Genomic DNA, 54,517 nt, shown 5'->3' with positions numbered 1-54,517 from the left:
AATTCACAAATATGTTGGAGATAAGTGTGTATGTCCAATAAAATACTATCATGAATTATTATTATTATTATTCCTTTTTATAAGAATAAACTTTTATAATTTATGATAGTATCCTTAATTAAAATTAGAAACGAATAATTATGATAGGGATCGTAATAATGAGATGTACGTTTTTTGAGTACTTTTAATTTAAATTATTTTTAATCGTAGAATCACTAAAAATGGGACATTAGTGATTCGAATATATATATATATAAAATAGTCTTCATTGGATGAAGATTAATAGATCTCATTTATTAAATTATATATATAAATGGTATATATAGAGATATAACTAAAAATGGGACATTAGTGATTCGGATATATATATATATATATATATATATATATATATATATATATATATATATATATATATATATATATATATATATATATATATATATATATAAAATAGTCTTCATTGGATGAAGATTAATAGATCTCATTTATTAAATTATATATATAAATGGTATATATAGAGATATAACTATTGAACTGACTCACTCTAAGAATTTCTAATGGTTATAGTTACCATATATTTGTCAATAGGATATTTTTATGATGAACATAATATTAGAATTTTCCTTTGACCTACGACTATCATAGTAATTGACAATGTATTTGTTATACTTTGATTCCGGACACCTAACACTAGGGATGGCAAAGCGGGCCGGCCCGCCCCAATCTGCCCCGCCCCAAAAACGGGGCGGACCAGCCCGCCCCGCTAACTAAAATAGGTTCAAAATGCTAGCCCGCTTCACTTTATGGTGGATTGGCGGGTTGGCGGGCTAGCCTGCTTGACTCTTTTTTTTTTTGAAAAATAAAATTCATTAAAATTAACCAAAAAATAATAATTAAAAAATCAAAAAGAAATAAAAAATAGTTAAATTATAATATTTTTTTACTTTTTTTTTTTAATTTTTAACTTCAATAAAATTGTTCAAAATAATATTTGTCAATAGAATCATCTTTATTTTAAAAAATAAGTCACATAATTTGAGCATATATATGAAATTTTAAATAAAATAAATAAAGTTAATAACTAAAAGAAGAATAAAAACAAAAAATGAAAAAAAAAGTGTTTAAAATTTCTATAATTATTAATTTTATAATAGTAATCACTCTTTTATTTAATAAAAAATAAGAAAAATAAAAATCTTCGGCCCGGCGGACCGGCCCGCCCCGCCCCGCCAAAACCCGCCAATTTGGCCGTGCGGGTTTGGCGAGTTTTTTTTAATTTGGCGGGTTCCAAATCCTAGCCCGACCCGCCTTTTTTAGCGGGTTTAGCGGATCGGCCCAACGAGCTCGACCCGTTTTGTCACCCCTACCTAACACCCTACGGTGTTAGTTGAATGGACATTGGGTATGATTTAAATACTTGTAGATTTAATGATTAGTCAAAATAGAATCCATCAACTATGATAATGAGTTTGAGCTCTACGATTATAATGAATGAAATAAACAATGCCTTGGCCAAGGGGTTTGAATGAATTAAGAAATGAGTTTCTTAAGTCATTCATAATTCATTATAATAATGGTAACAAGTTAGAGTTTGATAATCAAACCGTACTCTAAAAGTTAGCCAAGAGCTGAAAAGATGAAAGGATTGTATTTTTTGTTCATCTTGGGTTCTTAGTAAAAATATTATTACTTCATACTATCGGGTCGTCAAGAAACGTTGCTAGACGCCAACCTTGATTAGTAAATTTAGTATGACTAATTTATTACCCGCTTAGTATTGAACCTATGGGGTCACACACTAACGAGTATTCTAATCTTTGGTAAATAATCATTTAATTATTATTTTGATTAGATCAAATAAATAATTAATTATATTAATTCAAATGAAATATTATTATATTCTTTACTAGCACCATGAATATAATAATATGATAATTGAGAATATTAAATAATTAATTATTTATTCTATAGTAAGTTTTAAATATGGATAAGATCCTAACTGATTCTGTTTCAAATTAAGTTGTAATTTAATTCACAAATCAGTCACCAATCTCATATTATATATATGTGTATATGATAAGAAAAAAGAAGGCAAGTTTTTCTTTTACCTCCACGTACACAAATATTTCAATTATTAGTGAAGAATTACTAGTGCAAGGAGTTGCAAGAAATCTCTCAGTTAAATTCATTGGTCAAAGAGTTGACAACAAGGATCAGTCTCAGTGTGGATACACATAGTACCTTCGTGCTATCAAAGGAAAAAAGTTTTATTCACTAGGGTACTCATGTATTGGCATCTAACCCATCTTATTTTAATAAAGTTTTAAGCACAAAATAGATCAATATGATTACTTTATTACTTCCACTGCGTATTATGAACACTTATAATCCTTCAGTGGTATCAAAGTCATGGTCTTTTTGTGTTTAAAATTTTATTGCAAAAAATTTATAGAATTAATAGGATTAATTTAAGTTTTGTTATTACAGTGAATGTGATTCTTAATAATAGCATGAGATGCTATTGTCAAAATTATAAATTTATATGGGATAAAATTATATGTATGTTAAGGAACATAATGTTATTATTATTTTTTTTATTTATGAAATAAAATTAAAAGAAAAAAATGATAAATAAATTTTATAATTTGTTTACGAGGAGTTATCTGACAACTAGGAGATTCGTACTCAAGGATAAAATTTATATATTAGTGGTATAAAATATAATTCAATTAAATAAAAACCTAACAACTAGGTAATTATTTGGGATTAAAATTGTATGTGATACATTTAATCATCTATTTAAAAAAATGTATGAGTAATGACTTGACAACCAAGATACCCATTCATGAGTTTAAATATTTTTTAACACTTAATTTAAGAAATAAAGATTTCTTAATTTTCTATAATAATAATTATTGTAGAAAGTGTTATTTGTATGTGTGAATACGTACTTATATTTGTTTTTTTCTTTTAGATTCATAAATAATATGTCTGCTCTATCACTACTTGGCATACTTGAAAATAACAAATTGGCTGGAGCTAATTATGATTATTGGTATTGCAATTTGAGAATTGTTCTCTTGCATGAAAGGCTAATTAATATAATCGATAAGCCTGCTGTTACGGCTCCCGTTCTTAAAGAGGAAGAAAGTATTGATAATGAGGCAACCAAGACTTATGAGAAGTACTTGAAAAATTGTCTTACTGCCAAATGCATCATTCTAGCATCCATGGGTTCTGATCTTCAGAGGCAACATCAGGATATGGATCCACCAACTATTGTTGAACATCTTAAGAAGATGTATGGTGCACAAAGTAAGACGGCCCGATATCAATTGTCCAAAAAAATTTTTAGATCCACACTTGATGTGGACTCTCCTGTTGGACCCCATGTTCTTAAGATGATTGATCTTATTGAACAACTTGAGAAGTTGGGATACAAATTGGGCAAAGAACTTTCACAAGATTTGATCTTACAATCTCTTTTAGAAACTTTTTCACAATTTATTGTTAGTTTTAATATGATTAAAGTAAGCTGTGATCTTCATGAAATGCTCAACATGCTAATTGATTATGAGAATCAAATTGCATCTGAGAAAAAGAAAGGAGTTGTTATGGTAGTTGGCAGCTCTTCTAAGAAGAAAAGAAAGTGGAAAGCAAAAGAAAATGGAAAGAATAATTTTAAAAGAGAACCCATGGCACCTAAGGGTGGTGTGACCAAACCCAAAGGCAAACAAAAAAAGACTGACAACAATGATACTGAATGTTTTTATTGTAAAGGCAAATGTTATTAGAAAAGAAACTGCAAGGAGTACCTTACTTCTTTGAAAACCAAAGAGAAAGGTAAGACATGCTTGAAAATAGTTTTCATGATTTCTTTAGCTACTATTAATTCTTCTATATAGGTATTAGATACCGGAAGTGCTCATAATATTTGCAATTCGTTGCAGGGACTACGAGTAAGTAGATGGCTAAAGAAGGGAGAAGCTTACCTTCAAGTCGGGAACAGAGCAAATGTTACTGCTGTAGCTATAGGATCTATTTCTTTAGCAATGCCTACGGGTAAGACATTAGTATTGGAGAATTGTCATTATGTTCCTAATTTTGTTGTAAATGTTATTTCTGTTTTTATGTTGGATAAACGTGGTTTTTATTTGAATATTAAAAATGGCATTTGTTCTACTTATTATGGTGATGACTTATACGTAAATGGCTATCTCCAATATGACATTTATATTCTTTCTGATTTAAATGGTAATTCTGTCATGCATGTTTCTACTCTAAAAAGAGAGAGGAATAATAAAGTAAATGAATCATATCTTTGGCATTGTAGACTTGGTCATATAGGAGAAAAAAAATTTTCTAAGTTGCACAAAGAAGGTTACCTTAACAAATATGATTATGAATCATATGTAACTTGTGAATCCTGCCTCAAAGAAAAAATGACCAAAACTCCATTTATGGGACATGGAGAAAGGGCTACAGAATTATTGGGACTAATATATACAGATGTTTGTGGACCAATAAAAATTCAAGTCAAAGAAGGATATTCTTATTTTATCATTTTCACTGATGATATATCTAGATATGGCCTTGTGTATCTTATGAAACACAAATCTGAGTCATTTGAAATGTTCAAAATTTTTCACAGTGAAGTTGAAAATTAAACAGGTAAAAGCATTAAGGTGCTTGGATCTGATAGAGGAGGAGAATATCTAAATGATAATTTTCTTGAGTACTTAAAGAAAAATGAGATTCTTTCTCAATGGACACCTCCTAGTACTCCACAACACAATGGTGTTTTAGAAAGGAAGAATCGAACTTTATTAGATATGGTTCGATCCATGATGGGTTTTACTGATCTTCCATTGAATTTATAGAGCTATGCTTTATAAATAGCAGCATATTTGCTAAATAAAGTACCCACTAAAGCAGTTTCTTTAACACTATATGAGATATGGAAATGACAAAAACCAAATCTCAAACACATTAGAGTTTGAGGATTTCTAGCATATGTTAAGAAATTGCAAAGTAATAAACTTGATGCTAGGTCCGATAAATGTAGATTCATTAGTTACCCTAAAGAAACAATGGGTTATTATTTCTATCACCCTTCTGACCACAAAGTATTTGTGGCAAGAGGTGGAACACTTTTAGAAAATGAATTTCTTTCTGAAGGAAGACAAGGTGAAGAAATAGAACTTGATGAAGTTAAAGAAACCAATAAAATAGTACAAGCTCAAGAATATGAAATTCAAGTTGAGCAACCAACTTTGGATGTACTCAGACTAACACCAAATTTATCATCTTCAAGAGTTGAGGATAACGAACCGATAGTAGTTCAAAGAGAGATTCATGAACCAATCCTTGAACTACCTTTGGAATCGGTTCAGCAACTTCCAAATTTGGTACGAGAATTATCTCTTCGACGGTCCACAAGAAAATATCGTCCACCACTGAGGCTAAACCTAATGGTGCAAGATGATGTAGAAAATGAGATCGATTATGATGATAATGATCCTAAGACTTATGAAGAGACAATGCAAAGTTCCGAAAGTCTAAAACGGCAGAGTGCCATAGAATCCGAAATAGAGTCTATGAGGATCAACAATGTTTGGACTTTGGTTGAACTCTCAAAAGACATAAAATCTATTGGTTGTAAATGGGTTTACAAGAAAAAGATTGGAGCAGATGGTAAGGTAGAGACCTATAAAGCCTGTCTAGTTGCCAAGGGATACCGTCAAAAGGAAGGAATAGATTATGAAGAAACATTTTCTCTTGTAGCAATGCTCAAATCTATTCGAATTCTACTTGCTATAGCAGCATACTATGATTATGAAATATGGCAAATGGATGTGAAAATAACTTTTTTAATGGAGAACTCAAAGAGGTTGTGTACATGACACAACCTGAAGGTTTCACACTTCAGTCTGATCATAGTAAAGTTTGTAAGCTGCAAGGCGCCATTTATGGGCTAAAGCAAGCTTCTAGAAGTTGGAACATTTGCTTTAATAAGACAATCGAAAAGTTCGATTTTATCCGGTGTGAAGAGGATCCTTGCATATACAAAAAGTTTAGTGGGAGTACAGTCATTTTCTTAATACTCTATGTTGATGACATATTACTAATAGGAAATGATGTATCAGCATTGTAAAATACCAAAATTTGGCTATCTCAACAATTCTCCATGAAAGATTTGGGAGAAACAACCTATATTCTAGGAATAAAGATCTATAGAGATAGATCTAAAAGGTTGCTCGGACTCTCACAATCTATATACATTGATACCATATTGAAAAGGTATAACATGGAAAATTCCAAAAAATGCTATTTACCAATAGGCATTGGAATCACTCTCAGCAGAAAGGATTGTTCTAAAACTTTTGAAGAGAGAGTACGCATGAGTAGAATACCATATGCTAGTGCAGTGGGAGCTATCATGTATACCATGACATGTACACGTCCTGATGTCGCATATACGCTAGGAGTAGTCAGTCGATATCAGGCAAATCCCAGTGAGGAACATTGGAAGGTGGTTAAATCCATTTTTAAATATTTAAGAAGAACCAAAGACCAATTCCTCATCTATGGAGATTCTGAACTTATACCAAAAGGGTTCACTGACGCAAGTTTTGCCTCAGATAAAGATGATAGCAAATCTACTTCAGGTTATGTTTTCACCTTAAACGATGGTGCAGTGAGTTGGAAAAGTTCCAAACAAGCTACTGTAGCTGATTCAACGACTGAAGCTACGTACATAGCAGCAAGAGATGCTGCTAAAGAAACTGTGTGGATGAAGAAGTTCATAAATGAGCTTGGTGTGGTGCCCTCAATTAAAGAATCACTTCCATTACTATGCGACAATAATGGAGCCATTGCACAAGCAAAAGAGCCAAGATCACATAAAAAATCTAAGCATATCTTAAAAAGATATCATTTGATAAGAGAGATCGTTGAACGTGGAGACGTTGAGATTCAAAAGGTTGTTGGGAAGGATAATGTAGCAGACCCATTCACTAAGGTGCTTGGATCAAAAGAGTTTGATAAGCACATGTGGGAATTGGGATTGAAATATATGACTGATTGGCTCTAGTGCAAGTGGGAGATTTTGTTGAAAATACATCTATGCCGTAGATCCAATCTGTTATTGGTTCTAGTACAAGTGGGAGATTGTTGGAGATAAGTGTGTATGTCCAATAAAATACTATCATGAATTATTATTATTATTATTATTATTATTATTATTATTATTATTATTATTTTTATTTTTTATTTTTTTATAAGAATAAACTTTTATAATTTATGATAGTATCCTTAATTAAAATTAGAAACGAATAATTACGATAGGGATCGTAATAATGAGATATACGTTTTTTTAGTACTTTTAATTTAAATTGTTCTTAATCGTAGAATCACTAAAAATGGGACATTAGTGATTCGGATATATATATATATAATAGTCTTCATTAGATGAAAATGAATAGATCTCATTTATTAAATTATATATATAAAGATATAACCATTGAACTGACTCACTCTAAGAATTCCTAATGGTTATAGTTACCGTATATTTGTCAATAGGATATTCTTATGATGAACATAATATTAGAATTTTCCTTTGATCTGCGACTATAATAGTAATTGACAATGTATTTGTTATACTTTGATTCTGGACACCTAACACCCTACGGTGTTAGTTGAATGGACATTGGGTATGATTTAAATACTTGTAGAATTAATGATTAGTCAAAATGGAATCCATCAATTATGGTAATGAGTTTGAGCTCTACGATTATAATGAATGAAATAAACAATGCCTTGGCCAAGGGGTTTGAATGAATTAAGAAATGAGTTTCTTAAGTCATTCATAATTCATTATAATAATGGTAACAAGTTAGAGTTTGACAATCAAACCGTACTCTAAAAGTTAGCCAAGAGCAGAAAAGATGGAAGGAATTGTATTTTTTGTTCATCTTGTGTTCTTAGTAAAAATATTATTACTTCATACTATCGGGTCGTCAAGCAGCGTTGTAAATTTAGTATGACTAATTTACTACTTGCTTAGTATTGAACCTATGGGGTCACACACTAACGAGTGTTCTAATCCTTGGTAAATAATCATTTAATTATTATTTTGATTAGATCAAATAAATAATTATATTAATTCAAATAGAATATTATTATATTCTTTGCTAGCACCATGAATATAATAATATGATAATTGAGAATATTAAATAATTAATTATTTATTTATGATGAAATTTAAATATGGATAAGATCCTAATTGATTCTATTTCAAATTAAGTTGTAATTTGATTCACAAATCGGTCACCAATCTCATACTATATATATGTGTATATGTTAAAAGAAAAGAAGACAAGTTTTTCTTTTATCTCCACATACATAAATATTCCAATTCTTAATGAAAAATTACTGGTGCAAGGAGTTGCAAAAAATCTCTCAGTTAAATCCATTGGTTAGAGAGTTGACAACAAGGATCAGCCTCGGTGTGGATACACATAGTACCTTCGTACTATCGAAAGAGAAAGTTTTATTCACTAGGGTACTCAAGTATTGGCATCTAACCCATCTTATTTCAATAAAGTTTTAAGCACAAAATAAATCAATAGGATTACTTTATTACTTTCGTTGCGTGTTATGAACACTTGTAATCCTTCAAAATGAACCGAAATTATTTCATATTTGAACAAGCAGTAAAAAAGACTCAACCATCAACAAAAATACATCGAATGTATACAACGGATAAATATTATAGCTATAACTAACTAAACAAGCACACATGAACACGTTCAGCAAATTCAAGCGAAACGAAACCAAATGAACCTCAATTAAACAAAGAAATAAACTGAAAGTACTTAAAGAATAAAAAATTTGGTCAATACTTAACAGCATTATCAAGTGAACCTCAATTAATTTACAAATGAACCAAAATGAGTTCAGATTTCAACAAGGAGTCAAAAAGACTCAATCATCAACAAAACACATATCAAACAAGTAGAAAAACAAGAAAAATTGAATTAGAGAAATTTGACCCACTAAACCCTAAACCAAACTAGTAGAAATGCAAAGGAGAAAACTGAACATAATGAACAAGTACCTTGAAGAATCTTTGTTTTTTTTTTGTTATGTTTTTTGTTAATGATCTCAAAGGCTGGATTTTTCTATAGTTTTTGTTGAGAATTTGAAAGATTTTTGAGAGATTTTGAGAGAAATTTCAGATTTCTTTGTTGCAGTTTTAAGTAAGAGATATGAACGATTTTTTATATTAGAGCGCGAAGAGAAAGGTAACGTTTATTTAGGATTTTTGGCGTGTGTTACACGTTTTTTTAATGAGAGTAGTTTTTGTTGATGTTAGACTTACTTAGGCACAGTTTGGGTAAACAACTTAATTAAGTTACTTTTGAAGAAATAGTTTAAATAATAAATGCTTATATTAAAAGTAGTTTATAAATAAGTTATTTTGTGTTTGGTTTTTTAGTTCTAAAAGTACTTATTTTAAGAAAAAAAGTGATAAAAAACTTTTTATTATGAGAGAAGTCATTTTTTTTAACTTTTCGTTAAGTACCAAAATAACTTTTTATAAAGTTGCAATTTTGCTTTGAAAATTATACCAGACATTAATACTACACATTTTTATAAGTTAAAAATTAAAAAAAGTAACTTATGAATCTATCCAAACGGACCTAAATTAAATTTGAATGACAATAAGACTTGGATGTGTAAGTGATCTGTTTTTTTTTTGGTGATCTGTTTTGATAATTCAAGTACTAATTCTAGTTAAGGTTTTTTTTTTTTTTATTTTAAAAATTCCTACCGAAACGGTGCGTTTTCGCATACAAGCTATAGAAGAATCAAGAACGTGAAAGAGAGAGATGCTTTTGCGGCTCTTATTGTGAGCAAGACTCGTACCACCTCATTCCTCTTTACCTCCTTTCTTTTATACACTATCGTTATCTTCTATAGTTCTATTCTCTTACCTCTTCTCCTTCCTCACTCGCTTTATTAGGGTTAGGGTTTTCACTTCCCACTCTTCCACCCACCACTCTTCTTCTCTCACAGCCGCCCGTCGTGTTTCTTTCTCTCTCTCTCTCTCTCTCTCTCTTCCCGATCGGAAATTAGAGGTACGTCTTTCATATCTAGATTTTCCATTAGATTCCGTCGATTAATTCATTGTTCTTTGATTATTTTCGACTTCTTTTTCTCCCTTATTTTGTTTTGTTCATATCGTTTGATAAATTTTCATCGGTTGATTTGTGGAAGTTAGCATAGGTTATTTTTGGGTTTTACACATTGAGATTATTATTTAATTGCAATGAAAGAAATCATCGTCTGGTTGGTGATTTTGTAGCTTCTACCTGCTATCTGATTGTTGATGTTGAATTGGTTATTTTGAGGATAAAGTGTTGTTAATTATGAATGCTTCAATTGATAAGGCTGTCAAATTGTTGTTAACTGTTTCAGGTTGAAATATTGGCTTGGATTCTTGGAATTGGTGTTATTTATGGTTTTAATGGAGAATAGAGGCTAGGATGTCCAACAATCTGGTTTCGGAGCCGATGCCAAGCATGCAGATGGCTCAGTTGCAGCCAATTGTGACCAAAGTAGATTCTACGGCTGGACAGATGGATATGGGGTTATTGGCTTCTGTAACTGCTGATCCTACTCCACAGCAACGCGGAGGTGCAAATGATCATGTTGGATTGTTGAGAGATGGGTCTGGTGATCCCAGGTCTCGGGGCTTATCGAATTCAGCTATGCAGAGTGTTCGAGTAGAAGCACGAATGAGTAATATGGGTCCACAGCAACTGGTAACAACTCCCAAGCGGAAGGCACCAATGGAATTATCAACTGGTAGCTCTGTGACATCCAACAAAAGGGTTGCACAAGGGGGAAATAGACCTTGGTTGCAGCAAGCTTCTAATCTGTCGAATAAAGGTTCTGCGCAGATGCAATCCCCATCTAATGCCTCCCCCCGCCCTCAGCAATCGGCAGTCTCCAATAAGAGAAAAGTGCAGATGACTGAATCTGTTTCCAGTAAATCAAGTACGCCACGGTCCTCGAATTCTAAAAATCAGAATACGCAGATGAAGCAGCCATCCAAGGTTCAAACAGAATCTTCTGAAAGTGTTAGGTCCAAGATGAGGGAGTCATTAGCTGGTGCTCTGGCCTTGGTTTCTAAGCAAGATAAACCGACCCAGAACAATAACACAATGAATGATGCTGCTACTAATGGGAAATTAGAGAACAACTCTCAGTGGGATGGGTCAGCACCTGCACCCATTGATATTGCCCCAGAGCAAAGGCAAGATATTTCTGAATCTGCTCAGCCTTCTTTTTCTGCAGCTGGTTCAGTTGACCATGCAACAGGAGAGCAGAGAAATAATGCATCTTCTAGTGAAGATTTTTCTGAAAAATTCAAGGATTTTGAAATGGGATCTATAAATATATCAAATAATGAAAATATACTCGGGTTGAACTGTGATAAGCAAGACTTCCAGTCAGATTACACTTTGACTACTGATGATGTTCCATTCAGCGACAGTTTTTTTGTGAAAGATGATCTTTTGCAGGGTAATGGTCTTTCATGGGTATTATCTGATGTGGTAGGCATGGACAATCAAAAGGAAAGTCAAAATATTATAGAGCAGAGACCAGAACCCGAGGAACGATTACCTGAAGTTTTAGCATCAAGGATAGAAGAAGAACTTTTCAAATTGTTTGGAGGTGTGAATAAGAAGTACAAAGAGAAGGGGAGGTCTCTCCTATTCAATTTGAAGGATAGAAATAATCCAGAACTAAGAGAAAAGGTTATGTCGGGTGACATTCGTCCCGAACAATTGTGTTCCATGACAGCAGAGGAACTTGCTTCAAAGGAACTCTCCCAATGGCGGATAGCCAAGGCTGAAGAGCTTGCTCAAATGGTGGTTTTACCTGATTCAGATGTTGATATTAAGAGGTTAGTCAAGAAAACACATAAAGGTGAGTTTCAGGTGGAAGTTGAACATGAAGATAACGTTCCCATTGAGGAGATCTCCAGTGGCACCACATCTTCTAGAAGTCTAACAAGTAGAAAAGGTGGGGAAGCCAGGAGTCAAAAAACTAAAAAAAGTGGGGAGGCCACTTCTTCCAAATCTGCTGTGGTCAAAGAAAATAAAAACACGGATGGTGAGAAGAGCAATTCAGAGAAGGATAATGCATTTTCCATTACCATTTCATCCAACGATGGGACTGATCCAATGCAAGGCCTTATGACAGATGATGCACTGAAGGATCCCGACTTTCTTCCACCAATTGTCTCTCTTGATGAATTCATGGAATCCCTTCATTCTGAGCCACCATTTGAAAATTTACCGATGGAATCAGGTAAAGAAGCTCCTGAATCGAACAAGGACGATTCCAAGGTTGGATCTAAATCAAAATCTTTGGATATTACCCCAAGGGAGCAAGCTGGTGTCACCCCTGATAAATCTGAAAATCTAGATGCCAAAGGTGAAAAACTGGTTAATGCAGAATCTGGGTCTACTTCTGATAGACGTTGCAATGAGAGCGAAGCTGGCGTGAAGCCAACTGATGATCATGCAAAGGAAAGGTTAACGGATAACAAGAAGAATGCTTCTGTTGATGCTGAGCTGAGAACAAGTAATTTTAATGCTGAAGAGCGACATGGCAATAATAGCTTGTATGCAAAAACTGCAGTACATACTAAGGGTGAATGCTTCTGGGACGGAATGCTTCAACTGAATATATCTACGACTGATTCAGTAATAAGCATATTTAAAAGGTATTTTATTAAATGTTCGTGACATCTTTTACGACAAGTTGCCACTATTTTGCTGAGGACATTTGTTGATAAGTTGTGTCTGTCTGCAAGTATTATTTATTTCACTTGTTGTATTGCATGCCATCTTTTATATGTATATATATATATATATATATATATATATATATATATATATATATATATATATATATATATATATATATATATATATATATATATATATATATATATATTTGGTTGGGGGTATTTTTGTTCAATGATATGGTTTCAGTTTGGTAGTAGTTATTATTATTATTATTATTTTGAATTTTTGAAAGCAGAGCAAAATGTTGGTTGTTGATACTAAGTTGCCTTAAACAGGTTGGACTCTCATGCATTGCCATTTCGAAACTTTTTTCCGATTTTTTTGAGTTATTTACTTATTCAATTTTGCTCCTTAGCATTAGCCATAAACACTTGCAGAGACATTTATTGTATCTGTTGTTTCTGTCATCTCCTTTTGCAATTGTTGTAGTAATTACTAATTGGGCATGCTATATAGGGTAGTACATTATATTGAACTATGTACTAGTGCTTCTTCAAGGATTGTGTGGGATTTATTTGTTTTTATCCCTTTGATTGGAGGGTCTGAAAGGTGGAATTGCCTTTTATTATGCTGAAGATCGAATTATTCTTGTTTAAAAGAGTTAGAAATTGTACTGATTTTTTTCTGATTTAATTTTATATTCTTGAAGTGGTGAGAAAACTACTGCAAAAGACTGGCCTGGTTTTCTTGAGATCAAGGGAAGGGTTCGACTTGAAGCATTTGAGAAATTTTTGCAAGAGCTTCCTCAGTCAAGAAGTCGTGCTATAATGGTATCTCAAGTTTCTTCTTGTTGTACTAAATTAGTACTTGTGTCTTGTATGTTTATGTTACCTTCCATGCAGAAAGAAATGATAAAGAGAGAGATCAGAAACGTTGCATTTCGATGCTTTCCTTTCGTTTTACTAATGGCAAATTATGTCTTGAGTGCAATATGTTTGCGCCTTTTCCTTCGATTGAGATAATACTGATAGAGGCATTACTCCATTAAGGCTGGTAGAGTTTTTAAAATAACGAAGGTAAAACAATGGCTGTGAGACCTGTAAAATTGTTTACAAGTTAAAATTTTGCGAAATTCTGTAATTAAATTATGGCGTATCTAGTGACCTGATTTAAAGGCTTCTTCCCTAAGACCTTTATATTCAAAACTACGAAATTTTGAATTAAAAATGATGTTATATAAAAATGTTTTGGCGTATTTGTGAGAGAAAAAATGGATTTAAAAAGTCCAGTAACCATTTCATGTGAAAAGGTATATAAAAAATTATTCTTCACCAAATCGACTCGCTTGTTTAGTAGTTTCCAAGGGATGCATGGGACAATTAGGATGTGTAACAGCGTGGTTTGAATTGCTGCCTGATGTTTGCTTTAAAAAATGTGTTATTTTGTCACATTTCACTTTCCTTTTTGGCAGTGTATAAATCTCTGTTGACTATTGATTGCAGGTCGTACACTTCGTTTCGAAAGGGTCTTCACCTAGCCAGCAATCAACACTTCGTGAGGTAATGGTTATGATGAAAATGTTACATTGTCTTATGTCTCTATGCTTTTCGGCGCATTGTTTTTCTATATTAGATTTATGTTTTTTCTTCTTTTGTATGATTACAGGTGGCTGAATCTTATATTACGGATGAGAGAGTGGGATTTGCTGAGCCTGTGTCTGGAGTTGAACTTTACTTTTGCCCACCTCATAACAAAACAGTTGAAATGCTGAGCAAGATACTTCCAAAGGAACAAATTGAGGCAGTTAATTCTATTGATAATGGCCTAATTGGTATTATTGTATGGAGAAAAACTAATTTAATTTCGTCAACAATTTCACCCACCGCTTCATCACAACACAAACATAGTAGTAGTAGTAGCTCTAAAAGGCAACAATACTTCTCTAGGAGACAGCAAGATGGTAGTAGTAATTTGAATGTGAATGTTGCTAATCCCTCTAATCCACCACCGAATGGTGTTGATGATGATGATGATGACATTCCTCCTGGGTTTGGGCCTCATCAGGCCCGGCCCGAGGATGACCTACCTGAGTTCAGTTTCATGGGTGGTCCAAACACATCATCACACATGGTCCAAAGACCTAGGGGACCACCAGGTATGGTTCCATTCCAAATGGTTAACCAGGCCCCATCACGCCCTGTTGATCAAATGAGGGAGCTTGTGCACAAATATGGTCAAAGCAAAGTAAATTCACATCATTCAGGAAATTGGCAAGACAAATTTGGTGGTTCAATCCAACCTTGGAATGATGATGATGATGATATACCTGAATGGCAGCCGCAAAACTCACAACAGAACCACCAGTTCCCACCACCACCACCACCCCAATTGGCATTGCACCAACAAAACTTTCACCTTAGACCTCACTTGATGAATCAATCTTTCCCAGGTTCACCGACTCTGCCAACACCACCACATCTTCAACCACCTATGAATGTGACACATGGCCAAAGAAATATTGGTCCAAATTGGGTTCCTCCTAACCAGGGAAACAACCACCTGCAACCAAGTGGTGGACAGCACTATGGTGCTCCTATGCAAGGCACGTGGCCTGAAAATGTTACTAGAAGTAGGGGATTTTAGTTTGTTTTAGCATATAGGTTAGGTTAGCTCCTTTGTAAGCTTATGTCAAACTTTTTTTTTCTTTTACTTTTGTAGCATCTTTTTCTTTACCATGTGAAGCAAACAAATGGCTATATTTTATCTTTTTTCATGTTTCAGATAGCCAAGTCTAGGTGATCTGGTGAATAATATGATGCTGTAAACATATTGAATGCGCTTGTTCCTGATACTAAGATTTGCATTTGGTTCATTCTATGCATTAAGGATTTTTTTTTAAAATTAAAATTTTACATCGTAAATGGTAAGTTGTAAATTCTACACCGTACTTTTTTTACGTTGGCTGTCCACACAAAAAGGAGCAGATGTTTTAGTCTAAATTTGTAACTCGTAAACATTTTTTATTTTAGTTTTAAATATTTAAAAGTACCGATAAAATGTATCTTTGCTTTTACGTTTATATATCAACTGAAATACGTATATATAAAAAATTAACTTCCAAACTAGTCTAAGAGTCTATTTGAATAAATAATTTAATTAACCTCTTTTGAAAATAGAATTTATAACCAAATTATTTTATATTCAATTTTTTAGTTTTGAAAGTGTAAAAATAGTAGAGACAGCCAGACAGGTGTCATAATTCTATCCGTGTATTCTTGCTGTGTGTCAAAGAGACACAGATGCCCTTTTTCCTTTTCCATTCATTTATTGCTTAAGCTCAAGTTGAAGATTTGATTTGGTTTTGCAACAAAATCAAACTAAGCCAAGGTTTTGTTCACAATAAAATGGAGGCTAAAAAATTTAGATATAGAAGTAAGATGAGAAATTTATCTATTAAGATATAATATTTATTATCTATTAATATATAATAGGAGAGTAGTAGAGTGGTCTGTGAGTGACAAGTGGAGCGTTCTATATTCGACACATAGAACTGTGTGTGTTTGATAAGTATTTGCTCTTAAAGTTGGACATCTGGCAATTCTCAAATAAAGAAGCAACTGGGCAGGATTTTGATTCAAATTTAAATTGAAAATGATTTTATTCCGGGACTTGCAGCTGTATTTTTGTTGTTAACAAGTATAATTATCCATATGCTATGCACGTGATAAGAATTAAGATTGAAATTATAATTTTAAATTATTTTTTTAAAATTAATTTGAATTATAATAATTTAAAAAAGTAACATGTTATGTATTGTTTTTTTTTATTTAGTGTTAATCGGATTAATTCTAAAATAGTTATTAATCGGTTTTAATAATATATTTTTTTCAATAAATCAGAGATATATACTGAATGTGATCATAAATAATATAGTAATAGTTAAATCCACCAATAAATATATTAGTTATTATCATACTATAAAACAAATTAAATATAAAGACTATTAGTACTTATAAATCTATAAAATCGCACTGTCTTTGTTCGCGTGCAAGGGTTTACTTATCAAATAAATTTAAAATATGAACAAAAAATATTTATAAATTGGACCTAGCATCACTTGAAAGAATAATGGAAAATAATTAACTTACCTTATCATCCATGAGAACCATTTCTATGTAAGTCGCTTGTTCTTGTCAAATTTGGATGAGACTTTCCATAACCTTATATATTAATTTTGTTAAATAATTCTATATATATATATATATATATATATATATATATATATATATATATATATATATTACGGTAGTTTTTCTTAATATATATACATATATATAAATAATTCTATAATATACATGAATAAAAAAATATATGAATTATATTTTATTAAACTCTATGTTACCGGTTATTAAAAACATTAAAATATATGAACCAAAAATATTTATAAAATGGACCTAACATCATTTCTATACATATACATTACTATCCATAAGAACTATTTCTTTGTAAATTGTCTTGTTCTTATCAAATTTGGATAGAACTTTTCATAACCTTATATATTAATTTTGTTAAATAATTCTATATATATATATATAATATATATATATATTACGGTAGTTTTTCTTAATATATATATATATATACATAAATAAAAAAAATATGTGAATTATATTTTGTTAAACTCTATGTTACCGGTTATTAAAAATATCTAAATCATATATATTAATTATTTTTTGTTATAATTATTTCGTTTTATATATATGATTATTTTTTATTCTATAATCGTGCAATAATTTTTTATTTTTTATATCTATATATATTCCTCAATTCCGACTCCATTCATACGCATATTAACAGTTTTTTTCTAATAGTGATATTTTAATTTTTCAATTTTTCGTTTTTCTTTTTTTCACGTATTTTTCTTTTTTTTTTAAATAGTGATGTTTTAATATTTCTTTTTCTTTTTTTTAAATACATTTTTTTTAATAATTACATTACTAATCTGAAATATAAAATGAGAAAGAAAATATATTTAAAAATCAGAAAAAAAATTTTATATTAAAAATATAAAAACAATATATTCAAAAAGAATAGTCGTAATATATAAATTGAGTCAATAATTTAAATTTCTCTAAAACTAATTTAATCAAATACCAATATTAGAAATAAATTATTTAAATAATATTTAATCTATTCTAGTCCTTAGACACGTATAGATTATAGTCATTCTCGTAATGGCAACAAACTGAAACAACGTTATAAGATGTATAATGTCCTAATATTTTAACATACTATAAATCATATTATAAATTTATATATCATATTATAATTTTAAGTCAACTCCTTAAATATATTATAACATAAACTATCTAAAAAGATACACTAAATTAACGAATATCATATGGGTCACAACATACACTCTAAATTGTCACGATATTTCAAATAAAAAGAGCGTTAATACAAGAAAATCAATGAATATATATAATTAAAATAAAGAGCAACAAAGAGACACACAAAAAAATAAAATAAAATAAAGAGAATCAATAAAAACATTAACATATAAACCACATACACAAACAATGTATATATTAATTGTGAATCACAAAAAAAGACAATATACATACACACATATATATTTGTGTGTGTGTGAATTGAAGTACACATGACAAAATAGAATATTACAAAATAAAATTATAGTAAGATTATTTAAAAACAACATAAAAATCACACATTTTTTTGTTAATCATAAGCTAAAATAAAAAAAAGTGTGCGTCTAATAATAAGCAATTAAAATAAATAAAAATTTTAAAAAATATAAAAAAATAAAATGTATAAATAAAGATAAAAGAAACAAAAATTCAATAAATTACAAAAATTGTACCTAAACACGAGAGAGAGAGAGGGGAGGGGAGGGAAGGAGGAGAGGAGGGAGAGAGAGAAAAGAAAGCGAATAAGTAAAAAACATTTGATCTTATATAAATAGAGGGTATTGAGAAAAATAAACTAATTAAATTAATTCATATATTTCGTTATCATATTTATTATTTATTAAATAGTTCGATATTTACTCCAATCAAATCAAATAATTAATATAATTAATTAAATTAATTAATTGATATATTTAATTAATTATAATTGATTTGCTTTAATGAATTAAATGAAACAAATCAGGAAACACCTTAAGAGCATGTCGCATCAGTTCTGTTATCAAATGCAAAAATCTGATTTTTATATAATAGAATAAATAGATAATAAAGATATTTTCTTAAATTAGTATAATTGTGCATTATTCATTAAATATTACAATTTAATTGTAATATTGTAATATAATTATAATAAAGATATTTTTTAAAATAAATTTATTTAGAAAAATATAAATTGGTTATTAATAACCAGTGCCATTATCATATAATTGAAATTAATTTTTGTTAATGTTTCTGTTTAGTCTATTTGATATATTTCATGAACATAAATTGGTGAATTAATTTGAATTCTGAATTTTGCAGGAGCATACATAAAGTATAATAGATCAAGTAGCTAAATCAAGAATATAGTAGTCAAATAAACATTTTACCTAACATACTAATTACTTTGTATTTTAATGTGTTTGAATTAAGAAACAACAGGTTGACAGCAATATTTTCTGATTGAAATTGTCTATGATTCCTTTAAAAGAAGAGGTTAGTTTAGTAATTTTATCTCTTTGATGGGTTCCAAACTTGGTAGTTTTGATGGAATTATTGATATTCTTAATGCTTCGTTGCAAAGGCTTAGGATTTAGAATTTTCTGAATAGAAATGTAATTTAGAATTGCATATCAATTCTCATATCAATTCTGTATAATTTATCATACCAGACTGTTCTTTTATTTGTATTTACTTGATAGAGAAATACAAATTTTTGTTAAAAAAATTTCAGTATATATCTTATTCTATCATAGTTGTACCAATAAGATGTGGGCTGGAAGGATGATTTTCTTTTCTTTTATCTAAAACAGTATGTTGAACTTTTTCATTATAATGCTTTGTTTCCTGGATTACAGCATTAGCTTGCTCCTTTTTCTTCTTCTTTTTAGATACTCAGCTAGAAATTTCGTATATTAATATTTTGTTGAGCCTCTTAATTCTTATAAATGCAATTTCATTGAAATTTGGTTTTCATAATGATTAATTGTTGGCTTCACACTAACTTTAGTAATGGCTTAGATGGTAAAAAGGTGTTATTTGTCCTTGGATACGGCGAATTTGATAACTTTCTTTTAAAATCTTGCGACATTGATGTTAACAAACTCACGACATTGATGTTAGGCAAATACTCTTTGAAAAATTGAAACTCTTTAACAATGAACACGATTCTTGGCAAAAATAAAGCTGATTTTTTATACATGTTCTTAAACTGGGTGAAATTCTAAATGCTGATATGAAGACAAATGGCAAGCTAATACTAACAATGTTAAGGTAAACTTAGATAAATTGAATGTGATCTATTTTTTTTTTTTTGCAGTGGTAGTAGATAACTAGAAGCTAAAATCATATTTACGAAATTCACTGAATGTTGTTGTTGTTAGTGAATATGGTTGTGAATGAACTAGACAAGACCTTGCACCACCAAAGAAGAAGTCACTTTCTAAAGATGAGAAGAGGTATATATCTTTAGTTCTCTTTGTTTTATTTGAATTTTTTGTGATGATTGCATTCTAAATATTATTTTGTTATAAAAAAATAAAGAAAAAAAAATTATGCCTGAAAGTTTAATGAAAGCGGTGGTAAAGACTGGTGCCAAGTGCCAGTTCATGGGAAACATAAGGTGTTATTATTATTATTATTATTATTATTATTATTATTATTATTGAATACTCTTTAACCTTTGATATCCTTACATTATTCTTTTTATTTATTTAGTTAGTTTTTTATTTTTGTTCTGTTATTAAATTTTTAATAAGGGAGGAAATAAATTATAGAATTAAAAGGGTAGCTATTCTTCATAAGATCAAAGTTGTCCATGTAATTCAAATCACAAGTTAGTATTTTTTTTTGTCCTTGCAAATTCATTTTATTCTCCTTTTCAACTTTTCTTCAAAAAAATTAATTTAAGTATTTCTTTTTTGCTTAATAACGTATAAACCACTGAAATAGTATCTCTCATATTACTCTTTAACACTCTTCTTTATTAGTGAGGTAACTAGATAATGAAATTTCTTATGAAAAAAATGCATAAATGCATTATAAATTTGTAATAATTACTATCGTTATGGTAATGTTTGTGCAATTGAGATTGGTCCAAAAATAATTGGTTCATATTTGTATTGTGTCAATCATGATATAACTAATAATTACTTATATCATCAATGAATTTATATAATTAAATCTATATTATTATATCAGTCCTATTTATTGATCTCTGTGTTATGGTGATTGGAGAGAGTTATGATGAAGGCTCTACCTTTTTGTGAGAATGAATTTTTAAGAGCGAAATGATATCATGGTTATGTTGGAGAATGGTAGTTATTGAGAATGATCAATGTGTTAATTTTGTTGTTAACTATGTTTGTTTGGGACTGATATAATTAGAATTCTCACACAGGCCTTGGTAAGTAGATATTAAAAAAATTTCAACAAAATTAATATATCCTTCCAGAATCACTAACATTATGTATATGTTAATTGATGTTTGGACATGTCTAATTAAATAATCTGTTCACTAGAATTATGCTGTTGGCAAGGATATAAAAAATCTTTTTGGTTTTTACAAATCACTTCTCCCATTTTTTAAAAGGTGCAAACAACTTAATTCCAATAGAGTTTACACTAAATATAGACAACAAAATCTTATGTTATAAGAGATTTTTTATGTATATTATGATGTCTATGTGATCTGATGGTATACCAGTAAGTACAACTAGATTTTGTTTTGGCAGGTAAAGTTCTTTTACTACAAAAGAGTGTTAATTTTAAAATATAAAATGCATAGAACTCTCTGTAACTCCGTAGTATCAATGAAAAAATACTGAATGAGCATTTTTAAAAATTCATGTTCCATCTATTAAAATACTGAATGAGTATTTTTAACAATCCATGTCCCATCAATATACACTGTATAATAAATTTTTATATATAAAGATCTTTTTAAATTAAAAATAATAATTATTAATATCAATAAATAAATATCAATAAATATTATAATGGAATAGTGTTTGATCCGGGTGTAGTCCAGGTTTTACACTAGTATATTTTAACATTATAATTTTTGGTATTTTTTAAAATTATGAGAGGTACACAAATCGGATCCTCCGATTTGTGTTTAAAAAATTAAAAAAAAGTTAGAGTACACAAATCGGAGAGTTCGAGTATAGAAATCGAACGGTCTGATTTCTGTATTTCGTAAAGATCAGACGGTCTAATTTGTATTTCTTAAATTAAATCATCCCACATTTTAGAAAAATATCACAGCAGATCACAATTCAAAAAAATACCATTATTAATCTAATATTAAAAATAAAAATGTGTAAAATGGAGAGAAAAAAAAATAGAGAGAATGGAGAGAGAAACAAAACATATTTTAAATATTAAACTTAAATTTAGTCAAATATTTTTATTATATTTATTTGTATTTGTATTTATATTAAAATTATTAATTAAAAATAGTTACATTATTATAAAGGTAATTTACTTATTTAATTTAGTTGAAGATAGATACTAATAGATTGGTCTAAATGGAATATTCCTATAATTTTATCCTCCCAATATTTATATAAATCCTACAGAAAAGGACAAATAGGTTCTTGACCTTTTGTCCCGCGGACATTTTCATTTTTGATCATTAAAAAATACTTTTAAGTCCCTGACCTTCACAAAACTTGGACGGATTAGTCCCTGACGGAGGCATTTGGATGGAGGGACTGATCCGTCCAAGTTTCGTGAAGATCAGAAACTTAAAAGTATTTTTCAATGGTCATTGACAAAAATTTCTGCAGAACAAAAAGTTAGGGACCTATTTGTCCTTTTCTGTAAATCCTAAGTCGCCTACAAATTTTAAATAAAAACATAAAACCTAGTTTGGAGTTTGGACCAACGATTTATTCCTGTCGTGTACAATATGAGAAACCCAACTTGTAACCGCGGTTTATGGCCAATTTGACATGCAAGTATGCAACTATATATTATATGCCTGTGATACACCTACTATTTATGTGCATGGGAATCCTGTTATGACCTGATCATTTTTTCTATTTGTTCCTAATTAATATTTTTTGTTTTGATGGTTGCTAAGACTCTCGATTCAAATGGGGGAGAAAATGTTAGCACTCCAAGCAATTTGATATCACCTACAAAAAATTTTACAATGCAAAATCTCTTTACACGAAAAAAAAATTCTTGAAAGATGTCACCTTCACTGATTACGGTTTGCCATTTTTTTTCCTCTTACTCTTGTTCTTATGAAAATCTCATTTGTCTTCTTGGTCTTAACCCATGGAATCGTTTTCGTGACAAACCTAAGCTCAGAGTAATAAGTTCCATCAACTCCAATGCTAGTTTCACCATGTCCTTAGCATATTCTTGGCATACATTTCTGGACAACAAAAAGGGTATGTATGTGAAACTAATTAATGTTGTGTGCTAAGGCTTTATCTCTCACTAATCATGAAAAGTTGTTTCTCTTAATCTCTTTATTAATTGGGATTATAATAAGAGATAAAGTGAGTTATTTTTTTATAGTGACTGAAAGATCCCCCACTATTTGCATGTACGGACAATTTTCTTCACAAGCATTTTAAGGGTAAAAGTGTCTTTTTCTCTTAATCATAGGAATCCCTTCTGCTTTACTGAGTTCTTGGATGAAAGCTGGATCCACCTTTCCCATTCTAATTAATTATGACATACTTTAAATAAAGATAATATTTTTATATTATATCATAATTAAATTTTATAATTTATCATCTAATAATAAAATAAAAATATTTTTACGTAAAAATAATTATAAAATCTTTATGGTATTCACATTTTGCTTTTTTCGTAACTAAATCATGGGAGATTAACGGGTTTAAGCTCCTTTAAGAGTGAATCATGGTAAATGCCCATGTATCAAAAGTACATGTACAGTTCTGCAAAGTATAAATACTTTATTGAGTTGTCATATTTGTGTGTCGGACACATTTTAAATACGAGACATTTGTTCGATACGCGTATTTGCTGTGTCCAACTGTGTCTTAATAAGAAATAAAAAACTTTTTCGAATATACTTGGACACACTTAAATACCATCACGTGTCAGCGTATCCAACGTTATTCTTAACATGTATTGTTGAAAATGAATTTAGAAATAGTATATATTATTATTTATTACAACAAAAATATTTTAAATACTTTATATAATTAAAAAAAGATATTACAAATAATTAACAAATTAATTTATATTCTAATATCAATAAAATATTAAAATATCATTACAATTTATCTAAAAAATACTTTATATTTTATATATATACATGTCACCGTGTCTTATAAAATTTTAAAATTAATATATTTATGAATCTCATATCGTGTCGTGTCTCGGATCCGTGTCAGTAGCTATGGATCATAGCATTTACTTCTGGCCATAAATGGTTGTCTTTGTTTAAGCATAAAACCAAAATAAACCCACGATTTATTACTTTTTTTTTGAAAGCATAAATCATGGTACTTTCACAGGTTTTATATATATATTTTTTTCGTAAAACTAGTAGCAGTGCCACCATTTCTATAAAAAGTTGGAGGATAAAATTGTAATGCATTTTCATTTAGGACAATTTGATAGTATTCAACTTTAACGGGTTTAATTAAGTAAATTACTCTTATTATAATATACACATATACATTATTTCATACTTTTTAAAAATTTTATTAAATATTAAAAATAGACATTACCTTCTATTTTGATAAACAATACAAAAAAAAAATCACGCGTGAAGTGACATTACAAAAACTAAGAGTGACAATATTATTTCTCTAAATATTAAATACAACTTTTATGGATTTTCTCTTAAATCAAACACATGAAAAGAAAATGTAAATTATTCTCAATATGGAAGAACATGTTGATAGTTGTGTGAAATACACTTAATAAAAATTTGTGACGGTTTTTTTTAGTAAAAATCATTTTGTCTATTTTAAAACCTGAATTTGAGACTATCAAAAACGTGTTTATCACTCAATAAATTCATTTTTGGTTACATAGTATTATAAAAATAATATGAATGGTAAGTTTTTTACTTTTTCTTTTTCCACCAATTTTTTTTATATGCAGCAAAGGATAACTTAAACAATAGGAAAAACACACACAAAAAAAAAACACAAAGCCACTAAGTATTTATAAACATTGACAATAACATCTCAACATCATTTGATTCATTTCCATTGAACATCATAGACTAGAAACAATATAGGACCATAGGAAATGAGTGGTTTAACTGGAACCATTTTTCAAAAGGGTAAAAGTTCTATGTACATTCACCAATCACTTTTCCTTTGAAGAATCGATGTATATGAATACAAAGTGTATCTGACACAAAATGTGAAACAAAAGGAGTGTGAAGAGAATACAAATTCTCAAATGATTCCAATTTCAACCACCCAATGCTCTCCTGAGCCCTGCCCTTTGCTCTTGTGACAACTTTGTGGGGAACTTAACCTCAAACTTGATCCTCAAGTCACCCCTATGTCCTGGCTCCTTTGTTATAGGCATCCCTTCTTTTGGGACAGTCAACTCGTAACCCGGGCTAATGATATGAGTCACCGGTATGCACAATTCGCGCCGGTCGAGTGTTGTAATGTTCACTGAAGTGCCGCCGATGGCCTCGGCCAGCGACACATTTTTTGTGATAATAAGGTCATTGCCATCTCTCTTGAATAAATTATGTGGCTTCTCATCAATCATAAAAACAAGGTCTGCTGGAAGCTGGTTTGGATGCTGGTTACCTTTGTCTGGGAATGTGATCTTTGTTCCTTTTTTCCAACCTGGCTTTATGTCAATTGTTAATATCTCAGTTTCTGGGTTTGGCCTCCTACAAAAGCAATTTTGATTTGTGAGATTGCAATAATAAGACCACAATAGAAGTTTATACTCCTTTAAGGGTTTATATTTGACCAATGAGTTGCTGCATGTACAAGACGGGATTTAAACTCTCGACACTTGCTTAAGTGGACAAGTGAACTGACTATTCGACCAATTCAGATTGGTTTGAATTAACTCGTTATTTTGAAGAGTAAATAGCAAATCAATTTTCTTGAAGAAATAGAGATTAAGATACTACATACTCACCCATTAGCATCCATAACAATCCTTGAGATCTTCATTTTTCTTGTGGAACCAGTGTACAACTCTTCCAAACTACATGCCAACTTGCTCTCAACAGGAGGCGGCTTCTTCAGCGGCGCATGGAATCCGCTGAATGATCCGCCTCCGTTGGTTTGGAACCTGGACCTTCCATGAGGTCCAGATGATCCAAATCCAAAAGGGTTGTCTCCAAAGAACTCTGCAAAGATATCCTCTGCATTTCTTGGGTTGAATCCATTTGTTGGTTCATTCCCAGGTGGTGGCATATGTTTCAAACCTTCCTCTCCTTGCTGATCATAAATCACCCTCTTTTGAGGATCACTCAATACCTAAATTCACAAAAATAAATAATTAAATGAACAATGTAATTTGAATAGTTAAAAATTGTCTAAACTTTTTCCCCCCAAAGCAATTATAGTATTGGTTTCACTCATTTTATTTTTTGCCTTATTTTTTCTTCTTGTTCTTTTAGTCGCTACAATTTTGCTTAAAGTTTTTAACTTCTAATATGTTACAGACTATTTGCATGAGTTATTAACGAAAAAAGTTTAATGCAAACAACTTCAATCATTGTACAAATAATATTTTTGGAAGAGCAAAAAAAAATATCAAAATTCTTCCACATCCAATCGCTATTCAATCTCAAAACTTTCCATTTTAATAAACTTATAATTTCTAAAAACATAAAAAAAATTATAATTTTAAATATCTAATAAACATAATCGTCAACCAAGTTTTTTAAAACAAAGTAATGAAACCAACATTGTCCAAAACATATAATTAAATATTGTCGAAGTCTCTAATCAATCAAACATAGTCCAAATTATAACTTAAAAAAAAGAATGACAGGCTCGCCGGGCAAGCCCCACCAAAACTCATGGATTAGTCGGTGCGGGTTAGACAAGATTTTTTATTATGGTGGTCTCAAATTTCTAACTCGACTCGCCTTTTTTTAGCGAGTTATGCGAGTTGATCTGGTAGATTTCGGCCCATTTGCCACCCGTATAGATGAATTTGTCTAACACAACCAACATGGTATTGGTCATAAAGCAAGATATTGATAGATAATTTTCATGGAACAATGAATGCGATGAAGTTACAAAAGCATAAACCGAAGATTTCTTTTCCATCTTTAAAGTTTTCATCATAAACATCAGCTCAGAATCCACATACCACAAAACCCTCAAATATTTATACTATAAATCACAAAATCACCAATTTTCCTAATCACATAAAAAATCCTAAATCTTAACCTTATAAGAAATCACCAACCAAATCATTTCAGCTATTGTTGCAAATTTCATTTACAAAGCAATAGAATTTTGTTTGTTACCTCATAGGCCTCAGAGATTTGCTTGAAATTGGCTTCAGCTTCTTTCTTATTGTTAGGGTTCTTGTCAGGATGCCATTTCATTGCCAATTTCCTGTATGCTTTCTTTAAATCATCTTCCGTTGCATTTCTTTCTACCTTCAATATACTATAGTAATCTACACCCATCTTTTCTTACACTTTAATTTCCCAAGAAAAAATGGGAAAAGAAAAAAAAAAAAGAAAAAATCGGAATCTTCTAAATTCACACAGTCACTACAATAATGGTTTCAAAATCAACCAAAGTTGATGATGATTATTACTATAATAGAGATATATCTTTGTTTTTCTTGTTACATGTAAAATTCAAGGGAAAAAAATGTGAGGAAAGAATTTTGAATTTAGCGTCACGTTTTGAACTGCATGAATTATTGTTGTTGTTGTTAGACTCTGTTGAATTGGACGTAAGAAGAAGAAACTCGGTTGAAATCAAAGGGAAAATTTTGGATCATAGAAAATAATAATCAGAGTTAGTTACGGGAAAAATGCATATTTAGGTGCTGCTTATTGGATTTGCTTTTGCGTGTTGCATGGAATATGCATTCTGTTTCTCTGTTTTAATTTGTGACAGCCTAAATAAATGTAATAATATTAATAAACATTGGACAATGTTATCATGATGCATTAACCATTTATTATTTTGATGTATCATGCATTTGTTAAGAACTATTTAACAAAAACAACTATTTTTAGAATACTTCTTAACTGATTTCTAAATAGCTTAATCTAAGAATATACACATCTTTTAAAAATTAAAATCTTGTGGATGTAGAAATAGAATATTAGTGTTGTTATAGCTAATAGAAGATTTGCGAAGGCAATGAACATTTGGACAGTTGATAACAAATAAACACAACTACTTAAAAAGATTTAATTTTATTTCTGTCATTTATCACAAGATTTTTAATGTGTGAATTAATGTGGGTAAATTATGTTTCTTTAATCTGTTATTTATCACAAGTTTTTTCTGTCATTTAATCTGTGATGCAGAATCACCCTTGGTCAGATATTTGTTTTAGACAGCCCACTGATTGCAATCATAGCCTTAGATGCAAAATTAGCAAAATATAGAAGGTTCATGTTGTACAAGGTAATTAATTTTTCAAGGCTTCTTTTCAGCCATATTACGAAGTCCCATCAACCATAAAGATGCAATAATGAAGACAAAAGCCAGAGCTTCCATCAGGAACTCCAAAGCATCAATAGACTAATTAATGTTAAATAAAATACCAAAATTGCCATATACATATATGATGATTACTTGAAAACGAAACTGCAGTGGTAAGGTCTCATCTTCTAAACTTTTTGGATGATTTCTTATCCTTGAGACCTAAGTATTTGTCGATATCTTCTTCGCCATAATCTGATTCACCTCTCCGTTTCTTCTTCCCCATGGCTTCCTCCTTCATTTTCTACATAAAGTTTTGAGGAAAAAATGCATTAAATCAAGCATATAAACATACATTAACTGATTTCAATACCATCATCATAGAATTCAGAAACTATATCTAAAGCTCATGTACCTTTACATACACATTATACATGCAGATTTCTATCAATGGTATTCAAGGTAACCAAACTCAGTTTACCCAAACCCTTAGAACTTAGGTAAACTCAAATTTGTTTCCCTCAGAAAATGAGGCTGGGAGAATATCCCAAAATAAACACTAAACAAAGTTTTGCATGCAAAATTACCATTACTGATAATCGTTTGGCCTCGCTAACCCGCTCTTCCAAAAGTAGAACTTCCTCTTCTTGTGCAGGATATTCTGGTAGCTTCTTGCCTGAAATATTAGTTGCATTGACGACTTTAGACAATGTTCCCAGCCTTAATAAATACATGTTAAAGAATATACTACTACTCTCACCTATAAGTTTCTCTATTTGAATGTACCACTCCAGCTCATATTGGTTCACAAGGGAAATTGCAACCCCAGAACGCCCTGCACGAGCAGTCCTTCCTACACGATGTATATAATCCTGCAGGCCACAAGATAAGGAATCCAGCAATTTAGGTTTAGGTCTAGAGCAGAAATTTAGATGATTCGTCAACCTAGAATTTGTAGAACAAATAACATGAAGCTAATTCAAAAGTTAGATTAATTATAGCACATCTTACTTTGGAGTTTGTGGGGATGTCATAGTTAATCACAACATCTACTGTTGGAATATCCAATCCTCTACTAGCTACATCAGTACAAATGAGAATATTGCGAGCCCCAGACTTGAATAAATTCAAGGCTCCAAGCCTTTTTGACTGTCAAGATTATTGTAAAAAAGAATTACAGACAACTGGCAAACCACAAATAACAAATATGTATGTGTCCATGCACTATAGAGAGAGAGAGAGAGAAAGATTCTTCTTCCACCCCACATCCCCTCTCCCATAAGGTGGAAGAAAGAATATTTTGCAAGAAATTACTAATTAACTATTAACTATTATAATACAAGAATGTTCAATACAATTACCTGGGTCATATGACCATTAATTGGGATGGCTTTTAGACCAAGATTACTAAGAATCAAAGCAAGAAGACGAGTTGAATCACATGTACGAGTGAACACCATTGATGTACTTCCAGCCATTTCAGTGAGAATGTATACAAGGTAGCAATCCTATAAGAAAACACAATAAATTAACTAGGACAGAGATTGCAGGCATAGAAGATATAGGCTGATTCATGAAACCTAAAATGCATAAAAATCAGTCAAATGCAAAAGGCACCAAAAAATGTATGATTCAGTAAACAAGGGCATTAGAAAACAATAGAATATATATCTATTGTGCAAAATAAACAAAGTACTTCACAATGATAATTAGACACAAATCCTCAATAAAGTATAATAATAAGTTCCTAAACTAAAACTAGTGGAATGCCAAAAATTCAACCAAAAAAAGGTGAAGAGAAGCAACAGGGTGGTCAAGTGGTGCCCCTCTGGCATTTCAACTTCTGTTGTGCAGGTCAAGCAGTGGTCTTCTATCTTCTATGCAAAATCTAATATCTTTTAGGGTAGCAGGGGTATGTATCTAATATTTTATTGGGCTAAGTCAGATAATTTAGTGTATTTTTGGCTGACACTAGGGGACAGTTCCTCTCATCTAATATATAGATAAACGAAACAGAAAGCAGCCTCAGAGCAAGGCACATGCCTTAGCACCTTGCCTTCTCAGCATCTAAAAAGAGCCAAAACTAGGGCCGTCAATATGGGCTAAACCCATGGGGTCAGCCTGTTTCCCCGCTTAAACGAGCAGGCTTTTACCTTTAAAATAAGATCCGTTTAAATTTCAGGCGGGAAAAAAAATAACGGGTTAAGCGAGAAGCCCGATTAACATTTTTTGTATTTTTCAAAAAAATCCAGTACTTTTTTCAATATTTTTCCTGAACCATTTGTCCCGTCGCCTCTAGCACCTAAGCATGCCTTTTGACAAGAGTTATATTGATCTCAGTCCAAAAAGTCAATTTGATAGAAGAGTTCAATGAAGAGTTTTCCCACATAACTCCATGCAGTCAATCTAACATGCTGCAAGAAGTAGATGTTTTTCTAAGGTAAATGTCATGATTATTCAAACATATAAGATCTAGTCCATTGTGCCAAAAATACATGACACGAATGACGTTCTATTTCGCTTACCGAAATCCCCTTCAAAAATCAAGCATTTTATGAAGAATCAATGATGGATAACACAAACCTTGTGTTTGGCAGGTAAGAAACGATATTGCTGCTTCAGTGTGTCAACAGTAGAATACTTAGAGGCTGCTTCAATCTAAATTAAACAAAAACAAATTGATTAAATTTGGAACAACTAAAATCTAAACATATTTGCAAATATACAGGGTACCTTCACAGGATTCCTTAAACAAACTCTTTGGAGCTTTTGGACCTGCAGCATTGAGGGTGCAACTTGCTGTATTAGCATTGTAATATATATATATATATATATATATATATATATATATATATATATATATGTTGTATATAAGCAGCTTCTAGAAACCTTTTTCTAACTATAGGAAAATATAGACTTGGCCTAAAATTAAAATTATAGGATTAAAATTTATTCATACAGAGAGGAAAACCAGAACCCTTTTAAGACCTAAATTCAAAATGCCATAAATCTTAGATGAACAACATAGTCTTAAATTCAAAATGCCATAAATCTGAAACGGACAACATATATCTGATCTATTCCAATCAATAAAAATAATTTTTCCTACTCCTTCTATCACATATTTCCACACAAACTAGTTGCAAGCCAACATAAATATGGTCATAGTAAGTTTATTGAGCCCTTGATCTCCTCATATTTTTTACATACTTTAATACTTATTAATTATATAATTCCACTAGAATTGATATTTATTTTTACATTGTTCACTTATGGTCTCAGCCCCACCCCCTCCCCCTCTTCAACTGTTATGGATTTGTCCCTGTGCATATAATGATATTGTACACACGATGATAAAGTAAAGTGGACAGTTGTCCATAAATATTCATATATACCTTCTTAGTCATTGTAGCAGAAAACAGAAATGTTCTCCGCTCACGAGGAATCAATTGTATAATCTCATTAAGTGATTCCTCAAAGTCCTCATTCAACAGCCTGTCCGCCTCATCTAGGACCTGAATGTGTAGAATATAGCAAGTTCAAATATATGTACGATAAAGAAATGAGAGATGAAAAAATGCCATGGTAGACAACAGGAAAGTTTTATTAAATATTTCTTTTTGTAAACTTTAAAGTCCAAAAATAGGCCAAAGAATCCATAAAATGTTCTCTCGTCACTTTGAATCAGGATCTGACATTCTTTAAGATATAACTTTGCAACAATATATAAAGCACCTAACCCAATGCAGAAACATAAATCTCAAAAGAAAATCAACTTGCAGAAATTGCATTGAGTCAGTTACATGAATTATATTATGTATTTCACAACTCAACAATGAGTAAATAAAGATTTTAATGAAATAAGAGGTGAACTCTTGAGCTCATATATGCGAGGAGCAAACTGGGTGGGCAGAGTAAAAGTGGTGAAAAATATTCAGAACTCATTACATACAATCAATACATAGTTCACACAGCATGTGTATCAAATGATTGGATTAAATAAAAAGAAAAGAAAACTTGAGCATAGAATAATGTAACATCAGCATTATGTACAAATCATACCAAATATTTTAATCTATTAAGAGAAAATCCCTTGGTGTTTTTGAGGTGATCTAAAACGCGTCCTGGTGTTCCGACCTGCAAAGGTATGAATTTAACATAAAGGAGGAAAAGAAACACAGGATCAACAAAAAATAAGAAGGCTAAAAATAACTCAACAACCAAAGAAACACTAAATCATAAGCACAAACTCAGTCTTGCAAATTCAGAGTGTGCCTAGTTCATTTTAACGCACATATATAGCATTAGTGTATCAGCAAGGACAACCACTTTGACAGGACTAGGCTGGCTCTTCCATGTAGTGAATAAAAAATGACATCATAGACATCAAACACTGGCTTTTTAAACCAAACAAGACAATAAATGGAAAACTTAACAAAATGCTAAAAGAACAGTTGAACAATCTGAGACACTATGACAAGACAATTTATTAAAAAGCTTCAAGGAATCAAGGTAAATGAAAATACTTTTAAATTTCCAAACATGCATGGCATGGGACTTGATCTGAAGCTTAACAATAGCTAGAGAGACCAACAGAATGAATTCAATGCAATCAAAGATCACTAATTATTTCAATGCTAATTACTCTTGACATTAATGGATAGTTCACCAAGACATCAACTTAAAAACATTATACAAATCTGCCTAGGTTCATCTGTATCCATTATATAGTAATCTAAAAAGAATAATGCTACACATTCAAGTGTTTTTGTTAACCAAGTCCAACCAAGTTGGTCTAACATCAACAAAAATTAGTTATGCGTAGCATTACTCCAAGTCTTATTGTTTAACTTGGTTAAACTTGGTTCATAAAAGGACTTGGATGTGTAGCATTACTCATTTAAAAAATATGATCCGTAAATAACCCATTAACAAATGCTATCTTAATGCATTGCTTTGCTAAGCACTTACAATAATATGAGGCTGCTTTGCTATCTTGATGGATTGCTGTACCATGTCGATCCCTCCAACAAGCTGGCAAAAAAAGAAAGGATCACAACAGAAGAGCTTATTCGATGTAAAGCATGTAATAAATAGAACACTAAAGCAGCTCCACGAAACAATAAACTAAGTGCAATGCTGGAAAGAGTATCAAGAAGCCATAAAACAAATGAATGTTAAAACTCACCACAGCACACTTGACACCGATCCCAGACCCTAAAGCTTCAAACTGCTCAGCAATTTGAATAGCAAGTTCTCTATATCAAAGACAGGTGTGAGAAAAACAAAAAACTGAACTAGTTATACATCAACTAGAACAATTAATTCAACAAAATACATGAAAGTTATATCAAAGTATGAAGCAAACCTTGTGGGAGACAACACACATGCGAAGAAATCATTGGGGCGTGGCGCTTCTAAGAGGGCATGCAATATGGGAAGTGCAAAAGCTCCAGTTTTTCCAGAACCCGTTTGGGCGAGTCCAATCACATCTTTTCCTGTAACAATACCACGCCCAAACAAGTGCAAGCAATTACTAACTAATAAATTATTAGAGGTGACAACTCACATGCAGATAAATTCATGAGGTTGATTGATAATAATTTAGTCAAACATATCAACAAATCATCTAACAGTTCTTTAACTATCACTCCACGTAATGACGAATGTATGTGAGTTTCCACCATTATTTAAACCATCATAAACAATGTGCCACCCACTCTTAACAGATATTGAACTAATAATAATAATAATAATACATTCATAATTTACACAAAAACTGTGCTCGAAATCAGTAATAATAATAATAATTAGTGAAAAAGCAGAAACCTTGTAGTGCAAGAGGAATCGCTTCTGATTGTATCTTCAATGGATTTTTCCAACCTAATTTATCACAAGTTTCCACCAATTCCTCAGATAATCCCAAATCCTTAAATGTTTGTGTGACTTCGTTATTATCTTCCGCCATTCTCAATCAAACTTCAATGGTGCGGAGCGGGCAGAGACCTGGACAGACCGTTGGGTGCAGTGATGGCGGACAAGCAGAATACGAGGCAGAGGGAGCACGCGAGGGATGACGAGCGGAGGAGACGCGAGCGTGAGGTGGATCCGGTGAGAGGCGTGGCGACGGAGGTGAGCGTGCGGTGGCGGTGAACCGAGGTGAGAGTGAGAGAGCTGGGGGACGGGGCGGCGCTGTGCCTGTGTGTGGTGACTCACAGAATCAGAGAATCACAGAATTTGAACTAAGCAAAACAAGCAAATTTGAACCCAGCAACTCAGAAGTACAGAATCAGAGTTATTAAGAATAAAATAACAAAACCCTAAACAAATCCAGCAACTCAGAATCACAGAAATTATAATTAACAAAATCAAACCCTAACTATTTCATAATTATAAACCCAATATGTCTAATTAGCTTCAGATACATAGAAGGAGAGAAAATCAAACCTGAAGTCAAGTGGATGGGAAGGAGGAAGAGCACTGGAAGAGGGCCAACCGGTGGCTGCTGTGTTGTGGGTGGGAGATTGCGAAGTGCTGTGTTGTGGGTGCCTGGGTGGCCAGAAACACTGCTACGCCTGGGTCAGTGGGTGCTCTGCCGGGTCAGTGGGTGCTCTGCTAGACTGCTACGCCTGGGTGCGAGGGTGGTGCTGGGGCTGGGTCTTCGTGGTGCTCTGTCCGCGAAGAGGTTCGGCGGCGTTGGGAGGAAGGGTCTCTGGCGGCGCTGGGAGGTGCTGCAACGTGAGTTCGCCGCCGGCCTCGAGACTCAAGAATGGGGTTTCACTTTCGAGGGGGGAACGGTGCAGACTGTGAGGGCCTGAGGGGAGAGCGCGACTGTGAGAGGAGATCGCCAGGTTTCACTTCCGATTGGGGTAAGGGGGAACGGTCCCGCTGAATGGGGTTAGGTCACGCTGGGAGACTGGGAGTGGGAGGCGTGGGGTTAGCTCACGCAGCTGAATGGGGAATTGGGTTGGGAGGGGGGAGGTTATTTTAGGGTTTTTAACCTCACCGGTTCGGTTCGGTTCGGTTGAGGTTTTCATGGCCAGAACCGAAAACCGAACCAAACCGCAAAAAAACTGCAAAACATGTTTTTTTTGGTTTTGAACACCCCTAGTGGTGAGTGAGAGAGCTGGTTACTGAACTAGGCCTAGGGTTTTTTATTTGAATTCTGAACCTGTTTGGGTTTCCAAAACCGGCCGATTCACCAATTTTTACTAGAACTGGCCAAATTTAAATGGTTTTCATTGGTTATTTTTTATCCGGTTCTTTGATCTATCTGGATCAATTTTGTGGCTGATTTTTCAATCCGATCGATCGAGTTGGTCCGACTTTGACAAGTATACTCAAAAGTTCGCATGACAGAATGATTCCAAAAAATCTTAACAAATAATTTTTTGAAAAATTTAAAAAGACGACAAAAAAATTTTATATATTAAATATTAAATATATATTCTAAAAAATGATTTTAGAAATTAAATTTTTATAATTATTATTAAAAAAATAAAGTTTTTTTATTTTTAAAATTTTATAATTTTTTGTTAAGAGAATTTAAAAAAAAATTATATATGACCACATTTTTTTGAAAAATAAAAAAATCTAGAAATTAAATTTTATTTCGAATTTTTGTGTGTGTACTTTTTAAATATTTATTTAAATATTGCCACAAAAATTTAGATCTAATGGATAAGTTGTTTGTAGATATGAAAATTTTTTGGTACTTACAAAAAATATAATATTTATTGATTCTTTTAGCCATATTTTTAAATTATTCGAGAGTTGTTTTGTTGATAACATTTTTTAGGGATATTTTTATCGGCCGCTAAACCTTTCAGGTACCGAATTGATAGTTAACCCTAAAAATAGTTATCTTATGATTTGAAAACATATTTCAAAATTTTAATAATGGTAAACTACCGAAAATGCATTCGAATAATTTTGTCATCGACAAAAATGCACCCAAATTTTTTTATCGACAAAAATGCCCTCAAATAATTTTAAAACGCGATAAAAATATCCAACATTAAATATGTATTTCTCAAAAACTGCTTTAGAATTGAATTTTGATGCGGTGTTTTGCAAGCACGATTAGAAAAATGAGATATTTTTATTCTTAAAATTTGGTGAATTTTCGCTGAGTATAGATGTTTTTATGATTTTTTAAAAGTATTATTGGTTGTTGATAAAAAAAATCACCAAAAATATATATACTTAGCGAAAAATCACCAAATTTTATGGATAAAAATATCTCATTTTTTTAATCATGTTTGCAGAAAACTGCATTAAAATTCAATCTTTAAAGTTTTCTTTGATAATACATATTTAATGTTAGATATTTTTGTCGCGTTTTTATTTGAAGGTATTTTTATCGATAACAAAATTCTAGTGTATTTTTTTCGACGACAAAATTCTTTGGGTGTACTTTTGGTGGTTTACCCTTTTAATAATATAAACCTTTTAAAACTTTTTACGTATTTAATATGAGTTTAACATGTAAAATATTTTAAGGTCCGGCAGGTCAATGACTAATTGACCGGTGAGATTCGAATTTTTGACACTTGATTAAACAGACTAGACACTTAAACGAATTAATGATCTAACCATAGACCAACCTAATTTAGTTATGTATATCTTAGGGTTAACCACCAAAAATGCTCTTGAATTATTCTAATGCTAACAAAAATGCCTCCAACTTTGGTTATCGAGAAAAATACCCTTAAATAATTTAAAAACGTGTCAAAATTGCACATCCGTATAAATTAGGGGTGTCAAATGGGTTGAATCCGCCGGGTCGACCCGCTAAACATAGCCCGCTAAATTAAAAAACTCGCCAAACCCGCACTACTAAATTGGCGGGTTTTGGCGGGGTGGGCCGGGCCGGTTCACCGGGCCGAAAATTTTTATTTTTCTTTTTTTATTAAATAAAAGAGTGATTACTATTATAAAATTAATAATTATAGAATTTTTAAACACATTTTTTTGTTTTTATTTTTATTCTTCTTTTAGTTATTAACTTTATTTATTTTATTTTTCAATTTCGTATATTTGTTCAAATTATGTGACTTATTTTTTAAAATAAAGATGGTTCTATTGAAAAATATTATTTTGAACAATTTTATTGAAGTTAAAAAATAAAAGTTAAATAAGAGATAGTGAAAAAAATTATATTATAATTTGACTATTTTTTATTTGTATTTATTTTTTAATTATTTTTTTTAGTTAATTTTAATGAATTTTATCTTTCAACAAAAAAAAGAATCAAGCGGGCTATCCCGCCGACCCGCCAATCCGTCATAAAATGGATCGGGTTAGCATTTTTGAACCCATCTTAGTTGGCGGGGCGGGTCTAGGCGGGGTGGGCCGGCCCGCTTTGCCACCCCTAGTATAAATAGAGGTAGTCCATTAACGTTTTGGTCTGACATGGCAAACGGAGTAGCATATGTGGCAAACAGGAACCACCCTCTTCTCTTCTCTCACTCTCTCATATTTCCTCTCACCCCCTCGCCATCAACCCCTACTATCCTTTTCAAAATCACAAAGCAGAAAAAAAGAGATCCAAATTGAACTAATCTTCAGATATCCCATAAAAGAGAAGGAGATAATAAGCATCAGAATTGATATTCAAATCTACTATTCTCTCTTCTTTCAATTGAACATTTTTTCAAAACCTATTGAACTTTATCAATTGAAACAGACCCAAATTTAAAAGGATAAAATCTAATTTAAACCCTAATTTTTATTAAAATCATAATTCATTAACAAGAGTAGCATTAATCAGTAATCAGCAATAAACTAAATAAAAAAAGTTCCACAACAAAAATAACTAAAGAAATTAGGACTCAAGTAGAAAGCAGAAACAGAAGTAATAGTGGACTGTCGACAAGAAAAGAGCAGCGCGACCGAGGACCACTGGCAAGAAAAGAGCAGTACGAGTAAGGACAATTAGCCAAGGAGGAGCAACACAGTTTAGGACTTACTGCAAAAGAAGAGCAGCGTGAACAAGGACCATTGGCTAAGGAGAGAAAGCAGTAAGAAAGTTGATCCTCGAGTAGAAAACGTTTATTTCTTCTCAACACAATTTTTGGTAAGGTTTTAGAATGCATGCAATGAATGGCGACATATTTGTCAACTTTTTCATTTTTTATGTTGTTGAGAGAGGGAGAGCGAGTGAGAGAAAGTAAGAGAAGAAGGTAGAAAAAATGAGTAAGAGAAAGTGAGAGAAGAAGAAAGGTAGAGGATAGGGAGAGGGATGGAGTTGGGTGATGGTAGTTCGTTAGCGACGGATGCTGCAGATGGTGAGTAGGTTAGAGAGTGGATTAGTGAGAGCAAGACTATAAGAGGAAATGTGAGAGAATGAAAGAAAATGAGAATAAATTGAGATCTAGGATTTTAAATTTGGGATAAAAATATAGCAGGGCTATGTCAGCTTTTTTGTTTATCACATATACTACTTCATTCATTTGTCATATTAGACCAAAATTAAAACAGACGTGCAGTTTTAGTATGTTTTTAAATTATTTAAAGGTATTTTTATCGATAACAAAAGTTGAAGGTATTTTTGTTAGCATCAAAATAATTCGGGACATTTTTGTGATTAACTCAAATAGTTATTATCGTTGACATGTCGTTATATAATTTGAAGTACATATAAAACTATTTTAAACTGATAATATATTAAAATTAAATTTATTTAATATATTAAAAATATTAAAAAATTTTAATTTTTAATAATTTTTAATAAAATATTTTTTATATATTCTTAAAATATATTTTTATTACACATGTTGACAAAATAAAAAATAAAAAAGCAAACGCACCCTTAAGGGGGAAAAAAAAAATTAGCCAAGCAGGCAAGCACACGCAGTTTTGACTAAAACGAAAAAACAAACACTCAAAAGCAATTATCTTTACTTTATCGCTGAATTAATTAACTTTTTATTTTTGTTAGGGTTTTTAAATAACCAATGTAACATTAATTTTTTAGTCTTATAATTAATTGTTTTATAGTTCAAATGCTACAAGGTGAACTTTTTTTTATGTTTAAGAAGAAAAAAATATATGAGACACCAAAGAAATTAAACCAAATACCCCAATTCTCTTAGGTAGTGTTTGGTGGAGAGATAGAGACGGAAAGACTGAGACTGAGAGACAGAGACTAAGAAACATGGATTGAAATAAATCTCAATATTCTGTTTGGTGCAAAATGGGAGACAGGAGTTGAAACAAGAATGAAACTTTAATTTAATTTGCACAAAGGGTAAAATTGGAATTAATTAATTGAAATGAAAGTATTTTAGGTATAAAATGTTATTAAAGTTTCAGTCTCCATCTCTAAAAATTTCAGTCCCCTGTGTCCCTACTTTTTGGAGGTACTGAAATACTGAAATTTTAGAGACAGAGACAGAAATTTTAGTACCAGTCTCTGAACTAACAAACACGATACTGAGTCTCAGTCTCTCAGTCTCTGTTTCAGTACCTCAAAACAAACGCTACCTTAAAGAATATTAAAAACAAGAGAGTAATTTAAAAAGTATATTATTAAATGTGTTGATAAAAATACAATGTACAAGGATATATATGTGCTAGAAGAATTAAAATAATAAAAACATAAAATCTTACAATAAATATACAGATATGCTATATAAATATAAATGATACTAGCTAATTTTAATTGATCCTAATTATACTCTAACATCTCCCCTCTCCCCTCAAATTCAAGTGGGAGCTAAATATATCATCTTGAGTTTGATTACTAGAGTCCGAAAATGAGTAAGATGATGAACCTTTATAAAGATATCAAAAGTCTTATCTAGAGTTCCAACAGCTATGAGACAAACAACATCAATAAGGAGACGTTGCCGGACAAAGTGACAATCAATCTCAATGTATTTGATGCATTCATGAAAAATATTATTATGGGCAATCTGAATAGCACTGCAGTTGTCACAAAAAAACATCAGTCGGAGACAACTGAGGAGTACCCAAGTCTTCGAGAAGCCAACAAATCGAGACAACATCAGCATGATATTCAGCTTCTGTGCTTGATCGAGTAGTGAACGTTTGCTTCTTAGCTCACCAGAAAATGAGAGAGCTACCAAGAAACAAACAATAACCAGTAGTAGAACGACGATCAGTGGGATCACCAACCCAATCAGCATATGAGTACGCCTGAAGGGATAAATATGACTGGGCAAAAAAATAAATGCCATGAAAGAGAGTGCCTTTGATGTAGCGAAGAATGTGAAGAATTGCTGCATAATGAGTAGTATGAGGAGCTGGCAAGAACTGGCTAAGAACATGAACTGGATAGGTGATGTTTGGTTGTGTGACAGTCAAGTAGACGAGACCTCCAACTAACTGTCAATAAAGAGTAGAATTATCCAAAATAGTGTCATCCATAGGAGTAAATCAAACATTAGGCTCAAGGAGAGTAGACTCAGTGCGACTATCTGTAATTCCAAGAAGATACGAAACATATTTAGCTTGAGAGAGATAGACTCCGTCATCTGTGGATATGACTTCTAGACCAAGAAAATAACTGAGAGAACCAAGATCTTTTATCTCAAAAGTATGGTAAAGAGATGCTTTAAGATCAGAGATACCATCAACATCATCTCCAGTAATGATCATGTCATCAACATACAAAATAGAAGAACAACGCCAAGAGAGCATTCTTATTAGGACTGCAAGTGAAACCAAAATTGCATATAGTGGTCTTGAACTTTTCAAACCATTCGCAAGGAGTTTGCTTATGACTATAAAGTGCCTTGCAAAGAAGACAGACTTTGCTAGAAGGACAAAGATATCTCAGAGGTGGTTTCATATAGACCTTCTTTTTCAAATTCCCATTAAAAAATGCATTCTTCATATCTATCTAACTGAAAGGCCATTTTTTGACCGCAGCAATTGCAAGGAGAACTCGAATAGATGTGAGATGAGCAACATGAGCAAAAGTCTTTTCATAATCAATACCATACTCTTGCGTACATCCTTGAGCAACCAATCGTGCCTTATAACGGTCAATAGAACTATTAGAGCGAGTCTTGATCTTGTATACCCATCTACTACCCACAACTTCTTGATCAGAAGGAGGATCAACCAAGTCCCAAGTGTGTGCTTTTTCAAGTGCCTGGATTTTTTCTTGCATTGCTTGCTGCCAAATTGGATTTATGGAGGCTTCTCGGAATCACTTAGGTTCATGGTGATGAAGAATAATAGAAAAACAATAATAATCAAGAAGATGAGGAGATGAACTTCTTACCCTAGAAGAACAATTGGAGGGAAGGGGCATGACAGCAGGAGCAGGATCATCGTCCGGTCTGGAATCATCGGGAGATAGAGAAGGCGGAAGAGTAGGGGACTGGAGAGGTTGACTTGAGATAGAACCTGTAAAATCATCACTAGGAAAAAACATCAACATTAGGATTAGTGAAAAATAGTGAATGAGTAGAAGAAATGGACTCAAATGAGGAGAACCTAGAAAACATGTGATGCTCCCAGAATACATGACGAGATATACGAATGTGTCTAGAGAGAAGATCCCAACAACGATAACCCTTGTTTGCAGTGTCATAACCAAGGAAACAACACATGCGAGTCCGAGGTTCAAGTTTACTATGTTCATGAGGCTGAAGAAGAATAAAACAGACACAACCAAAGACTCGAAGAGAACTGTAATATGAAGAAGTATGATAAAGACGCTCAAAGGGAGTAACGTTACCAAGGACAAAAGAAGGAAGTCTATTGATAACATGGATAGCAGTAAGAACAACTTTATCCCAAGTATGCTCAGGATACGAAGAAGAAATAAGCATTGCACGAACAGATTCAAGAATGTGATGGTGTTTGCGTTCAGCCCGTTCATTTTGTTGAGACGTACTAGGGCAAGAAAACTCAGATAAAGTACTCTAATCAGCAAGAAAAGTTAAAAGTTTGGAATCACGGTATTCCATAGCATTATCGCGTCGAAAAACTTTAATGACCTTGGAAAACTGAGTTTTAATCATAGTGGCAAAGTTAATATAAATCTGAGGTAGCTAATGGCGATTAGTAATCAAATAAACACAAGTAAAGCGTGAATAATCATCAATGAAAAACTACAAAGTATCGTATCTCTCCCATAGAAGCGGTGGGAGCGGGTCCCCAAACATCAGAGTAGATAAGATAAAAAAAAAGAGCAAGCAAGAGAAAGATTGTTATGAAAAGATAAAGCAAGTTGTTTGGCAGGTTGACAAAAAATACAATCAAAAGACTCATTATTAACCTGACCCAAAACACCCTTAAACACAAGAGAACGCAATTTTTCCTAAGGAGCTGTGGGTAAGATGGTGATGCCACAAGTGAAGTGTAGATGGAGAAGAAACAACACAAAGATTTGACGCAGGAGGAATATGAAGATTCTCGAGCTCAAACAATCTTCCGACCTTACAGCTAGTCCCGATGATTTGTCACGTTCGACAATCCTGTACACAACAACCAGAAATAAAAAAATTGACATAAAAACTGAGATCAACAAGTTGACTAACAGAAATAAGATTAAAGTTTAATTTTGGAATATAATAAGTATTAGAGAGATTAAAATGTGACTGTGAAATAAAACCCTTATGTGTTGCATGCAAGAGGAAACCATCAGCAGTATTGACAGAAGGTGTATTTAGAGTGGTAGACAAAAACGACAAAAGATGACGCAAAAAAGACATGTGATAAAAGCAACCGAAATCAAAATACCATTTAGAATTACGTTGGAGGAGTGAAAAAAACAACAACAGTATTACCAGAAAAAGAGAGAAGTTGCTTAAGAAGGGACTCAATATCGGATAGAGAGACATGAGATGGGTTGAGACAAACGGAGCTGGTAGATTCATTAGCAGCAGTAGCAGGCACATTCTTAGAGTAGTTAGGACGAGAATGATACTTGTTATAATCTAAACGTGGTGGGCAAGTAGGACAGGTAGTAATTGAGTATCCCGAGAGCTTACAATAATGGCAGAGCAGGTTGGGACAATTGTAGTTAATGTGACCTTGCTATTTACATTTTCGACATTCAATAGAAGGATAGTTAAAGAGGTGCCCAAAATGGTCATAGTTTCGACAAAATTCATCCTTTCTATCTATGACAGCAAACACATCTGATTTTTTCATAACAGTAGATACAAAGATGAAAGATAGGAAAGAAAACTGTAAGATCAGAGCAAAAATCGAGAAAACGGAAGTCAAGATCAGAAAATCTCACCAAAAAACTTTAGGATAGGTCCCACTATGTGCCACGTCAGCAGAAGAGGTCATGTGACGACATATGAGAGGGAGAGAAAGACACGTCAACGCTGACGCGGGAAGAGCTGGCATGCGGTTTAGGAGGGGACCGGGCTGGGTTGACACACGAGTCGGTTGTAGGCACCCTATCTAGACACATGTGACGCTTCTGGGCCGTTGATCCAATGATGCTGGAAGCGTCTGGAAGGAGGCAGAGAAGCAAATGGACAACAATCCTGAGGCCGCATGTCCGGTGGTTTTCGGCGGTAAGGCTGGACTCGTTGAACTCGTAACGACGAGACGAAGACGGTGGTAAGGGAAGTGACAAACCAAAGCGTCTGGAAGGATCGAAAAATAAGGGCAAATAACACTGCCGGAAGAAAAAAAATAATGGGCTATAAACGGGTTTCCATGGAGAAAAAAAAATCTATGCTCTTAATACCATGTTAAAAACAAGAGAGTAATTTAAAGAGTATATTATTAAGTGTGTTGACAAATGTACAATGTACAAAGGTATATATAGGTCTTAGAAGAATCAAAGCAATAAAAACATAAAATTCTATAATAAACATACAGATATGCTATAAAAATATAAATGATGCTAACTAATCTTAATTGATTCTAATTATATTCTAACAAAGAAAAAATAAAAAAAATTAGTTACTATTAAAGAAAGGTGATATAATTCGCATAAATTTTTATTTTAAAATTATTATGATTTTATCCTATTCACTTGAAGAATTAAATATTAAATAATACATAGGTAAATTGTAAGAAAAAGTATATATTACAGAAAAATTGATAAATAAAATATGTAAAGTAACTTGCTGTCTTAAAAGTGAATTTTTCAAAATTTAAACTTGTGTTCTTATTTTAAGAAGATACCAAATTATTAAAGTTGGTAGACAAAAATATATAAGGACAATTTACTTAAATGGAATAAATGGAGAAAGAGTTTACTCAATAGTAACAATTGAGAATTGGTTATGTACATGTCCTATTACTCTTTAATATAATCCGTGGAACTCTTACCACGTTTTAGCATTATACACATAAACCATGGTACCCTACCACAGTTTACGAAGAAAGCAATATAATCATAAACCGTGATACCCCTTCCACAGTTTATGAATAAGAGAAATGCATACATAAATCGTGGTACCCCTTTCACGGTTTATGAGGAGTAAAAATTATATATATATATATATATATATATATATATATATATATATATATATATATATATATATATATATATATATACACGGTGAAAATCAATAGTGTTGAAGGAAGCATTTTCACAATGGCAAGTGAGGATGAGAGTTTCTTAGTGCTAGTGCATTGCTCTGGGAAAATTCAAAGAAACAAGAAATATGGTGTGAAGTTCACTGACAGAGAATCCTTGAGTGTATTTATCAGTTCATCAAATACCTTGTCAGATCTAAAGAACAGCATATTGCAGAAGCTTGGGGTGTTTGTGAGCAAGTGGGTGAAGAAGTTATTCTATAAGATCCTATCGCAGTTGTGTCTACCGATGTGAAGTATGATACGTTTGTGTTTGCGGGCGATGAAGATATTCTGGTTCTGTTTCATTGTCTTATGAGTTTTCCAGAGGTCAAAATACACGAGTTGTATGCAAAGTTGGAGGTCAGTGTCGATAGTTCTGAGGCTTCAGCTCCGGCTCCTCACTCGATTGCCATGGGCAGTGCCTCTAATTCGATGGCTGTGGCTACACCAACTGTTTCGTACGTTGCATCTCCTTTCTTTGCGGCTGATTTAGACCGTGCAGAGATAGTTGGTTCTGTACCATTCGAGAACCCTGCGGTCCGGCATCAGACATATGACGTGGATAATGGTCCTGGCATTATTATTGATGTTCTAGGGTTGGTGGAACCTGATCGAGTTGAGAATGCAATGCAGAACGATGACTCAGACCAGGAGCCTGTTGATATAATTAGGGATAGCGATGATGATACAGGTGCCAACCCACAAACACAGCATGGCCCTTCAAGTTTTGGCACACAGCAGTACCCTCTGCACTTCTCCACTCTAAACTTGGAGGCTATGGGGCAATAGTCAGCCGGAGATGCTGCCGTTGGGGGGTCTTCTATAGAATTTCAGATTGGACAATCATTCCAGAATAAAGAGGAAACTGTTTTGAGTGTGAAGGATTATAGCATCCGTCAAGTTGTTGAGTACAGGGTCTTAGAGTCAGATCATCTGAAGTATCATAGAAAATGCAAGGAGTTCAGCAAAGGTTGCAGTTGGTTAATTCGCATCTCGCTTCGTGCATGAAAGGGCACTTGGAAGGTTAGAAGGTACAACGGTCTACACACTTTCTTGGGCACCTCTATTTCGAGTGACCACCGACAGCTATAAACTAAATGACTCACGTCTCAATCACGCAATCTATCCAAAAAAAGATGTGCTGACACCACTCTTTGCTCTCTGGCATCGGATGTCGGTAGATATGTTGTCCACCTACAATATTCGTTGTGAGCATTGCATAGAGAACGATACTACATCAAATTAGACATGTAATCCACACAAATCAATAATCCATACCTGGATGCCAGCGAAAATCCAAACATGTCAAAACCACTAGGTCAGAGAGTGAAAAACCTCCAGAAAATCCAAGACTGTAGTAGCTGAAGTGGTCCGGCCAAGTTAACAATGTTTCTGTTTGTCGCTCGACACATACATCTATACAACCAGGCCAGTGCAGTCGATCCCCAGCTATATTTTCCCAAGTCGTCCATCGAAGCCAGAAATGGCAACTGTTGAAGGTGAACCCGGTTCGCGTTCTTGTCCCCAAATAGTTGAGACGACAACATCATAATGTAAGCACGCGCGTATATATGCACTATCTCCTCACTTGCATCTGCTGGGAGAACCCGAAACCTCTCATGGAATCATGTGAAGTGAACCGTCATCTGCTTGACTTTATTCGGTGGCAGTAGCTCGCCAAACAATTCCTAAAACCACTCCCATGCTGGTTTTCCATTGTCCATCAGATGCTCAAAGTCAGTGAGGCACCCACTAATGGCCTCCCCATCAATAGGTAAACCCAGCTTATATGCCACATCCTGCAAAGTGATAGTGCATTCTCCAAACGGTATGTGGAACGTGTGCGTCTCAGGACACCACCTCTCAATGAATGCGCTAAGTAGAGCCTCATCAACCCAGAACCAGTGACTGTTCAGCCTAGCCAAGTGATACAAATCTGCAGTTTTCAAATACGGTATAATTCATTCATACAGAGGCATATTCTATTGTCTCCTAACACAGGAAATACACCTAGTTGGCTGCAACATTATGGAAGATAACATTATTTCGACACTCATGAAATTTTAAAAATATAGTGTTCATTAACGACAAAATTAATTCGACACATGAAATTTAAAAAAATTACGGTTCGTTAACGAAAAAAATTAATTCGACACTTATCAAATTATAAAAAACTATGGTTCACCAACGGAGAAATTAATTCGCAAAAAATCAAATTTTAAAAAGGTGTACCTCTTTAACAAAAAAATTAATTCGACATATCAAATTATAAAAAATATGGTTCACTAACGAAGAATTTAATTCGCAAAAAATCTAACTTTAAGAAATATGGCTCTTTAACAAAAAAATTAATTCGACACATATCAAATTATAAAAAAATCTGGTTCACTAACGAAAATATTATATGGAAAAAATTAATTCGACACGTATCAGATTTTAAAAGATATGGCTCGCTAACGAAAATTAATTCGCCAGAAACTAATTTTCAACAAACTAACCTCTTGATCGATGTTTTCAGCCACGTGTGCAACGCCATTCAACCGGTACATGCGAACTTCGTCTTCCATGGCTCCACCACGCCAGAGTCTTCTCTCTCAACTCCTCACCACCAAAAACTCTAACCCCACAATAATGTAATCCGTCAATAGGTTTCGCAGATTATGTATATATATAGCTACTCATAAACCGTGTGCCCACAATGTTCTCTTCATAAACCGTGGAAGGGGTACCACAGTTTATGCTTATAATGCTTCCTTTATAAACCGTTGGAGTGTACCACGGTTTATGTGTTAGTGGTAAAACGTGGAAGGGGTTCCACAGATTATATAAAGATGGATCAGGACATGTAAGTAACCAATTCTCAATTGTTGTAATTGAATAAACTTTTCTTCCATTTATTTTATATAGGTAAATTGCCCTATAATGTTATTTTGAATAAAACTCTACAACCAAGTAAAATACTTAACCAAGTCCAACTAAATTGTTATAACCGTTTTCCACATCAGATGCTCCTTCTTCTTTTCCTTCTTCTTCACGTTCTTCCTCCTCTATCTCCCACTAATGTTGTTACTTCTTCTTCTTCTCCTCCTCCTCTTTGTTTTTATCTCATATTTATCTTTTGTTATTGTCGTCGTCACCACACTACACCATCACCTCAATCTCCTCCTCTTCCTGCTCCTCCTCATCTTCTCCTCTTCCTCCTTCTCCTCCTCCTCCTCCTCCTCCTCCTCCTCTTCATTATCGTTATCGTTATTGTCATCGTCGTCTTCTTTTTATATGTATAACAGTTCAAATTCAGAATGCACCAAAATTCTTTAATGATGATGACAGACAAACGAACTCAGTTCAAAACAAACTCAGACCAGAATGCACCAAAATTACTTAATGATAGCTCAAAACTCCTCCTCTTCTTCTTCTTCTTGTTTTACTTTTTCATTATTCTTCTAGTTTTACTCTCTTAACAAGAATAAAAATAAGAAAAAATTAAACAAAGAAAAAGAAAAATGCATAATGTGACAAAATCACAAGGAAGAGGAGGAAGAAAAGAAAAGAAATACGCAGCAACAACAACACCAATAAAAGAACAACGATAAGGAGGAAACATACGAAGAAGAAGATAAAGAGGAAACACGCAAAGAAGAAGGAGGATTGTGAAAAAGAAGAAGGAAAAACACGAAGAAAAAGGAAGAGGAACGCAAGAACGCTCACGTAGTTGGAACGTGTATTTACGCTCTTACTAATAAAATTGATTTTTGTTGGATTTAGACTAACTTAAATTTAATTGACAAAAGGACTTGAATTTGTAGCATAATTCTTTTATTTCTTCTTGTAATTGTAACTGATTCTCAATACCTCTTACTACCAAGATAAATATGGGTTTCAATAAACTATATTTTTGTTATCATTTTTATAACAGTATACTTTTGCTGCAAAAAATTCTTTAAAATGAAAAGAATAGTAATATAAAAAATATAAAAATATTATTTATACACTAAAATCAGTATCATATATAATTTAACTCATTTTTAATATATATTCCATACAGATAACTAATTTTAATATATATCTAATAGGATTGAAAAAAACAAGGATTTGATTATGAAGTGATCAATAAGGCACAATAGCATACTTCGAAATTTAAATTTTCTTTTTCGTACAACATATCTTCCATTGCAAAATCTCCAAGGTATGCTCACAAGCTACAATGCTTTAACAAGCCAGCTAACCAAATCCCAAATAATTTTTTTTTAAAAATCACCTTTTGGATCAATTTTTTTCCTTTTCTTGTACCATTTTTGGCATGTCATACAAGTAAAAGCTGCAGAGTCACACACACTTCAATGTGTAACAACTAACAAATCAAAATAAAGAAACATTTTTCAATCCATACTCCATAGTCCATAGGGGGTAAAAAGAAACCAAGATGCAGCTGAGAAACTATACAAACACCACCCAAAAAAAAAGGAAACAAATTATGTATGTGAGAGGCTGCTTCAACCTAAGGTAAAACTTTACCCTATTTTACACACCAATTTGAGCAAAAGATTCGTTTTTCTTTTTATGTAATTTCATAATGTATTGGCAGATAAATGGGATGAAGAAGTTGAAGTGCTAGCTTCAGCTGCTACATTCTTCAGTTTCAATGATGCAGAATCAGAAGCTGATCCAGATTCCGATACATCGCCAATATCCAGCGTCTCCGGAAGACTTCCAGAGGACTCGACACCATCGAACTGCAAAGTGGGTAAACAATTACCCCTTAAAATATGTACCACAGAGACATAATATGAACAATGAATATAATTTGGTTATACTATTTAATGGATTAGTCACACAAAAAAAAATACGATTTAATGGATTTGGGAAATTATATCAACTCAGACAAACAGGTATGAAACAGACAGGTCAAACATCAATAGGTAGGAAAACTTCGAATTGACTCAATTTGTTTGGTTTCTGTTTTCATTTTTTGTTTCTATTTTAATTTCCTATTTCTATTCCAAATATTTTTGTTTTCAAGATTTTGTGAAAGAAGTGCATGCAAAAGCGAAAGTAAAGAGAGGATTGTATTATTTTCACTTTTTTTCTTCACTCTGAAAACAAAACATTAGAAGTGATAGCAGAAAATGAAACCGGAAACCAATCAAACCCTGAACTACTTCCAAGAAAATAAGACCAACCATTAAAACAATTGAACTTGAAACCAAATGAAGTACTTATAATAATTCAAAGGGGAAATAAATGGAATTCAAACTTTCCAAGATTCAAAACATTCTACTTAGGAATCTCAAATAACTTGTTGAGATTTAATGTACAAAAGGTGAACATGCATATATCAATTATTTGTTTTCCTCCGCGATTAAATTCCAACTGCAAATACTCTTGCCACAATCAGTGATTCAACATTTGCAAAAAATTACACAGATTTGAGTGGCATGGAGTACATAATTAGGTAAACTGTGAATATAAAATTTCTAGAACAATGAAACAATCAATTAACAAACCAAACAACTTTGCTATCGGTGGACTACAAAATTTAAAGCCAAAAAGCATTACCTTAAGTTCAAGTTGGTTCAGCATTTCAACAGCAGCATCGATGTCACACTCGTTTACCATATAGACATCTCTAAGGGATTCTTCAGAAATACCTGGGAACTGCATTCTAAGATATTCAACATCCATATCAGGATCATAATCCGCGAACTGGTTATCTACAAAACCTGCCGGCACCGAGCCGTAAGAACTAGATGCAGGGTTGTTGATATTCCCTTGGAAAGTTTCGGCAACCGGTTTAGAAGCCGAAGCATTCGAGTGAAACTGATGGTGTTGATTCTGTGCAGCATGATAAGGAGGACTCTGAAATGGATCAGCAGTTGCACCATGTGACTCTCTTTTAGAGAGTGGAACATAGGATGCTGCATATGGATTCAAAGAAGACACTATTTGCTTCATTGAACTTGATTCGAATAAAACACAAAAACAATCTCCTTCTACTTCTTCTTCTTGCCTTTATACACACACATAAAAAAAAAGAACCAAAGAATTAGACAATAAATCCACAGGACTTCAATAGAAAATCTAAATCCACCAGAGAGATTCAATCAATCTAACAGGTTCTACCAGCTTCAAGTTTTACCGCTATCAATGATAAAATGAATTCATGAAAGGAAAAAAATCAAATTAAAATTTTTTAATTCCCTTTTTCACCAAGGCAAGAACTGTTTCAAGTTCAAGTGATGGCAAAAAGAATCTTCAGAAAATAAAAATAGAATATGGATCATAATATTTACTAACATGCTAACTAGTCACTACTAAGAGTCTAAAACCCAAATCTTCAACTTTCCCAATTACCCTTTACAAGAGAAATAACAAATTATGAGATGATCAAGAAAATTAAACAACCCAGAAGAATAAAATTGAAAAATTTGCAACTTTTCGTCCCTTTTCGCAATTGGGTCTCAAAAAAGATTAGAACTTTCATCGGAAAAGAAAACAAAAACGACAAAAAAAAAAAAGAAAACAGTAAAGAAATTGTGATTGATATGAAGAGAGAAAGAGAACGAACCAGTTGAATGGGAAAGGGCGATGAGTGATGATTGAGATCGGTGAGACGGAGAGAGTCAGAGGGAAGAAGTGTAGAACAAATAATTGTGTGATCAATTTGGTGGAAAATCAATCACTCACTCCTAACTTAACAGTGCAAATAAATTAAATATATATATTATTTGTGAATATATATTTTAAAACAAGCCAAATTTAAGAATATATATTTTAAGAGTTTGATATGGTCAGTATAATTATATCTATTTTTTAGATGATTATTTAGGTTGTTAATATAAAATGTAGTTATTTATATTAATATAATATTACGTAATTAAATGTACGTATTTTATATTAATAATGCATCAAAGTTAAATTCATATTAGTATTTAAAGTAATAATATTATGAGAATATAAATCTTTTAAAATTAACGTCGATTCTGACATTATAGATTATGATACAAAAATTTATAGCATTAAACTACTTTTACAAGAAGGCTGTGAGGGACAAAAGTCTACGACGGTTAAAAAGACCATGATCTCTGTAAATAAAAAAAATAAATAATAAATTTTTTAGTTATTATTTTCATATAAAGGAGTTTAATTTTTTATTAATAATTAATTTTAATATTCGTTATCTAAAATTTGAAAAAAAATTAACATGTATACTTTTATATTTGATTAGGTGTTAAAATTTGCTGTACAAATAGAAATAATTAATTGTTATGCTTGCTATTTAAAAATAATATTTTTTCTATATATAAAAAAATCATTAAATATTAGCATAAAAAATTATATTAATAGTTATAAAATTAACTCAAATTTATTTTTTTTAAAAGAATTGAATTTTGATTTTAACTTTTAATCACAATATTAGTATTTTCTTTAAATTATATGTAATAAATATTTGAAGAAAAAAATGAAAATATAGATTAAAAGATAAATAATAAAAATTTAAAAGATAGTTATTTATACAGATGTGACGTTACATAATTAAATATACGTATAAAATTATTTTACATTGATAATGTATTAAAATTAAATTCATATTTTAAATTCAGCCAAATATAATTTATTGATTTCGATAAAAAAAAATTGAAAAAAAATCTATATAACAATCCGGACGTATTGTATTTGGCATTTTTTAATTATTGATAAAATAATTAAATAATATTAAATATAATAAATATATAACTATGAATATCACATAAATAAAATTATTGGGTTCTGGCTTTTTTGGATATTAATATCAATTAGTATTAACTATTAAGTTTGATTTTATTTTGTTTTTAAAAAAGAAAAAAAATTAGAATAAATAATTATTTTAGCATTCGAAATATTCTAATTTTAATAAAATAGATTATAATATTTTATTGACAAAATAATCGTCAAATATATATTTAGTTTGGCAAAGTAACTGTCTCTAACATTAGCGTTTATCTAAATGAGCCTACCATTTTGTTGATATTAGATATGCCATTTTTTATAAAATATTAGATTTTATTAAATAAAAATAAAAAATGTTATAAAAAAGAGTATTAATTTATAAATATAGAATATATTAATATACATGTAAATACTAAATCGGTACTCGAAAAGATTCTGGTGCTGACAAAATAATACTTGACTTTTTTTATTAACAAAATAGTATCTGAATAATTTTAAAATTTGCTAAGAGTATCCTTGAACTCGCTGGAACACATCTCTGACGAGAATTGCTGAGCTGGATATCGTATTTTGCTGAAATGGCAACCTTGTTAACGTACATACCTAGTTGGAATTATTAATTAAACAACTCAATCCAACCAAAAAAATCAAAACACCAAACAACCTCCTCTGGAACCCTAATTCCCTCCCTCAACGCACTCTCTCGATCATGAGTTTGATGGGTGGAAAAATGCCGGTTAAGAAATATTAATAAAAGCAGCGTTGTCAGTATCGTTTTAACCGACGAAATTCTCACTATCAATTTAGTTTTGTGTCACAATTAAGATTAAATAACTGGGAGTAGAATTTTTATGTCGTTTCCCAAATAATTGACACAGCAGTGTAAATTATTGATCAGGAGTTTATTGAGTATTTTTGAAGTTTGAGAACGGAAAAATAAATAACTAAAAATCAAAGCAATGAATGATAGCAAGAGATGTTATATGTTTGAAATAAAAGGCCTTGGTTGAGAGAAGATTAATTGGAGTTTCTATCTTTGTTGACTTTTCCAAGTATAATAGTAAAAGGTTGTTGCTTCCACTCAATTATCCTCTTGCAGTTGCGAAGAAAGATTAAGTGGATGACACTAACTCTGATTCACAAGTCCTAATCCCTTCCTAGGAAAAGATTAGAGTTAGTGAAAAGTGAGTTAGTCAGCAATCTCCAATTACAAATTAGTACTTGAGTATTCCAACTCAAGGGGTTCCAATTAATCAACTCCTAAGCCAAGTTGAGAGTTTTAAATCATAACATAAATGCCATTTTTCAACAACATGGAATAAGAATAAATAGGAGATATGGTAATTAAAATAAATTAATAAAAACAAATTCGGAGCTGATAATTAATTGAAAGAAATCAAACAAGTAACGGAATTAAATATAAAAATAGTTCATTGCATTAATAAATTCAAAGTAACAATATCCAGATATGACCACGAACAATTAAATGGAAAACAAAAGAGTAGAGTAACGAAAAGACAAACTATAATGATGGAGACTTCAATCGAAGGTAGTAGCTCACAATATCCAATCAAAAAGCTAAAACTAAGAATGCAAAGAACCCTAAGAGAAGTAGTGTTTTTTTTCTAAAAATTCAAAACTAAAATTAAAACTAAGTGAA

The 54,517-nt window shown here is 32.0% G+C and overlaps 5 protein-coding genes across 6 annotated transcripts; 2 read left to right on the top strand and 3 right to left on the bottom strand.

Moving 5' to 3' along the window:
* Nucleotides 1–5,093: 5,093 nt before the first annotated feature.
* LOC140181479 (uncharacterized) lies at nucleotides 5,094–5,906 on the top strand. Its single transcript, XM_072225086.1, has one exon. It carries the CDS (start codon nucleotides 5,094–5,096, stop codon nucleotides 5,904–5,906), a length of 813 nt encoding a protein of 270 aa, XP_072081187.1.
* A 3,935-nt stretch (nucleotides 5,907–9,841) lies between these two features.
* On the top strand, nucleotides 9,842–15,702 carry LOC112771651 (uncharacterized). Its single transcript, XM_025816442.3, has 5 exons — nucleotides 9,842–10,145; nucleotides 10,486–12,805; nucleotides 13,540–13,660; nucleotides 14,333–14,389; nucleotides 14,496–15,702. Exons 2-5 carry the CDS (start codon nucleotides 10,554–10,556, stop codon nucleotides 15,471–15,473), a joined length of 3,408 nt encoding a protein of 1,135 aa, XP_025672227.1. The 5' UTR covers nucleotides 9,842–10,145; nucleotides 10,486–10,553; the 3' UTR covers nucleotides 15,474–15,702.
* A 9,445-nt stretch (nucleotides 15,703–25,147) lies between these two features.
* LOC112768988 (uncharacterized) lies at nucleotides 25,148–27,737 on the bottom strand. Its single transcript, XM_025813369.3, has 3 exons — nucleotides 27,474–27,737; nucleotides 26,126–26,469; nucleotides 25,148–25,868 (listed from the first exon to the last, which is right to left on the bottom strand). Exons 1-3 carry the CDS (start codon nucleotides 27,636–27,638, stop codon nucleotides 25,430–25,432), a joined length of 948 nt encoding a protein of 315 aa, XP_025669154.1. The 5' UTR covers nucleotides 27,639–27,737; the 3' UTR covers nucleotides 25,148–25,429.
* An 800-nt stretch (nucleotides 27,738–28,537) lies between these two features.
* On the bottom strand, nucleotides 28,538–35,587 carry LOC112770816 (DEAD-box ATP-dependent RNA helicase 10). Of its 2 annotated transcripts, none has more exons than XM_025815227.3 (14): nucleotides 35,065–35,587; nucleotides 34,447–34,815; nucleotides 33,986–34,115; nucleotides 33,806–33,875; nucleotides 33,589–33,651; nucleotides 32,680–32,754; nucleotides 32,013–32,132; nucleotides 31,351–31,392; nucleotides 31,201–31,275; nucleotides 29,979–30,125; nucleotides 29,629–29,766; nucleotides 29,378–29,489; nucleotides 29,205–29,293; nucleotides 28,538–28,921 (listed from the first exon to the last, which is right to left on the bottom strand). In XM_025815227.3, exons 2-14 carry the CDS (start codon nucleotides 34,583–34,585, stop codon nucleotides 28,799–28,801), a joined length of 1,323 nt encoding a protein of 440 aa, XP_025671012.1. In that variant the 5' UTR covers nucleotides 34,586–34,815; nucleotides 35,065–35,587; the 3' UTR covers nucleotides 28,538–28,798. The 2 variants fall into 2 exon arrangements, with proteins under 2 accessions (XP_025671012.1, XP_072080556.1); XM_072224455.1 differs by having other exon boundaries at nucleotides 34,447–34,859; nucleotides 35,065–35,586.
* Nucleotides 35,588–49,276: 13,689 nt separating this feature from the next.
* Nucleotides 49,277–51,858, bottom strand: LOC112771834 (polyadenylate-binding protein-interacting protein 5). The gene is made up of 3 exons (XM_025816652.2): nucleotides 51,716–51,858; nucleotides 50,707–51,157; nucleotides 49,277–49,883 (listed from the first exon to the last, which is right to left on the bottom strand). Exons 2-3 carry the CDS (start codon nucleotides 51,100–51,102, stop codon nucleotides 49,719–49,721), a joined length of 561 nt encoding a protein of 186 aa, XP_025672437.1. The 5' UTR covers nucleotides 51,103–51,157; nucleotides 51,716–51,858; the 3' UTR covers nucleotides 49,277–49,718.
* Between the last annotated feature and the right edge of the window lie 2,659 nt (nucleotides 51,859–54,517).

This window comes from Arachis hypogaea, chromosome 18 (genome assembly GCF_003086295.3).
Source record: "Arachis hypogaea cultivar Tifrunner chromosome 18, arahy.Tifrunner.gnm2.J5K5, whole genome shotgun sequence".
Taxonomy (NCBI): domain Eukaryota; kingdom Viridiplantae; phylum Streptophyta; class Magnoliopsida; order Fabales; family Fabaceae; genus Arachis; species Arachis hypogaea.
Note: the sequence above shows the minus strand (reverse complement) of the source record. Positions and strands in the feature narration are given on the sequence as shown.

Coding starts and splice junctions, on each gene's coding strand:
- LOC112768988 (XM_025813369.3), bottom strand. CDS start 27,638: ATGGGTGTAGATTACTATAGTATATTGAAGGTAGAAAGAAATGCAACG. Junction 26,470..27,473: donor AAATCTCTGAGGCCTATGAG/GTAACAAACAAA, acceptor TTGTGAATTTAG/GTATTGAGTGATCCTCAAAA. Junction 25,869..26,125: donor ATTGTTATGGATGCTAATGG/GTGAGTATGTAG, acceptor TTGCTTTTGTAG/GAGGCCAAACCCAGAAACTG.
- LOC112770816 (XM_025815227.3), bottom strand. CDS start 34,585: ATGGCGGAAGATAATAACGAAGTCACACAAACATTTAAGGATTTGGGA. Junction 33,652..33,805: donor TCGGTGTCAAGTGTGCTGTG/GTGAGTTTTAAC, acceptor TTTTTTTGCCAG/CTTGTTGGAGGGATCGACAT. Junction 32,133..32,679: donor TTAATAGATTAAAATATTTG/GTATGATTTGTA, acceptor CTACACATTCAG/GTCCTAGATGAGGCGGACAG.
- LOC112771834 (XM_025816652.2), bottom strand. CDS start 51,102: ATGAAGCAAATAGTGTCTTCTTTGAATCCATATGCAGCATCCTATGTT. Junction 49,884..50,706: donor TGAACCAACTTGAACTTAAG/GTAATGCTTTTT, acceptor CCCACTTTGCAG/TTCGATGGTGTCGAGTCCTC.
- LOC112771651 (XM_025816442.3), top strand. CDS start 10,554: ATGTCCAACAATCTGGTTTCGGAGCCGATGCCAAGCATGCAGATGGCT. Junction 13,661..14,332: donor CAAGAAGTCGTGCTATAATG/GTATCTCAAGTT, acceptor TATTGATTGCAG/GTCGTACACTTCGTTTCGAA. Junction 14,390..14,495: donor AGCAATCAACACTTCGTGAG/GTAATGGTTATG, acceptor GTATGATTACAG/GTGGCTGAATCTTATATTAC.
- LOC140181479 (XM_072225086.1), top strand. CDS start 5,094: ATGGGTTATTATTTCTATCACCCTTCTGACCACAAAGTATTTGTGGCA.